The sequence below is a fragment of the Prinia subflava genome, unplaced genomic scaffold (assembly GCF_021018805.1).
Source record: "Prinia subflava isolate CZ2003 ecotype Zambia unplaced genomic scaffold, Cam_Psub_1.2 scaffold_48_NEW, whole genome shotgun sequence".
Taxonomy (NCBI): domain Eukaryota; kingdom Metazoa; phylum Chordata; class Aves; order Passeriformes; family Cisticolidae; genus Prinia; species Prinia subflava.
The window spans coordinates 185,307-254,972 of NW_026961012.1; the positions used below are offsets into that span (position 1 = coordinate 185,307).

At 53.5% G+C, this 69,666-nt stretch overlaps 3 protein-coding genes across 4 annotated transcripts; 2 read left to right on the forward strand and 1 right to left on the reverse strand.

The window, feature by feature from the left end:
• Positions 1–2,980: 2,980 nt before the first annotated feature.
• Positions 2,981–6,079, reverse strand: LOC134565443 (maestro heat-like repeat-containing protein family member 6). The gene is made up of 6 exons (XM_063425033.1): positions 5,070–6,079; positions 4,761–4,916; positions 4,500–4,601; positions 4,008–4,110; positions 3,674–3,730; positions 2,981–3,389 (listed from the first exon to the last, which is right to left on the reverse strand). The coding sequence occupies exons 1-6, from the start codon at positions 5,181–5,183 to the stop codon at positions 3,253–3,255; spliced, it is 669 nt and encodes a 222-aa protein (XP_063281103.1). The 5' UTR covers positions 5,184–6,079; the 3' UTR covers positions 2,981–3,252.
• Positions 6,080–14,796: 8,717 nt separating this feature from the next.
• LOC134565441 (uncharacterized) lies at positions 14,797–18,447 on the forward strand. Of its 2 annotated transcripts, XM_063425031.1 has the most exons (3): positions 14,797–17,298; positions 17,489–17,899; positions 18,177–18,447. In XM_063425031.1, the coding sequence occupies exon 1, from the start codon at positions 15,699–15,701 to the stop codon at positions 16,692–16,694; it is 996 nt and encodes a 331-aa protein (XP_063281101.1). In that variant the 5' UTR covers positions 14,797–15,698; the 3' UTR covers positions 16,695–17,298; positions 17,489–17,899; positions 18,177–18,447. The 2 variants fall into 2 exon arrangements, with proteins under 2 accessions (XP_063281101.1, XP_063281099.1); XM_063425029.1 differs by having other exon boundaries at positions 14,797–17,899.
• A 13-nt stretch (positions 18,448–18,460) lies between these two features.
• LOC134565442 (maestro heat-like repeat-containing protein family member 6) lies at positions 18,461–21,076 on the forward strand. The gene is made up of 7 exons (XM_063425032.1): positions 18,461–18,601; positions 18,834–19,010; positions 19,144–19,299; positions 19,459–19,560; positions 19,945–20,047; positions 20,325–20,381; positions 20,666–21,076. Exons 1-7 carry the CDS (start codon positions 18,476–18,478, stop codon positions 20,806–20,808), a joined length of 864 nt encoding a protein of 287 aa, XP_063281102.1. The 5' UTR covers positions 18,461–18,475; the 3' UTR covers positions 20,809–21,076.
• The last annotated feature ends 48,590 nt before the right edge of the window (positions 21,077–69,666 follow it).

The following is a 69,666-nucleotide window of genomic DNA, read 5'->3' on the forward strand; positions in this document are numbered from 1 at the left end:
AGCAGGGCTAAAGGGACTCCCCTTTCCAAGGGACTAATTCCCCCAGCCCAGTAAGCTGCACGCTGAGTTAGGGACCATGGTCTGCGCTTATCTCCAGCTGTTAAGAAAACACCGTGACCCCAGGAACCACCAGCCTCTTGTTCTGACAATAAAATTTGATCTCCTCCGGTGAGAGACACTCGGAAGACATATTCTGTCTGTGATTCATGTGGAAATTGACTGAAGTCCTTTTTGAGTTTTGCCAATTCAGTAGCTGTGTATGGGATTTCTTTAGTTGTGAGGTGTGGGTCAGTATCTTCATCATTCATGTCATTATATTCTGTTTTAATTAATGGTCTCAATTTGAGCATCAAAGTTTCAGCCCAATCTGTCTTGTCTTTTGCTAACTCCAAATCCTTTTGCAGATATATTTGATTAATACAAGGAGATTCCTTTTCTCCAGTAATTTTTGGTGGGTCTTCATGTTTTGAATTTTTAACAGATAACCCTCTTAAAGCTGCTTCCAGTAAAAAATTCTCTTTCCTCTCTTGATCTAACTCTTTCCTCTCCTGATCTAACTGTCCTTGCAAAATTGTCACTAAATTTTGAAGAGAGTCTGTGATTTTTTGTTCCTCACTCATTTTCACATTACATTCTGTTATGGCAGCTGTGAGGCAAGCTCCCAAAACCAAAACAAGGATATTTTTACTTCTGCCCAATTTGTACTTTGTTTCATGTTGTAAAGAGGATATTCTATCAGTCACATTCTCCAAGTTAAACCAGTTAACTTTCGCCCATTCTTCCCCCCCAGCAGAGGGTCGGGCATTGTGTTCTGTCAACAAGGCATAAAATGCAGTTTTATCTTTTACAATGAAGTCCTCAGCCATGTTTGTGAAGGCATCAAAAACCACGTCAGGGAGGCACTGCTGAGTTACACACACGCACAGCAGGGCTGTGTCTTCCCTTCTCTTCCCTGGGTGGGTGGGGACACCTATCCACCTGGGAGTTCACCTTCAATTACAACACAGGGTGTCTCCCCCTAACACCAGGCAGACAGTCCCGACTTTTGCACTCAGAGTTCTCTTGTGAAATTCTGACAACAGAATCCTCAGTTGACTTTGGGGTGCCTTTACACCTTAGGCGTGTGCAGTGTGCAGGGATTCAGAAAGCTCCTCTTGCTTTCTAACTGCCTTCACCAAAAGTGACGGTGCAGCTGCAGCAAATCTTCCTCTCCCTGGTACAGACTACACACAACCTTGCAACCCCTCTGTCTGTCAGAATCCTGTCCATAACGTCAATTTAATGTCACGATCCAAGCAGGAATCGTGAGAGGTTCGTGTGATCTCAGAGGGCAAAAAGTACTCGAGGGGACAAGAGTTTATTCACACAACAAATGCACCTTTATTGAGTGCCAACAGTACTTGCAATAGAGGGAATGAGAAAGGAAAGACAGGATAAAGAGAGAGGAAAGGGGGCAGGGGGATACAGCTACCAACGGCAGAGGCGTCCTCGTGGCGTCCGGCCAATGGATCCGTCTTCTGTCCGTGGGGAGATCTCAAAGTGTGAGTCACAGGGGGAAGCTTTTATAGCCATTTCAGAAGTGGGGGCACCCGGCCAATGTGGGGGGAGCACCCGAGTGTCATTGTGAGGAGGCCCCTTGCTCTGGGAACCAGGTGCAGCCATTCAGACTCAGATCAGGCAGGTCTGGGACAAGCAGGTCTGGGCCTGGTTGCAGGTAAGCACAGGCTGTCCAGCCGTCCACTGTCTTTGTACAAGTTCCCGTGGGAGCCAGCTCCAGTCCAGGGGACACACCTGCAGTTCAATGCTTGGTACACACACACACCGTGGCTTAGGCCCGAGCCCCTTGCACACAGTCTCTTCTTTGATGGGGGTCCTTGACAAAGGTTGTGAGGCAAAACCAGGAACCTGTGGGCCCAAACTCTCACAGACGTGCAGCGTTCCTGGGGAACACCAACACACCCTTCACAAACCCTGGCAAGGCTGAATTACTCCTGGTAACTTTCTTTACTTACATTCAGGACAGGCTCTCCAGCCCCAGCTCATTTCCCCCAAGTGAGTTTCCAGGTGGAGGTTCAGACATTCAGCCCCAGGCCCTCTACAAACACAAGCTGCCTGCTGCCTCTTCACCTGCCTCAACTCCTGCCTGCGGTCATGGCAGCAAAACCAGGCTGTTCCCAGCCAGACACCAGAGCCCTGTGCCCACAGGACGCTCTTGCCAGCACCTTCCAGGACTCTCTGCTGTGCACACAGCACTTTTCATGCCCGCTCTCAACAGCCTTTGGAACACAGAGCACAACCAGGCTGGCGCTGCCCTCAGCACACCCCAAACACAGGCAGAGCAAGAAGCAGGGGCTGGTTTGTGGCCATAGAGACACTGCAAGGCTGCCCTCCCTCTGCTCTCACTTGGTTGCCTTTCTGACTGGGTCTGAGGCAGGGGCTGCCATTCCTCAGTTGTGGGGACCAGAACCACACCCGGGATCCCGGCACTGCCTGACAGCGCTCCGGGCACTGGCACGGTCGCACGTCCCAGTCTCGGCCACCGTGCTGCTGCTTCACTTGCCCTTAGGCACACCCAAAGCTCCCTGGTAAGCCCTGATGGTCTCTGCTTCTGCCCTCTTCCTGACCCTGTGTAGGGATGCAGCACTGCTGTGCTTTCAGGAAGCGATTCTTGAAAGATTCCAGCGTTCCAAGCTCCTTTGCCCTCAGTGGATGCTTGCCATGGAATCCCTCACAGCTGGGTTCAGAGCATTCTCAAGTTGGCTGTTCCAAAATCCAGGGGCTTCAGGGTGCTCAGCAAGACCTTTAACTTCACAGTGTTGTGGGAGGGGACCTTCAGCACAGGGACCTTTGCAGCCTGATCTGCCCTCGTTCCTCTGGGTCTCTGCACAAAACACGGCACAGAAGAGAACAGCAGGAGGGACCTGTGTGTCCCTGCACTCTGGATTTGTGCTGCTTCAGCTCCACAGAGATGCAGACAAAGTGAAGAAGCCAAACTGTTTATTAATGCAAGGCAAAAAAATGGGTGATGTGGGATGGAAAAATGGGGATGGGCATGGTCTGAGGGCTCCTGAGATGGAACTGTCAAAAGGGATGGAGAGTGATGGGTAAAAAGGGGATGGACAGTCTCTGAAGGCTAGAGGGAGGGAACTATCTACAGGAAAAGAGAGGGTTGAAGCCCTGAGAGCTTCCCACAGGCTCAGCTGTGTCAATCATCAGCTGTGCCTGGAGCTCTAGCAGCACTGGGATGTGGGACTACAGGTGTTGTTCTTGGGACAGTGATTCAGTGGATCCAGATGATAACCCTACTTCTAGAGCCTTTAGGGCTAACTGGGTACGATTTTCAATATCCAAAGAGAAAGAGCTGGCACTGTTCCTTGGGGCTTGAAGGCCTGGAACAGAGAGGAAAAGAGCCACGGTCAGAGCCTGGAGCCACAGGGACCAGAGGAGACCGTCCTGCCAGGGCAACCCCACCCAACTCTGGCTATGGCCAGCAGAGAGGCGCTGCCAAAAGGATCAACTGCAAGGTGCTGGCCACAAATCCCACCCGTGTCCCTGAAATCTCTCTGTGCTCTGCCCACGCCACCCTTTGTCCACACAGGGAGCAGAGCCCTCACCCTGCCCAGCCATTGCAGCTCCCCCCAGCCCGCACTGACAGCACTCAGCCCTCACTCACCCTCACTGCGGGCCTGCAGCTCTTCCTTCTGCGCCATCGCGGGCTCCCCGGCCATCTCTGCGAACACAGAGCCTGTCACGGCCCCAGCGGCACAGCTCCGTGCCAGCGGCGCTGCCAGCGCTGCGGCCACACGGCCTCCTGCCCCGGCACGGCTCAGCCCGGGCCCTGCCGCTTCCTGCGGCCCAGGGCCGGGCACGGCTGCGGGAGGGCGGCAGCAGCCCCGAGGCCAGGCGGGGCTCCACGGCGCCGGGCCCGGAGGCCGCTGCCGGGGCAGCAGGCGGGGCTGGGGCCGAGCTGCGGCGGGCCGGGGAGGGAGCCCGGGCTCGGGGCTCACCCATGAACCTGATGGCCGCCGCTCGCAGGGGCTCCTGTGGGTTCTGCAGGTACGGCAGGGCCCGGCGCAGGTGCTCGGCCGCTCGGCTCCTGTCCTCTGCCAGCTGCAGAGAGCGGCAGCAGGGAAGGCTTGGCGCGGGCTCAGCCCCTCGGCCGGGCTCTGGCTGCGCCCAGCCCCGGCCTCCCCTGCCCGCACAGCCCTGAGGCCCGGCCAGCAGCCGCTGTTGCCGGGCTCTGGAGGGGGCCGAGGGCCGGCTGCTGCCCGGGGAGCCGCGGTGCCGCCCCGCCCCGCAGCCCCGCTGGGCCGGGGCTCCATCGGCGCCCGGCTCGGGCCCAGGGGAGCTGGAGAAGGTCCCGTGTGGCCCAGGGAAGGGAGCGGCGCCCCTGGGTGCAGCACTGGGCAGGGGCCACAGCTGCCAGCCCCACACACACTGAACACAGGGGCAGGGGGCTTCTCCAGGCTGTGATTCAGCCTTCTCCAGGCTGTCCTTACCAGGCATTTGGCGAACTTTGACAGCTGCTCCTTCTTCACCAGCTGCTTGAGCTTCCTCCTCTTCAGGAACTCGGTCACTCGAAGCAGCGTTTCCCGAGAGGCCTGGAGAGCAGCAGAGATGCTGAGATGGCCCCGCAGCCCAGGGCACAGGACTCTCGTCCCTGTGCCAAGGCCAGGAGGAGGCTGCAGCCTGGGAGCCACCAGGGCAGGAGGCAGCCGAGCCCCCTCCCAGGGATGCAGCAGCATCACACAAAACCTCACCTTTGCCACGTGTTGGTTCTCATCATGGCAGTGCAAGAAGAGCGGGAGCAGGCTGTGGCTCAAAGTCTTCTCCAGGGGCTTTTTTCCCTCGTCCACTACCAAGTCCATCACCTTGAAGAAGAGCTCAAGGGAGAGCACCTGCACATGGCTGTTGTCCTGGAGGAAGGGAAGAGGAGAAATTTTAAGACCAATTACTCCATGCTTTAGGACCAATTACTCCAGGCTCACTAAGCAAAGGCACAGACCTCTATAAGGCACAAAATTTCTGGGCAGCAGTCAGTGCCTGTGGCTGCGGGCACAGAACCTTACGTGGTCAAAGAGCTCCAGGAGTGCCTCAGCCAGCTTTGAGGCAGTGGTGCTCGATATCAAGATGCCTTTGTTCTGCAGCAGATTGGTGAACACATGGAGGGACACGCTGACCATGTCTCCATCTGCATCACCCAGAAGATCCAGAAGGCTTGGAGACAGGCTGCAAATTCTTATTGCCTGTGTGGAACACAACCATGAACAGCTGCACCGCCCACACCACCCTGGCACTGCAACCCCACCCTGCTGCCACAGGGCCCAGAGCCCAAAGGCCTGTCCCGAAGCACTCAGGCAGGTGAGGCAGGAGAGCTGGGAGCAGCTGCCTCAGCTCCTGAAGCCCAGCCAGCCCATGGGGCTGCTTTTCCCAGTGCAGCTTCAGCTGCTGCTGCCTTCTCACCATCGAGGGATCCTTGCTGAGCACCACGAGGCCTCTGAGCGCCAGGCGACGCCTCTGCCTGCACTCGCTCTGCAGGTGACATTCCAAGATCTCAAGGACGCTGTCACCACATTTGGTCAAATCCAAGCAGTCGAGGACCTGAAAGGCACAGGGCAGTGACAGGGGACCCGGCTGGCAGGAGCCCAGAACCACACAGGGCCGGGCCCAGGCAGCAGCACAGGGCACGGGCACCGTCCCAGGCAGCTGCGGCTACGAGAGGGCAGAGAGCTGGGAGGCAGCTCAGAGAGGCAGCGCTGCCCTTCAGGCTCACCTCCACAAGGAACGCCAGGAAAGGCAGATCCCAGCCTGTTTCCTCCTTGCTGAGTGGCTTCAACAGGTGGAATGCGATGCGGCAACAGAAGGGGATCAAGACACGGCGCATCTCCCTGGAAGGGAAAAAAAGGCACCAAGACCCTGAGTATGCGGGGGAAACCTCTCCCAGGACTGACTCACAGAGGTCCAGTCTTTCCCCAGCATCCCTGGTAATGATGTGCGCGCACTGAGAGGCAGCTCCTTCTGGACACCCTCCTCTCCCAGCCTTTCCCAGTCTGCTTGGCCTTCCCTCAGTGATGAACTTTTCTGACCCATGACCACAGGGACTGTGTGGGACACCCCGGGCACAGGGCACAAGTGCTGGGGACAGCGGGGAGAAGGGGCTCTCACCTGGCCAGCAGACCCACGGCATAATGCTGGGTGTCAGCACAGAGCAGCGTGTCCCAGCCACGCTTGCGCTCCATGGCCATCACCTCTCTGTCACACTGCAGCCGGTAGAGCAGAGCCTTCATGGCCTGCACTGCAAACCTGTGTGCAGAGGAAAGCCCAGGTCACACTGGGAGCACTGGCACTGGCCACAAGGGCATGGGAAGGATGGGAGGACTGGAACCTGTTGGGGTTGCTGGGAAGGCGGTGTTCCTCCCGGCATGCTGTCCAGAAGTTATCAACTTCCTTGGGTGGCATCTGCTGTGTGGTGATGACAATATGGAAGAGCAGAGCCACAAAGAGACGGGAGGAATAAAGGATCATTGCCACGTGGCACTCAGGCTCCTGGACAATCACCCAGAGCACCAGAGTTGCCTGAAATAGAAGCAGCCCGAGGCAGCGCTCAGTGCCGAGGTGTCAGGTCACAAGAGGAGATGCAGGGGGAGCAGCGGGCCTGGTGCCCCCTGAGCCTGTCCCTAGCCCAGATTTCAGTGCCTGAGGCAGGGAGAGGATGGAGAGCTGCTGGAGAGGTGACCTGGGGCTGAGCAAAGGCCCAGAAACTCACAGCCAGGGCAAAAACGTCCTTGTTGTCCCCATCAGAGGTGCAGGTGCTGTGTAGAGGCCAGTCCTGCATCACAGAGATCAATGTTGGCAGCACTTTCTGCACTGCTGGTCCCAATGATCCTATAGTTCTCCAGATGATTTCAGCGGCTCTGTGGGATCAGAGCTCTGTGTCAGGGGCATCTCAGTCCCACTGCCATGCCCTGTGCAGCTCTGGGGCCCAGGTGACAGAGCCCCAGTGTCCTGAAGGGCAGGGAGGGATCATTGGCAGCAGGCTCAGGAAACAGAAGGTGCCGAGGGTCCTGGACCTCTCTGCCTGTCTGGCACACCCCATTGCACAGGCTGTGCAGGGCGATGGGCCCTAAAGGCTGCTGAGCCCTGAGCTCTCGAGGCAGGTACGTCCTGTACCTGTCACACGTTGGGGCACAGTGCAGGAGGGTCAGCACCACATCAGCTGGGTGTTCTTCAGCCAGCCTCACAATGTCAATTTGCAGCCTGGCATCCACAGTGACATGGGACATGAGAGTCTGGTGAATGTCCTTTATCATGGCTGGCACCTGGAGGAGGCATGCGAGACTTCGAGCACTGTCCAAAGGAGAAACTTCCCCATCTTCCCCTAGGAATTGCATCTCTTCCTGCTACACTGTGCTGGCCTCAAAGGCTGAGGGGCCCAGTGGCCATGGCTTGAGGGGACCCATGATCCTGCGAGGCCTCCAGGCCTGGTCCCAGGCTGCTTACCTGCTGCTGAGAAGAAACACAGGGGTCCTTGAAATAGTCCAGTATGATTTCCTGACTCAGAGTGGGAGTGAGTGTGGTATCAGAATTTGCAATGCCCTGAGTCTCTCTGGTGTCAGTATTTGAGACTGCCACATCCTCAGTCAGTGCCATGTCACCCTTTGCCCTGTCATTATTCACTGCAGCGTCAAATTCTTCTAAGAACTCAGCCAAATCTGTGCTGTCATCAAGCTCTGCCAGGAGCTCGATCAGCCCAGAGTCGGGCTGAGCTCTGCCCTCAGTTGCTGTGGTGCTCGTCTTTCTATGGCGAGGGCGCAGAAACTTCTGGAACATCTGCAGGAGAACAAGGACAGGGAAGAGAGACACGCTCCATGGAGTGCTCCAAGCGCGGTGCTGGGCTGAGCAGTGACAGCAGCCCCAGCCCAGGTGGGGATGGCTGCAGGTACCTTCAGTGTCCTGCGGAAGCGGCCACGGGCGGGCTCCTGCTCCTTTGTGCGATCCATGGCTGCATCTGGCAAAGAGTGAGCGCAGCCAGAGCTGAGGGGCTGCGGGAGAGGCCGGAGAACAGAGCCCAGCCCTGCGTTCCGCAGGCAGGGACAGCCCCGGGATGCCCCAGGGGATGGAGCACGGCCACTGCCGGGCGCAGATTTTCAGGAGTACGTCCCCAGGGGATGGCATGGGATGGCATGTGGCCAAACTGGCCGCAGCCATCAGCCCTGGGGCCCAGCTCTGCCACTCACAGTCCTGCTGGAACTGCTCCAGGTCTTTTCTTGCTGTTGTGCTGGGACAACTCCAGGGTTTTTCTTTCCTTTCTCTCTGGAGAGTTTGAACAGGCTGAGAAATCTGCCTGCCACACCACAGTCAGGCCTCAAGGGCACCTTCAAGAGATGCCTCACGAAAGCTCAGAGTCCGGTGGTTTTTTCTTGAAGGCACCTGCAACAGAGAAGGCACAGGAAGGCTGCAGGACAGCAAGACCTGCACTCTGGCCTTGAGGGCTCCTGACACAAGGACAGGAGACTCCTTGGCAAGCATTCAGGTCACCATGTCCTAGGGTCTCGCCTTGAGGGCACAGCCAGGAAAGATGGGAGATGCCTTTGAAAAGCTCTGAGTCACCAAATCCCAGTCTGGCCTTGCAGGTGTCTGCAAAAGAGAAGCCTCGGGAAGGCCACAGGTCACCAAGTCCTGCAGTCTTGCCACGAGGTCACCTGCAGGATTTAAGCCTCAGAAAAGCTCCAGGACAGGAATGAGTGTGCTGTGGGGAGGCTCCTCTCAGCACCGCTCTGTCTCGTCCTATCCTGTCGTGTGCTCTGAGCACTGTGGTGTGCCAGCACCGATGTCACCACGTGTCACAAAGGGCCCGTGTGACACCCTGTCCCATTGCATCCCATGGTGACCATGCTGCACCGTGTCACAAAGGGCCCTTGCACACCCTGCCACCTGCCCTGGGGCCACCCAAAATGGCCCAGGCTGGAAGGAATCCCTCTCCCCAAGTGTCTGAGACATCCCCACAGGATCTTTAGGAACAGCTCCAACCAGCAGCAAACGCTGCCCTGCTCTGTGGGCTCAGGGCAGCAGAAGGAGCCCCCAGGGCTGCGGACGCAGCCACAGCAGGAAGGGCACGGGGCCTTCCCCAGAAGCTGGCACGGCCTCCTTGGGACACGTCCTGGCTGGAGGACATCCTAAACCTGCAGGTGTGACACAGACAAGGAACGTGTGTGCCGGGGCACAAATGCTGCTCTGAGCCCTGGGCCAGGGGAGCAGGTGTGGCAGATGTGCTCAGGGCTCATCCCCTGAGCCCTGGCAGTGCTGGTGTCCTCTCCTGCCCCAGAGACCTGTGCCCCAGGGGACTTCTGTGCCAGAGGGAGCCAAAGCCAAAGTGCACTGGGGCTGTGCTCCTTCCTGCAGGGGCTGCTGGCAGGAGCACCTGGAGCAACTGCTGCCAACTCTTGTCTCTGTCAGGTGATGTTGCTCCTTCCTGAAATGATTTTTTCTACTGAAGGATTGGCCGTAGCACCAGAACACCATCAGCTGCTGAGTTTCTCTGGACAATTAGACTGTACAGGAACACTGTCATGTTTCAATGTTTCCTTCTGTCTATTTTTCTGGGAAAAGCATTAGCTTAGTCTCTGATGTTCAACGCTCCAGTTGCCTGCGTGTGTGTCCGTATTGTAGCTGATGCAAGGCAAACCTTACATCCAGACCCAAAGAGTCGTTCCTGAAAACTCACAGGGCTGCATCTAATTTTCATTTTATTTTTTGAAATTTTCCTGCAAGGTTTTCTCCCTATCTCTAGGGCACGTTCTCCAGAAGTTCTGAAGGTTACCTGCAATGAGCAGTGGATCAAAACCCTGGGAAAACTTGAACTCCTGAGTGAGTCCAGGCACAACATTGATCTCCCCTGTCTGAAGCCATGAACAACCAAGCACTGTCCTCAGTGTCATACCCCGTCCTCTGTAGGTTTACTGATGCCATTTAAAAGGAGTTCCCAATGAAAACAAGATTAATTATTTTTGTAATTTCCACATTAGTATTAAAATCCTTGACGAGAAAAATCACACGTCAGCATTTCTAGGATTCTTAACTACCAAAGCTGTCATTTTCACCCTGGATTTTGAAGTCTCGGAACAGTCACATCGGGTTTTAGTTTTAGACACTACGGAAAAAGCCCCTGGTGTTCAGCTCCACCTTTACATCAGCATCTACTCCTGATGATTACTTTAGGCAGGAGCAGTAAACCCAGGAATAAGCCAAACAAATTCCTGTGTTCTCATGTCCTGTACAGCAGTAACTAGAAATTCAGTAATGGATTCAGGAGCCTCAGGGGGCACAGGAAGCCACAAAGACATGGGGATGCTGAAATGCTGTTGTCTGTGCCTGGGCTGCACAGGGCTGAGCTCCAACTGGATGATCTAAAAACGGTTGAATGGACATTCCATGGCCCATTGGAGACTCCTATTCCTAGTTCTGTGAGCTACAATATTCAGCTGCAAGCAGCTGATTTTTTCATGTTCATTTGAAATCCAGAGGAGGAAAAGATAAACATGGAAAAGTGTTCTTCCAATTCTGGTGACAGCTGTGCCTGCACACCTCCTGTGCCCATGGCAGGGTGGTTGGAACTGGATGATCTTCACGATACTTTCCAAGACAAAGTGCTCTGGGATGCTGTGATTCCCCAAGCGGAGAGCAAAACTGAGCCATAGAAATCTCTGCTTTTCTTCAGAGCCTGCTGCTTCTTCCTTTTGTTCCAAGCAAGCCCAGGATTTAGTTTCAAAGCTGAAATATGTGTCTTTAAAGTGCCTGCATGGAGGAGAGGGAGGGCTCGTGCTCCATCAGAGTCTCTCTCTCTCACGATGGCACCAAAGACGCTGCCTTGGGACGCCCGACTGTGCAAGGCGAGTCTGCCCTCAGGCACGGCCATCAAAGTCAGTCAGAGGCACCGGCTGCAGCTGAAGCTGCCAAGCATTGCTGTGACGCTGGCAATTCAAGAGAAAGCCATTGTGGCCAACTCTGCTGAAGCCTTTTGCCAAACCACGGGCAATTGTGCCCACCATCTCGCCCAGTCTGCATTCTGGCTGGTGCGGGTGCCTCGGTGCACATTTGCTGTTCCTGTGCACACTCTGGTGCTGTTTCTGTGGGCTCCAGAGCCAACTTGGCAGCAGCAACTCTGCAGCCCTGCTCGAGGAGACATCGGTGCCCTCCCCACGGCAGCAGCTCTGCAGGCCCAGAGTCTGTGTCAGGGGGGCCTCGATTAAAGCACGGTGGCTTGCACAGCCACAATGCATTTGCCTTTATTAATATTGTTATTAATATTATTATTAATATTAAAATAAATATGCCTTTATTAATATTCAGCTCTTTATTAAAGTGATCCGTTCATTATTACAGAATCACACAGAATCACAGAATAATGAGGTTGGAAGAGACTTCTAAGATCATCAAGTCCAACCTATGCCTTAATACCTCAAAAAATTAAAGTTATCAGCAGGATTGCAGAATCCGATTGGAGTTTTCCACGCTGTTGCAGCCATCCAAAGGAGCAGGTGCTGTCCCAGTTCACCATTTCACTCCAAACAGCAAATGCCAGGTCCTTGTTCCCATATAAACAGCTTGCAGTTCTCTATGGTCAACCATCAGGAGGCAGAGCAGGTGAGCAGTCTGCTGCAGGGGTGTAGAGTTTCCCCTCAGAGAAATCGTCGAGATTTCACCAATTTCTCTCTGAATCATTAGCGCGGGCCCACTCCCATTCCATTCAGACTCTTAATAGTTTATGGCGAGTCTTTGAACCAGGCCAGGGGTGCGTCCACTCCTTCCTCGGCCAGGGCACCACCTGGATGTTTTCACTGTGTCCAGTCTTCCATTTTGGGGTACCTTTTACCCCCAAAGAACTCTCTCCCAGCGTGCTGTGTGTTCGTCTTATTTGCATATACCCGCCTCAAGAAGGCAGCATGGGGGAGGAACTAGGTAAGCTCGATTACAGTAGGCACAGCTGGGACAATCCCTTTGCTTTTAACATGCTAATGTAGGAATGCAGGACCGGCAGGGTGGCTGCTCAGCCCTGCCAGGGATGGGGGTTGCCTGTCTCCTCGGGGACAGGGGATGTGACATCAGCCACAGCTCTCAGCTGGCCAGCAGGGCCGCCGCTTCCCAGGGGCAGCAGCCTCAACCCCAGCTATTATGGGGTTCTCTGCAAAAAAGGAAAAAAAAACCATTGTTGCCCTGGTTTTTCTGAGATTTTTTTAAAGCCTTCTACTTGCTTATAAGATGGAGTCAGTTCTTTAGCTACTGTGCGATATTAAGGGTCAGTTTTTCACTTTCTCACGCTTTGGAACATAAACAACATTTCTTGGTTTTGTTCACTGTCCTTTGCTTACATATTTCCAGCCTGAAAATAATGTTGGTTGACAGCTGGTCTGTCCAGTGGGGTGAAGGGGTAGTAACCCCAGGAGCCAATCTGGAACCAGACCCACAACATTATAAAAGGAAAAGAAATAAACAGGCTGGGGCCCTTTTTTCGGTGGGGAGCAGCTTTCACTGAGAACCTCTGCCTCCGTGTCGTTGATTTTTGCGTTCCGGGCAACACCCCCATTTTTCTAAAAAGCAGGGAGACAGCACAAACTGGGAGGAGGGTGGGGTTGCATTTTGAGCTCAGAGCTCTTTTAATATGCTAATGGGTGCTCTGTGCTTTCCTCTGGGGGTCTCCTTGTAGCCTCCTGCCACCCACTCGCTCACAGATCCCCCTCGTGCCTCCCCACTCCCTTGTTCTGTCAGGGCCTCTGCAGCCTCTCATCCCTTCGTGGCCTCCCAGCACCGGCTTTGCAGTCCTGGGGGAGCACATGAGCATCTTCCACACGGTCACAGCAGCTCTGCAGGGTCAGAACTCTGTCTCAGGGGTGCTGGACACAGCACCGTGGCCTCGCCAGAGTTCCCCTGTCTCACCCAGTGCTGACTGTCGGCCTCAGCACAGCGTCTTTGCTTGTGGTTTTTCCAATTTTACTTTGATTATTTAATAAATTCCTTTTAATTATTAAATTGGCTGATTCATTTATAACATTGACCAACCTTTTCTTGGTGATTAAGGTCACCAAACCATCTGACGGATACCAGGGACAAGATTGTTTGACCCATATAAGTAATTGTATGAGGCTTTGGGCTTGGAGTTTATAACTCTGTTCCCTGGTGATGCACAACAGACTGTATTTATGCCGTTTTGGGGGTTTTGTTGCACCTTTCCCATTATAAGAAATGCTGCCCAACTATTCACAAAAGGCTAACTTGTTCCATAGCCAGCGATGAAAGGAGCTCCTTCGTGATCAGCTGAACACACGCACCCTTGATTCAGTCGGGGTCTGGATCACGTCAGTAGGAATGAAGCCCCTGTAAATCAGGAGCCATTTGTTGCCGTATGAATGAGAGGCTCACAGGCTGAGAGCAAACTGAATCTGTCTATGCAGAGTTAAGACAGTACTTATACACTCAGTGTGAGAACATCTGTTCAGTTCTTTGTGTGCAACCCAGCTGCAGGCCTGTAATAAATCCCTCAGCCTGACAGTTTGTTCCTTTGCTCAAGGTTTGCAAGCTTTGAAGAAACAGGACGCCTTTCCTGTTCTCAGACAGTGTGTAATCCACTTTCTTCCATGCCCCCCAGGAATCTTCTGCACTGTCAGGCTTCTTTCTCACTTACCCATGTACCTTTTTGTTTCCTTCTACGATTTCCATTCCTGTTTCAAGACTAATGGCTCTATACCTTTATCTTTACACATACCTGATGTGTTTGGCTGAGGTATCCTTGAATGAGACATCATGAGATGTAGGAGGTTTCCCCATGTAGGGATTGTTTTTCTTGGGGTTTGCAGGTTGTGCAGAGTAACACTGCACACAACATCTCCCCTGACTTTGTGCTGCCTCCCCACTAAACAATCTCATAGTACAGTTAGGGTCCCTTTCAGAAAAGGTCTTAATATATTAAGAATCATTTCTGCAGAGGTTGGAATCTTGTCATCTGCACGTTTGTGTTTTGTTGGTAAATAAGGAGCAGAGATATTCTTAGCTGACAGCTTAGGGGTTGAGGTAGGTTCCCCTTTCTTCTGGAATTTCTTCCACCCAATGTGCAATTTTGCTGGATGTTGAATGTTTTGTCAGGAGGATCTGGCCTATGGTGCAAAAGGACACTCACAGCCCAGAATTCAAAAGTTTCCATACAATCTGGACTGCTTCTGAGCAAGGTAAAGTTCACAGCGCTTACAGTGCTGTGCTTTGCATTGGTAGCTGGACAGGTGTTGATGACAGAGCAGTGTTTTGGCTCCTGCTGAGCAGCGCTGTCCCTCTGACATTGCTTCCCCCACCAAATAATGGGCTTTTTTTTTGTCTCTGTGTAGTGTTATGATGTTAAGGCCAAGGAGTTGCTGCTTTGAGATGGGAAGCAAACTTCCAATTCCTTCATGTTCTCAGGCCGTAGCAATTAATTTGGGAAGTTTACGACTTTTTGGAACTACTTGAGTTGAGTAATGGGAAGCAAAGCTTTCCTGAATTAAAGATTCTTAAATTCCAGATTCTTCGGTGCCTTCACGGCAAATGAGATTTTGTCTGCAGGAGATGATGCCAATGAGAAAATAATTCTAGCATGGATTGAGAGCTTCTGACATAGATCAACAGTTGCCTGCTCCAGGTGCTCCTGCCAGCAGCCCCTGTAGGAAGGAGCACAGCCCCAGTGCACTTTAGCTCCCTGTGGCACAGAAGTCCCCTGGGGCACAGGTCTCTGGGGCAGGAGATGACACCAGCACTGCCAGGGCTCAGGGGGTGGCAGGTGTGCTTGGGTGGGACTCTGCCACACCTGCTGATTTTAGTGCTCCCCTGGCCCAGGGCTCAGAGCAGCATTCGTGCCCCAGTTTGGGGGCAAAGACAAAGTTCCTTGTGTGTGTCACACCCGCAGGTTTAGGATGTCCTCCAGCCAGGACGTGTCCCAAGGAGGCTGTGCCAGCTTCTGGGGAAGGCCCCGTGCCCTTCCTGCTGTGGCTGCGTCGGCAGCCCTGGGGGCTCCTTCTGCTGCCCTGAGCCCACAGAGCAGGGCAGCGTTTGCTGATGGTTGGAGCTGTTCCTAAAGATCCTGTGGGGATGTCTCAGACACTTGGGGAGAGGGATTCCTTCCAGCCTGGGCCATTTTGGGTGGCCCCAGGGCAGGTGGCAAGGTGTGCAAGGGCCCTTTGTGACACGGTGCAGCATGGTCACCATGGGATGCAATGGGACAGGGTGTCACACGGGCCCTTTGTGACACGTGGTGACATCGGTGCTGGCAGCAGCCACACCACAGTGTGCTTGGAGCACACAACGAGACAGGACAGGAGAGAGCGGTGCTGAGAGGAGCCTCCCCACAGCACACTCGTTTCTGTCAGACTCGGAGCTTTTCCGTGGAGTTACTCCTGCAGGTGACCTCGTGGCAAGACTGCGGGACTTGGTGCCCCGTGGCCTTCCCGAGGCTTCTCTTTTGCAGGTGCCCTCACGGAACAACTGCAGGACTCAAAGCTTTCCTGAGGCATCTCTCGAGGACAAACTGTGTCATGGCGGGCAGTTTCCTTGGCCTCTTCAGAGTATTCAGAGGGAAGAAAAAGAAAGGCCCTGGAGCTACCCCAGAACAACAGCCTGAAGAGCTGGAGCAGTTTGAGACACTGGAGGATGGTGAGTGGTAGAGTTGGGCCCCAGGGCTGATGGCTGCAGCCAGCTTGGCCCCATCCCATCCCACCCCATCCCATGTCAACAGGCCCATGGACAGGATGGAAGAGGGGCCGGGGCTGCCCTCCCCGCAGTGGCCGTGCTCCATCCCCTGGGGCATCCCGGGGCTGTCCCTGCCTGCGGAGCCCAGGGCTGGGCTCTGTTCTCTGGCCTCTCCCACAGCCCCTCAGCTCTGGCTGCGCTCACTCTTTGCCAGATGCAGCCATGGACCGGACAAAGGAGCAGGAGCCCGCCCGTGGCCGCTTCCGCAGGACACTGAAGGTACCTGCAGCCATCCCCACCTGGGCTGGGGCTGCTCTCACTGCTCAGCCCAGCACCGCGCTTGGAGCACTCCATGGAACGTGTCTCTCTTCCCTGTCCTTGTTCTCCTGCAGATGTTCCGGAAGTTTCTGCACACTCGCCGTAGAAAGAGCAGCACTACAGCAACTGAGGGCAGAGCTGAGCCTGACTCAGGGCTGACTGAGCTCCAGGCAGAGTCTGATCTCAGCACAGATTCGTCTGAGTGCTCACAAGACTCTGATGCTGAAGTGAATGATGACTGGGCAAAGGCTGACATGGCACTGACTGAGGATGTGGCAGTCACAAATACTGACACCAGAGAGACTCAGGGCACAATAAGGACGGAAACCAGCACAGATTTGTCTGAGGAATCAGAAGACTCTGACACTGCAATGAATGATGACCTGGCAAAGGCAGACATGGCAGTGACTGAGAATGTGGCAATCACAAACGCCACCACTGACACCAGAGTGTTTCAGGGCATCACAAATACTGACACAATGCCCACTCCCACTCTGAGTCAGGAAATCATACTGGACTATTTCAAGGACCCCTGTGTTTCTTCTCAGCAGCAGGTAAGCAGCCTGGGACCAGGATGGGAGACCTCTAAGGATCATGGGCCCCCTCAAGCCATGGCCACTGGGCGCCCTCAGCCTTTGAGGCCAGCACAGTGTGCTGGGAAGGGAAGCTGAGGAAGTTGCCTCCTTGGACAGCACTCCAAGTCTTTCACATGCCTCCTCCAGGTGCCAGCCATGATAAAGGACATTCACCAGACTCTCATGTCCCATGTCACTGTGGATGCCAGGCTGCAAATTGACATTGTGAGGCTGGCTGAAGAACACCCAGCTGATGTGGTGCTGACCCTCCTGCACTGTGCCCCAACGTGTGACAGGTACAGGGTGTACCTGCCCCGAGAGCTCAGGGCTCAGCAGCCTTTAGGGCCTATCGCCCTGCACAGCCTGTGCAATGGGGTGTGCCAGACAGGCAGAGAGGTCCAGGACCCTCGGGACCTTCTGTTTCCTGAGCCTGCTGCCAATGCTCCCTCCCTGCCCTTCAGGGCACCGGGGCTCTGTCACCTGGGCCCCAGAGCTGCACGGGGCATGGCAGTGGGACAGAGATGCCCCTGACACAGAGCTCTGATCCCACAGAGCTGCTGCAATCATCTGGAGAGCCATAGGATCGTCGGGACCAACAGTGGAGAAGGTGCTGGCAACACTGGTCTGTGTAATGGAGCACTGGCCTCTGCACAGCATGTGCACCTCTGATGGGGACAACAAGGACGTTTTTGCCCTGGCTGTGAGTTTCTGGGCCTTTGCTCAGCCCCAGGTCACCTCTCCAGCAGCTCTCCATCCTCTCCCTGCCTCAGGCTCTGAAACCTGGGCTAGGGGCAGGCTCAGTGGGCACCAGGCCCGCTGCTCCCCCTGCGTCTCCTCTTGTGACCTGACACCTCGGCACTGAGCGCTGCCTCGGGCTGCTTCTATTTCAGGCAACTCTGGTGCTCTGGGTGATTGTCCAGGAGCCTGAGTGCCACGAGGCAATGATTCTTTATTCCTCCCGTCTCTTTGTGGCTCTGCTTCTCCATGTTGTCATCACCACACAGCAGATGCCACCCAAGGAAGTTGATAACTTCTGGACAGCATGCCGGGAGGAACACCGCCTTCCCAGCAACCCCAACAGGTTCCAGTCCTCCCGTCCTTGCCATGCCCTTGTGGCCAGTGCCAGTGCCCCCAGTGTGACCTGGGCTTTCCTCTGCACACAGGTTTGCAGTGCAGGCCATGAAGGCTCTGCTCTACCGGCTGCAGTGTGACAGAGAGGTGATGGCCATGGAGCGCAAGCGTGGCTGGGACACGCTGCTCTGTGCTGACACCCAGCATTATGCCGTGGGTCTGCTGGCCAGGTGAGAGCCCCTTCTCCCCGCTGTCCCCAGCAACTGTGCCCTGTGCCCGGGGTGTCCCACACAGTCCCTGTGGTCATGGGCCAGAAAACTTCATTACTGAGGGAAGGCCAAGCAGACTGGGAAAGGCTGGGAGAGGTGGGTGCCCAGAAGGAGCTGCCTCTCAGTGCGCCCACATCGCCATCAGGGATGCTGGGGAAAGATTGGACCTCTGTGAGTCAGTCCTGGGAGAGGTTTCCCCTGCATACTCAGGGTCTTGGTGCCTTTTTTTCCCTTCCAGGGAGATGCGCCGTGTCTTGATCCCCTTCTGTTCCCACATTGCATTTCACCTGCTCCGGCTGCTCAGCACAAAGGAGCCACTCTGGGATCTGCCTTTCCTGGCGTTCCTTGTGGAGGTGAGCCTGAAGGGCAGCGCTGCCTCTCTGAGCTGCCTCCCAGCTCTCTGCCCTCTCATAGTCGCAGCTGACTGGGACGGTGCCCGTGCCCTGTGCTGCTGCCTGGGCCCGGCCCTGTGTGGTTCTGGGCTCCTGCCAGCCGGGTCCCCTGTCACTGCCCTGTGCCTTTCAGGTCCTCGAGTGCATGGATTTGACTAAATGTGGTGACAGCGTCCTTGAGATCTTGGAATGTCACCTGCGGAGCGAGTGCAGGCAGAGGCATCGCCTGGCACTCAGAGGCCTCGTGGTGCTCAGCAAGGATCCCTCGATGGTGAGAAGGCGGCAGCAGCTGAAGCTGCACTGGGAAAAGCAGCCCCATGGGCTGGCTGGGCTTCAGGAGCTGAGGCAGCTGCTCCCAGCTCTCCTGCCTCACCTGCCTGAGTGCTTCGGGACAGGCCTTTGGGCTCTGGGCCCTGCGGCAGCAGGGTGGGGTTGCAGTGCCAGGGTGGTGGTTGCAGTGTAGCCGTTCGTGGCTTCACAGCACAGCCTTGTGTTCCACACAGGCTAGAATAATGTGCCGTCTGTCTCCAAGCCTCCTGGAGCTGCTGGGTGATGCAGATGGAGACATGGTCCGCATGTCCCTCTCTGTGTTCACTAATCTGCTCAAGAACAAAGGCATCCTGATACTGAGCACCACTGCCCCAAAGCTGGCTGAGGCACTCCTGGAGCTCTTTGACCACGTAAGGTTCTGTGCCCGCAGCAAGAGGCACTGGCTGCTGCCCAGAAATTTTGTGCAATACAGATTTTTGGGCCTTTGCCCAGGTGAACCGGGAAAAACTGATGTTAACGTCTTATCCTCTTCCCTTCCTCCAGGACAAAAGCGAAGTGCAGGTGCTCTCCCTTGACCTCTTCTTCAAGGTGATGGACTTGGTAGTGGATGAGGGAAAAAAACCCCTGGAGAAGACTTTGAGCCACAGCCTGCTCCCGCTCTTCTTGCACTGCCATGATGAGAACCAACACGTGGCAAAGGTGAGATTTTGTGTGATGCTGCTGCATCCCTGGGAGGGGGCTCGGCTGCCTCCTGCCCTGGTGGCTCCCAGGCTGCAGCCTCCTCCTGGCCTTGGCACAGGGACGAGAGTCCTGTGCCCTGGGCTGCGGGGCCATCTCAGCATCTCTGCTGCTCTCCAGGCCTCTCGGGAAACGCTGCTTCGAGTGACCGAGTTCCTGAAGAGGAGGAAGCTCAAGCAGCTGGTGAAGAAGGAGCAGCTGTCAAAGTTCGCCGAATGCCTGGTAAGGACAGCCTGGAGATGGCTGAATCACAGCCTGGAGAAGCCCCCTGCCCCTGTGTTCAGTGTGTGTGGGGCTGGCAGCTGTGGCCCCTGCCCAGTGCTGCACCCAGGGGCGCCGCTCCCTTCCCTGGGCCACACGGGACCTTCTCCAGCTCCCGTGGGCCCGAGCCGGGCGCCGATGGAGCCCCGGCCCAGCGGGGCTGCGGGGCGGCACCGCGGCTCCCCGGGCAGCAGCCGGCCCTCGGCCCCCTCCAGAGCCCGGCAACAGCGGCTGCTGGCCGGGCCTCAGGGCTGTGCGGGCAGGGGAGGCCGGGGCTGGGCGCAGCCAGAGCCCGGCCGAGGGGCTGAGCCCGCGCCAAGCCTTCCCTGCTGCCGCTCTCTGCAGCTGGCAGAGGACAGGAGCCGAGCGGCCGAGCACCTGCGCCGGGCCCTGCCGTACCTGCAGAACCCACAGGAGCCCCTGCGAGCGGCGGCCATCAGGTTCATGGGTGAGCCCCGAGCCCGGGCTCCCTCCCCGGCCCGCCGCAGCTCGGCCCCAGCCCCGCCTGCTGCCCCGGCAGCGGCCTCCGGGCCCGGCGCCGTGGAGCCCCGCCTGCCCTCGGGGCTGCTGCCGCCCTCCCGCAGCCGTGCCCGCCCCTGGGCGGCAGGAAGCGGCAGGGCCCGGGCTGAGCCGTGCCGGGGCAGGAGGCCGTGTGGCCGCAGGGCTGGCAGCGCCGCTGGCACGGAGCTGTGCCGCTGGCGCCGTGACACGCTCTGTGTTCGCAGAGATGGCCGGGGAGCCCGCGATGGCGCAGAAGGAAGAGCTGCAGGCCCTCAGTGAGGGTGAGTGAGGGCTGAGCGCTGTCAGTGCGGGCTGGGGGGAGCTGCAATGGCTGGGCAGGGTGAGGGCTCTGCTCCCTGTGTGGACAAAGGGTGGCGTGGGCAGAGCACCGAGAGATTTCAGGGACACGGGTGGGATTTGTGGCCAGCACCTTGCAGTTGATCCTTTTGGCAACGCCTCTCTGCTGGCCATAGCCAGAGTTGGGTGGGGTTGCCCTGGCAGGACGGTCTCCTCTGGTCCCTGTGGCTCCAGGCTCTGACCGTGGCTCTCTTCCTCTGTGTTCCAGGCCTTCAAGCCCCAAGGAACAGTGCCAGCCCTTTCTCTTTGGATATTGAAAATCGTACCCACTTAGCCCTAAAGGCTCTAGAAGTATCTTCTGGATTATCTTCTGGATCCACTGTACCATTGTCCCAAGAACAATACCTGTAGTCCCACCTCCCAGTGCTGCTAGAGCTCCAGGCACAGCTGATGATTGGCACAGCTGAGCCTGTGGGAAGCTCAAATGCCTTCAGCCCTCTTTTGCCTATAGATAGTTTCCCTCCCTCTAGCCCTCACTGTCCATCCCCTTTTTACCCATCACTCTCCATCCCTTTTGACAGTTCCATCTCAGGAGCCCTCAGACCATGCCCATCCCCATTTTTCCATCCCACATCACCCATTTTTTTGCCTTGCATTAATAAACAGTTTGGCTTCTTCACTTTGCCTGCATCTCTGTGGAGCTGAAGCAGCACAAATCCAGAGTGCAGGGACACACAGGCCCCTCCTGCTGTTCTCTTCTGTGCCGTGTTTTGTGCAGAGACCCAGAGGAACGAGGGCAGATCAGGCTGCAAAGGTCCCTGTGCTGAAGGTCCCCTCCCACAACACTGTGCAGTTAAAGGTCTTGCTGAGCACCCTGAAGCCCCTGGATTTTGGAACAGCCAACATGAGTATGCTCTGAACCCAGCTGTGAGGGATTCCATGGCAAGCATCCACTGAGGGCAAAGGAGCTTGGAATGCTGGAAGCTTTCAAGAATCGCTTCCTGAAAGCACAGCAGTGCTGCACCCCTACACAGGGTCAGGAAGAGGGCAGAAGCAGAGACCATCAGGGCTTACCAGGGAGCTTTGGGTGTGCCTAAGGGCAAGTGAAGCAGCAGCACAGTGGCCCAGACTGGGGCGTGCGACCGTGCCAGTGCCCGGAGCGCTGTCAGGCAGTGCCGGGATCCCGGGTGTGGTTCTGATCCCCACAACTGAGGAATGGCAGCCCCTGCCTCACACCCAGTCAGAAAGCCAACCAAGTGAGAGCAGAGGGAGGGCAGCCTTGCAGTGTCTCTATGGCCTCAAACCAGCCCCTGCTTCTTGCTCTGCCTGTGTCTGGGGTGTGCTGAGGGCAGCGCCAGCGAGGTTGTGCTCTGTGTTCCAAAGGCTGTTGAGAGCGGGCATGAAAAGTGCTGTGTGAGCAGCAGAGAGTCCTGGAAGGTGCTGGCAAGAGCGTCCTGTGGGCACAGGGCTCTGGGCTGTGGCTGGGAACAGCCTGGTTTTGCTGCCATGACCGCAGGCAGGAGTTGAGGCAGGTGAAGAGGCAGCAGGCAGCTTGTGTTTGTAGAGGCCTGGGGCTGAATGTCTGAACCTCCACCTGGAAACACACTTGGGGGAAATGAGCTGGGGCTGGAGAGCCTGTCCTGAATGTAAGTAAAGAAAGTTACCAGGAGTAATTCAGCCTTGCCATGGTTTGTGAAGGGTGTGTTGGTGTTCCCCAGGAACGCTGCACGTCTGTGAGAGTTTGGGCCCACAGGTTCCTGGTTTTGCCTCACAACCTTTGTCAAGGACCCCCATCAAAGAAGAGACTGTGTGCAAGGGGCTCGGGCCTAAGCCACGGTGTGTGTGTGTACCAAGCATTGAACTGCAGGTGTGTCCCCTGGACTGGAGCTGGCTCCCACGGGAACTTGTACAAAGACAATGGACGGCTGGACAGCCTGTGCTTACCTGCAACCAGGCCCAGCCCTGCTTGTCCCAAACCTGCCTGATCTGAGTCTGAACGGCTGCACCTGGTTCCCAGAGCAAGGGGCCTCCTCACAATGACACTCGGGTGCTCCCCCCACGTTGGCTGGGTGCCCCCCACTTCTGAAATGGATATAAAAGCTTCCCCCTGTGACTCACACTTTGAGATCTCCCCACGGACAGAAGACGGATCCATTGGCCAGACGCCACGAGGACGCCTCTGCCGTTGGTAGCTGTATCCCCCTGCCCCCTTTCCTCTCTCTTTATCCTGTCTTTCCTTTCTCATTCCCTCTATCACAAGTGCTGTTGGCACTCAATAAAGGTGCATTTGTTGTGTGAATAAACTCTTGTCCCCTCAAGTACTTTTTGCACTCTGAGATCACACGAACCTCTCACGATTCCTGCTTGGATCGTGACATTAAATTGGCATCACGGACAGGATTCTGACAGACAGAGGGGTTGCAAGGTTGTGTGTAGTCTGTACCAGGGAGAGGAAGATTTGCTGCAGCTGCACCGTCACTTTTGGTGAAGGCAGTTAGAAAGCAAGAGGAGCTTTCTGAATCCCTGCACACTGCACACGCCTAAGGTGTAAAGGCAGCCCAAAGTCGACTGAGGATTCTGTTGTCAGAATTTCACAAGAGAACTCTGAGTGCAAAAGTCGGGACTGTCTGCCTGGTGTTAGGGGGAGACACCCTGTGTTATAATTGAAGGTGAACTCCCAGGTAGATAGGTGTCCCCACCCACCCAGGGAAGAGAAGGGAAGACACAGCCCTGCTGTGCGTGTGTGTAACTCAGCAGTGCCTCCCTGACGTGGTTTTTGATGCCTTCACAAACATGGCTGAGGACTTCATTGTAAAAGATAAAACTGCATTTTATGCCTTGTTGGCAGAACACAATGCCCGACCCTCTCCTGGGGGGGAAGAATGGGTGAATGTTAACTGGTTTAACTTGGAGGATGTAACTGATAGAATATCCTCTTTACAACATGAAACAAAGTACAAATGGGGCAGAAGTAAAAATATCCTTGTTTTGGTTTTGGGAGCTTGCCTCACAGCTGCCATAACAGAACGTAATGTGAAAATGAGTGAGGAACAAAAAATCACAGACCCTCTTCAAGATTTAGTGACAATTTTGCAAGGACAGATCAGGAGAGGAAAGAGAATTTTTTACTGAAAGCAGCTTTAAGAGGGTTATCTGTTAAAAATTCAAAACATGAAGACCCACCAAAAATTACTGGGGAAAAGGAATCTCCTTGTATTATTCAAATATATCCGCAAAAGGATTTGGAGTTAGCAAAAGATAAGACAGACTGGGCTGAAACTTTGATGCCCAAATTGAGACCATTAATTAAAACAGAATATAATGACATGAATGATGAAGATACTGACCCACACCTCACAACTAAAGAAATCCCATACACAGCTACTGAATTGGCAAAACTCAAAAAGGACTTCAGTCAACTTCCACATGAATCACAGACAGAATATGTCTTCCGAGTGTCTCTCAGCGGAGGAGATCAAATTTTATTGTCAGAACAAGAAGCTGGTGGTTCCTGGAGTCACGGTGTTTTCTTAACAGCTGGAGATAAGCGCAGACCATGGTCCCTAACTCAGCGTGCAGCTTCCTGGGCTGGGGGAATTAGTCGCTTGGAAAGGGGAGTCCCTTTAGCCCTGGTCGGTAATTCAGACCAAATTTTAGAAAACATTCACAGAGCTGCCTGTTTACAAATGATGCATGAAAAGAAATTACATTTTGGCTGTGAATCACCAATGCAATTGCTGGTAAAGCCTGAAATTATCACTCCATTAATTTGAGGCTTGCCGGAGACCCTGAAGCCCACCGCGATCCTTTTACAGAAAACCATAGCAACAATCACCCCACTTGATAGGTTGGACCGGTTCCTCGGTAACCAAAAGGATCAACGTGGTTCCTCTGATCCTGATAATTCTCCCTTTTCAACTCCCTCCCAACCCCCAGACTCACAAGTGCGCTCTCCTGCTCGTGACCGTAAGGTCTGGACATGGAGCGAAGCTGCAGAAGAGTTGATCAGTTATAACAGAAAGTATGGATCTGTAAATAGCTCAGCAGAGAAACCCCAGAAAAGTAAAAATCTTAGACACATTGTTTCTTTGGGACACAAATCAGAGAAAACCAAAGGTGTCTCACACATCACTGCTCATAACACCACTGCTCCTAAAGACAACACTGAGAAGGGGAAATTAATTTCCAATCACCAGTATTGGTGGTCTTTAGAGCTGAGAAAGGGGGTCCCCAAAGACATGATGGATGGCTTGCCAATTTATAAAATAAATAAATAAATAAATAAAATCAGGGCCACAGCAGGGTTTTATGCCTAGGGAAGTTAGAAGAATGGGATGTGGTGAATAGTTAAAATGCAGAAGTTTCAAAATCCTTGAATTTCAGAGGCCACAACAACAAAGTCTGAAGGTTCTGTGGTCCATTATCCTCTGTCTTCCTGCTCTTCATTTGGCACATTCCAATTCCAGAGCAGATTATGGGAAGCAGACCTGCTGGAAGAGTTGAAGGCTCCTTCCCAGGGAAAGGAAGAAAGAGGGAAGGAGGGCAAACAATTTCAATTGTTTTCTTCATCCTTATGGCTACAAAAAGCTCTTCACTCAGTTTGCAGCATCCTAATGGTGAGGCACCTTCCTCACATTTTTTCCCTTACATTTCCCACCTTTTCCCCTTTTCTGCTTTCTACCCTTTTTTCCTATAATTTCCCATCTTTTTGCTCATGTGTTCTGTCCATTTTTGCCTTGCATTTCCCACCCTTTTCTCCTCTCATGTTTCCCACCTCTTTCTCCCCTTATGTTCCCCACAATTTGGTCCCCTCATGTCTCCTGCCCTTTTGTCCCCCCACATTTCCCACCCCTACCTCCTCCCATTTCCTGCCCACAATTCTCACTTTTCTATCCCAGTTACTCTGCTGCTTTAACATAATTGCTTCAAAAATGATGCACTGTATTTGTAGGTAGAGGTCCCAGTGTGGTGCAGTCATTAATATTTCTGTAATCTATGGAAATATTTTATTCAAAAATGAATATACATCTATCTAATATATATCATATCTTCTTAAGGTATATAAATTTTATACATGAGATAGTATATATAATCTATTAATTACTAATACAACAATTATATATTATATATTATTTTAACATAATTTAATTACTATAATTTTTAAAATTTTATAGATAAGGAAATGCACTTTCTAGAATTATAATTGGTTCTAAAAGGACTGGTTGTTGCTGAATGCAGTGTTTTTAGGGGGAAAAGGAGGGAATTAGGGAGCTGTGAGGGAGGTGGTCACATGATTTGAGGTGGGGGGGTTAAGATTTGGGGGAGTCACTCAACTTTGGGGGAGCAGGTTTGAGGGTCTCATAATGGGGATCTGAGTTTTGGGGAGGGAGGTGTCAGATTTCAGGGCTTGCAATTTGAACAGATTGTGAGAATGGGGTTCAGATTTGGGGGCGGGGGGGCTACGTGATGTGTGAGGGCTCAGTCTTGGGGTCTTAATTTTTTGGGGGGTGAGAACTGTGAGGTCATATTTGGGAAGCCTTGGACTTAGAAAGCCTCACGATTTGGGAAAGGGGTCTGATGTTCCCAAAATACACACAAATACACACCCAAGCAGGATCCCCCCAAATTCCCCCAGAATCCACAATCCACAGTGCAAGGATTTGCTGTGGCCATGGCAGTGTAAAGGAAAAGAAGCACCCCTGGGTTTATGTCATGTTCCTCACCATTTTCCCTTTTTGTCTCATGTTTCCCACCCTTTTCCCCTTAAGTTTCCCATCACTTTTCCTCTCACACTTCCCACCCCTTCTGCCCCTTCACATTTCCCATCCATTTTGGCCTCATGTTGACTGCTTTTTTTCCCTGTCTCTTTTACACCCATTTTTTCTCCCATTTCCTGTCTTTTCCTGTGTCACATTTCACGCCCTTTTTTCCCCTCGTGTTTTCCAACCCTTTTTCCCCATCACGTTTACTGCCCTTTTTCTGCTCATGTTTCCCACATTTTCTCCTCTTCTGTTTCATGCCTTTTCTTCTTCTCATTTTCCAATCTTTTTTGCTCATTTACTGTCCTTTTTGCCTTCCATTTCCTGCCTTTTCCTCCCCTCACATTTCCTGCCTATTTCCCCCTCACTTTTCCAGCCCTTTTCTCCCCTCACATTTGTCGCCATTTCATCCCCTCACATCTCCCACCCTTTCCTCCCCACATTTCTCACCCACAATTCTCGCTTTTCCCTCCAAGTTTCTCTGTGAGCTTTAACATAATTGCTTCCATATTGCTTCAAAAATGGTACACTTTACCTGTGTGGTGCAGTCATTGTCATTTCTGTAATTGATTTAAATTGTTTATTTCAATTAAAAAGCTAATATTTATCTAAAAAATATATTATACATATATATATACATATTATATATACATATATAATATGTTATACATATATATGTATATATATATATCAATATATATAATATCATACATATTATAATATATATTTCTCATATACATAATGTATATGTTTTATACAGAATTTTCATATATATATTTATAATGTATAGAATTTAAATGTTTTCTTTAATGTACATAAATTATTATTTATAAGGTCCCAGAACTAAATATGGTGTGGACAGGTCTGTAGCTGGGCATGGATTCAGCCACACCAATTCCTCTCCGAGAAGTTTGGACAGCCAGGTCTGAGCACCAAGGATCCTTCTCTCTGGCCCCCAATATTTCAGATTCTCTGACAGAAGCAGAGCCCACATCAGTCCCTGTGTCTGCACAGGAGGGGCCATCACAAGGCCTGGGGAGATGAGCAGATGTAGCAGGGGATGTGCCGTGTACAGGGATGCAGCCCAGCACAGCTTCTCTTCCCTTTCTGCTGACAGAAGAACGTGAAGTGGGTGCAGAGACCATCCAGGGCCATAAAGCAGCCTTTTCTGCCTTGAATGACTTGGAAAGATGTGCCAGCAGCTTTCCCAGGACTGGCATCTGGATCTCTCCACAGGCTGCACCTCTGTCCTCATTTTGACCAGCCTGGGGGGGCAGGCAGAAAGGCAGAATGCTGAGGACAGGCAGCTCAGCCATCTGGCAGGGGCCAGGAGGGGACTGGCCACCAGCCCGGGGTTCTCCTAGATCACCTCACGCCGTGCTCAGGGGCTGTGGGGAATGGGTCCCTACAGGTCCGGGTGATGGTGGAGTCAGCAGTCACAGAAAAGCCAGCTTGCACTTTGAGGAGGACCTTAGAAAGCTGCATAGGAACCCCACAAGCAGACACCCAGTGCAGCAGCAGGGGCTCAGCTGTGGTCTTGATTCACACTGGCACCATCCCTACAGGCTTTTTGTGCCTTCAAGCAAAGCCTGCAGGGCAGCTCCTGCCTGCAACATCTAATCGCTGGACCCCGCCACTTGGAAAACATATCCTGGAAGTCCATCCTGGAATATTGAAATATCAAAATAGATCACAATAGCCTATAGAATTATACAGGACAAAACATGAATTTATGACTGTTAAGTATTGAATTGTAACATTAAAACTAGAAATGGAAACTGGTGAGAAAGCTTATGAATATGTATGAATATTGCCAATAAAATCCCAGCAAGTCCAGCAATTGATGGGCAGTCGGAAGGGAAAATCCTTGCACTATACCCAGCACGCTGTCTTTGCTCACCATGTTACTACCATGTTAACTAATTAATTATTAAATTAAATTGCTGCTTGATATATTGGCCATGTCAAGCGTCTCATTTCTAACAATTTGGTGGAGAATGCGGGCAACTCCAATCCATTGGGGGAAGCCCCTGGTCTCGGGGAGGCACCCCACCTTGCAGGCTCTTGCCTCAGGTGGCCCTGAGTGACTGGGGAATCTTTCAGAGAGAAGGAGATCCTTTAGGTAAATTGTGAGCAAAAGATTTTGAGCTCCTGGAGAAGACTGCAGTAAAATTCACCTGTAATAACTCGTGCACAGAGACCCAGGTGAGAAAAGAAGGCTGTAAGTATCACTTGGTTAGGTGGGCTAAGAACGGGTACACACGTGTGAGAGTGCGAGTGGTGTGTGTGAGACGTGGCCTGGCCAAGAAGTGATTGTGGAGTTCTTCTAACCTCAGTTCCATTTTCCTGCGAGGATAGCGGCAAGTGAAGGAACGAAGCGAATGGAGGAAAAAAAGAATTCTTTTATGTAAAAAGATCAGGGTTCGGACGCAGCAATAGTTGGGGAGGATTTCTTCATAGTGAATTGGAGGCGGGAAGTGGTACTGGTTGAAGAGACTTTTTATTAAAGAAATCCTAAACAAGTGAGAAAATAGGAAGGCCTTTCATTACTGAAGTCAGAAAGAGTGTGGTCGAGGCAAGTGAGAGAATACCCGTTTCTTAGGGTGGGTCAATGCCAAGGCAAAGACCCAGGGGTTGGTATAAACCAACAGGAAAATAGCAGTACTAAAGGTACTGGGAAAGGAGGGAGCTTTTTACCACAAGACAGTCCCCTGGAGTTAATGTTAAAATTTTAGGATGAATGTCAATCCAGGAAAGGAAAAAGTAAAGAGAAAATGATACAATACTGTATGATGGAATGGACTAAAGAAATGATATGACCTGATTATTTGTACTGGCCATTGTACGGGTCATCTGAGGAGTGGATCTGTCAGGCCCTGAGTTCCTGTGTAAATAAAAAGGATCCCATTAACCAAGAAGAGAGCGATTATGCTGCTTTATGGCACATAAAGGTCCTGGCCTTCTCCCCTGTATGCTTTCAAAACCAAAAAGGAGAAGAATCCATGGGACCACTTACACAACCTCCCCCCATTATCTACCACAACCAGCTGCCCCACCAGAGGTGCCTAATCCAGTATCCCCAGCACCTCAAGCCCCTGTGGCTCCAGCTGCCCCACCAGAGGTGCCTGAGCCAGCACCTCAAGCCCCTGTGGCACCGCTTGCACCTCAAGCCCCCATGGCTCTGCCTCGTCCTCCAGATTCAGCACCTGCACATAGAAGCAGGGACACAGTTCGGGCAGAAAGGTGCAAGGACAGTGATGATGAGATCAAAAGGGGCCAGTTGTAACCATTAAAGAAAGTACTGATAGTAAGATACCAAAGAGGGAAGGGGGCGACAGCTATTAGATAAGTATCAGTACCACTGAACACTGGGGTGTGAGAGGCTTTAAAAAGGAAATGGGGATGTCTGATAGACTAGATCAGTTCCTGGGGCCCAAGAGAAGCCTCAATTAAGCTATTAAACTTCTTAGAGAAAAACGGTTTGAAATCTTCAATGTCCACATTGCAATTTGTAGAAGCAGAAATGAAATATTTGGGTCATTAGTTAAGCAAAGGAACAAAGAAACTGGACCCTGAATGAGTATCGGGCATACTTGCCTTACCTTCTCCCAGAACAAAGGGAGAGATAAGACAGCTGGTAAGGCTATTAAAGTATTGTAGACAGGAGATAAAAAAGTATAGTCAAAAAGCAAAATTTTTATATGAGAAGTTAACTGGAGGACTGGTTCATGATTGTGTAGAGTTAATTGAATTACATACTAAAGTAAGACCAGATTTAACTGAAATAAAAACATAAAATTATCTGAAGAGGAGAAATATTTCATCAGTAGCTCCTCCAAAGTATTAGAAAGGAAGCAGGGGTCAGGATATGCAATTGCAAAGGGAGGAAATATGTCAATAGTAGAAAAGAAAAGGTGAAGTTCCAGCTGGTCCGCACAAGCCTGGGAGTTATATGTGTTATAGCAGGTTTAGAACTGTTAAAAGACAAAGTGGAGGCTATTTATACAAAGTATACTTTTAGAATTGTACATACTTTTAAGAAGATTTGGAAAGAGAGAAGTTGGATCAATACCCAAGGAAAATGGTTAATCTATCAAGAATTAATACTTAAAGTGCTTGAATCATTAGAAGGACCAGAAAAAAAAAATAGCCGTTACACATGTAAAAGGTCACCAAAGAAGCACAAGCTATTTAGCAAGAAGAAATAACATAGCTGACCAAGCTGCAAAACGAGGCGGCTTTTGAATTGAAGGAAACAATTCAGTTGAATATTATAACAAAAGTTCAAAGAGAAGTCCAAAAAATTGTATAGCTCCCAAGAAGCTATAAAGAAATTAGATACTAAGAAAGAACAAAGAAAATGAGTACTCTTAGATAAGTGGGAAATTTTGCCCAAAGCCTATGCACAAAAGATTTTGAGCCAATTACATCAGCATCCTCATTGAAGAACCAGAACCTTGTGTAATCATTTTTTTTTAAGTATTATGGGTGTATTAGGATTTTTTGAAATAGCAAAGCAAGTAACATGGGGGTGTGTTACTTGTCAGAAAGTCAACCAAAAGGTAATGAGGCAACCCACAACAGGGGGGTAAGAAAATAGCCTATGAACCTTTTGAAAGAGTTCAGGTGGATTATACTGAGCTTCCAAAAGTCAGTAAGTGGAAGTATCTGTTAGTAGTAGGAGATCAACTAACTCACTGGCTAGAAGCTTACCCAGCTGTAAGGGTGACAGCCAAATTTGTAACTAAAATACTATTAGAACAAATTATTCCCCGATTTGGGGTTTTTCGAGCCATTGATTGTGATCAAAGCTCCCATGTTACCTCTAGTGTCATCAAACAGGTAACACAAGCCATAGGTATTTCCTGAGAATACCAGACCCCCTTGGCACCCTCAGAGCTCTGAGAGGGAGAAAAGAAGGACCAAACTATAAAACAGCATTTAACCAAATTAATGATTGAAACCAGAATGTCCTGGATAAAATGTTTACCTTTAGCATTGCTTAATATAAGAACACTTCCTAATGCAGATACTGGGCTATCAGCATAGGAAATGCTTTATGGAATGCCATATTCCCAGGAGATACCCCAAATATCAGTAATAGTTCAAGAACTATATTCAGAACTATATCCAAACAATTAGACAACATGTATTAGAGTTGAGAGAAAAAGGAATATTGGCTCCATCTACCCCTCTAGGATTTAGCATACATAAAATAGAACCAGGTGATTGAGTGCTGGTTAAAAGCTGCAAAGAAGAGAGCTTATCTCCTAAAAGGGAAGGCCCATATTTAACCCCTTAAGCACTGATACAGCCATCCAGACTGCAGAGAAAAGCTGGACCCACAAATCACGATTAAAGGACCAGTGGGACCACTGACAGAGGCACCGGCCCAGCCTCAGTGGAAAATCACTTCTGCTCCTAAAGAACTGAAAATAAGACTTAAAAAAGATTGATGCATGTTTTAGAAACTCTTGTACCTGAGGCTTCAGAATCAAAACCTTCCAAGAGAAGTGAAATGTCCTACCCAGAACTGTAAATGTTTTCCCTGGGGTTGTTTCAGGTGCACTAAGTGTCAGTAATTGTGGTATACAAACTTGGTGGGAGCAAGGATCCCTAGTACCCTTTGCTGGAGTTGTAGAGAAGAGAAAGAGACAAGTAGAACACTAAGGGCTGCAGTAGAGAAAAGATACATCAAAGTAAGTGATAAAGATTGGTGGAGGACCTGGCTGCATGGGACATGGGCTGGGATTGATCTGCAGGAAGAAGCAAAAGCAGAATTGGAAAGAATTGAGTGTGATTACAACAATTAGATATCAGACAGATACTGAATTGAAGTAAAGGAGTGGCACAGAGCTAAACTTCAGTGGGCCTGGCAACTATTCTCAAGTAAGAATAAATAGAGGGCAAGACCAGATTGACCTCTGCCTTTGCCACCAAGAAGATGAAAATCCCAACTGTTGGCAGCAACCCAATAGGTTGGAGGGGTGGAAAGGCACGTCATACTGGACCTCTCATCATACACCTGATCATGTGCGTAAGCACTGCCGTGGCAATTGACAATTGTCACCCGTGTCACCAGTGGGTGAAATGGAGAGGAGTTACAATGGTATCCTTTGTTGGTCACACCCATAGAAACAAAGGTGGTTATGATGAAAGTCAGTTAAGTGTTTGTGAAGAGCAAGGGAGTTTTAGATGGCAAGGAATTTAGGAGCAAGAGGAGAAGCTGGCCGTAATTACCAGACATGTCCAAGAGGAGAATATATATGTTTTACCAAAGCAGGTATGTGGAAATACACTGGTGGGGGAGGAGTTCAAGACCAATATGAGGAGAATTTAGTGCAGAAAGCAGTAGAAGGGTTGAAAACCCACTCTGAATCTAAAGTTGCTTCCCCAAATTTGTATAAGAAATTAAGGAGACAGCTGCCAGAGTTAGACCTTTCCACTTTTAGACACAATTTGTTTATGAGTTTAATGTAACAACTTAAAAAGAATTAAAAGTTTCCAAGTGCTTTTAATGTTTAATTAAAGTGCTGTATCTGTGGTGGGACCCACATGACAGAGCAATGGTCTTAGAGAGGAGAAGGGTTAGAAGTAGCACAAATTTTAAAGTAGAACTGAACAGCAATTACAAAACCTGAAGAACAGCCAGAAAGATGGGTATTGACAAATGTAGTGATAGGCCAAGAATGAATAGCCAAGAAAGGGAAAGCTTTTGAGACAAAGGTAGGGGAAACCCCTTGCAGGAAAATGTAGACCACAAATTTCTCTAAAATCAGTGGTAGCCACAAAAAAACCCTGAGAGATATTTCAGTAACAAAGAAATGCCTGTTAAACAATAGAATTCTATCCTTCAAGCTCCATGGTGAGACCAGTGGTTTGGAAGAGGGGCTTAGTGAAAGAAAATAGTATTTCTAATATTGTGTTCATTGACTGGATTGTTGTTTTTACCTTGCTGAATTCCATGCTTTGTTTGGCTTATCCACTCTGTGATTCAAAGTATGCAGGTCGCTGTGATGCCAGCAGACCTTGAACTAACGACAGGGGAATTTGGCCATTTTAGGAAAACATCTAAAATATCCAAAATAATGAAATCGAAGAAAAAGGACAAAGAAGGAAAAGTTTCTGAAGGGTGGGGCAGGCAATGGTGAGGCAGGGGGGACCCAAAGACACTGAGCTGGAGTGAACTGCAGAGGCAGAGGGACTGGGGATGTGGAAGGGGCCCGTGGGGGATGCAAGGGGAGAAGAAAGGAATTGCAGTGTAGGGACATGGGAGTGCAACAGAGGGGCTTGGAGTGGACAGAATGGATGAGGGGAAAACAACAAGATTGAGAGGGGGTTTTGGAGTGGTGGGTAAATCCAGGAATGATGGCAGGAGACACCACTGCAGTGGACAGGGAGAAAAAAAGAAAGAAAGTGAGGGGGGGGTGTGGGTGATAGCTAGGGACAGGCGCTCGGAAGATCACGTGATGTCACGGGAAGATAAGGACCCTCCCCCTGTCCCTTCGGTGGTGGCCCCTCCTAGCCCCATTAGCTTCCCACCAACCACTGACCTTTAGATCCTTTGCCCTCCCACTGACATAGTAGAAGACCCTTTAGACTATTTAACCCCATGTGTAATACAATAAACCGCCATTTGCCGTCCACCACATTGGTGTCAGCGTGTGAATGGACCGAGTAGCTCGAAGACGTCGAGCTGCCGTGCTGACTCTTTGAAACCAGGTCGCCATTGCCTCATATCGAAGGCAACATTCTGGTGTCGAAAGCCCGGGAACAAGAAAAACGCTCGGGAGTCGGGATTTTTCGCCTGGACAGGAGCAGCGGCCGGGGCAGGCCAAAGGAACTGACCCTCGGCGGGGGAGACGTCCCCGGACCAGCGAGACTCATGGAGGCAATCGCGAAGGTCGTAAGTGTAATTCACAGACAGTAGGGGATTGAGTGCAAGCCCAGAGATTTACAACTTGCTTTAGCAAGATTACTGGAGCTTGAGGTGATAGAGCGCCCAGTAGAAATCCTCCATTCGGAGGTATGGGGGAAGTGTACACTCGCGCTGGCCGAAGATACGGAATCCACAGGGAACGGGAAACACCTTAAAGCATGGGGGAGGGTCAAGCAAAGTTTACAGAAAGCGCTGGAAGAACAAGAGACCTAGAGTGCCGCCCGTGTGTGTTTGCTGGCCACTCCTAAGCTGGGAGTGGGGGCCACCACGCAAACGGCGTTTGAAAATGATTTATCCGAGTGCGAGAAGCCGCGGGAGCCAAGCACGCTTCCCCCCTCCCGGAGCCCGAGCCCAAAGCCCCCGGTGCCCTCAGGGAACCCCCCAACCCCCACCCCGAGCCCGTCGGCTTCCCCCCCGCCCGCGGAGCCTTCCCGGGCATCCGGAGGTCCCTCCTCCGTCCCCTTACCGTCGATCGGTGGTTCGGTACCCGAGGCGCGGCAGCGCGTGCGATTTTTCTGGCAAGGACTGGCCGAGGAAGCCAGAGACGCCGAGCACGTAGCTCAGGAGAGAACGCGGCCGGCACCGCCACCGTACGGGTTTGAAAATGGCGCCGGCGGCAGCGGGGAGGGGCGGGGTCTGAGCGTTTGTGGTGGGGAGAGCCCGGAGCCGTAGGTGTGCGCCAGTGCGCATGCGCAGGGGAAAGCCGGGGAAGAGGGAGAGGAATGCGTGCTCGGACAGGAGCCGCGGGCTTCTGCTGGCGCGTGCGCACAGCAGGAGGGGAGGGGGTGCATGTTCGGAGCGGCGCCGCGAGTTCCCGCGGGCGCGTGCACACGGGAAAGCGGCGGGGAAAGCGCGCCCGGCCCGGTGCCGTGGGCTTCCGCGGGCGCGTGCGCGCCGGGAAGCGGTTGGGAAAGCACGCTCGGGGAGGCGCCGCCGTTCCCCGCGGACGTGCACACGCGGGAAAGCCGCGGAGAGCGCCCGCGTGGTTCGGAGCCGTGGTTTTCCACGGACCCGCATGCACGGGACAGCAGCGAAGAGCGCGTGCGCGCCTCGGGGCCGCGGTTTCCCGCAGGCACGCACGTGCGGGAGGGGCGCGAGGAGCACGTGTCCCGTCGGGAGCTGCGTTCAGCACTGCCAGCATTTAGAGGAGAGACCTCGCCCCGCAGGAGGCAGGGCAAGCCCAGGGGGCGGGAGCGGAGCCACCCCCGAGAGGGGGGGCGGGAGTGGAGCCACCCCCGAGAGGGGGGGCGGGAGTGGAGCCACCCCCGAGAGGAGGGGCGAGGCCGGAGCCGCACTGAACGACACTCAAACCCAGAAGTGAACTGGCAGTGTGCTTCTGACTCCTTGTCAGACAGTACCGGCAGCAGCAGCTCCGGAGAGCAGACAGACAGTGATTGGGATTCAGAAACAAAGAGAGCAGAACCAACACGATTTAAAATGAAACCTAATAAAGCTTTCAGCCACTCCAAAAAGAGTTTACAACATGAGCCAGCCCAGGTCACTGACTGGGGAAAAATAAAAATAGCCTGTGCTGAGTGGACACCGGCTTCCACAGTGAAAGCGTTCCCAGTAAGGGTTACTGGAATAGGGGACAGCCGGTTTTGCACCCCCCACAGCAACACAATGGCAAGGTTTCACAACACTGCCAGCGGTGCCCTCGTGCCCACCACCACAGCAAGCCACGCCTGTGCAACAGGGCCAGCAGGGGACGCCCCAGAGCGGAACCCCTGGGTGGCCCTGGCCATGAAAATAGGGAAGGAGCCTCTAATGATTTGGGGGACATGCCGCCTCTATGGCAGTCGGGACCCCCACGTCATAGGGCTTCAGTTTTGGGGAGACACAGGGTCGGACTGTTCTATACTTCCTCAAGCATATTGGCCCCGACATTGGCAATTTAAAGAAGTACCCCCCGTGAACGGAGTGGGAGGGCAGACCCGGGCATGGAGAAGCACTCAGTTGGTGGCTATAACACTCCACACGGAACAAGGACCAGAACAGACAGTGGCAATCTACCCCTACATCCTGCAAAATTCACCACCCTTGATAGGAAGGGACATCCTCTCTATGCTAGGAGTCAGGATCACAAATTTATCCTAAGGGCCACTGCCGTGCACCCACCGCTGCCAATCAAACTGACCTGGAAATCGTCAGAACCTGTATGGATTGAGCAGTGGCCCTTGTCAAAGCCTCGAATGGCAGCCTTGCTAGAACTGGTTGACCGTGAGCTGCAAAAGGGTCACATAGAACCCTCGACCAGTCCATGGAATACCCCCGTGTTCGTAATCCCCAAAAGGTCTGGAGAAGGCTATCGCCTCGTCCACGACCTTAGGGAAGTAAATAAGACAACAAAACCTATGGGTCCTGTTCAGACACTGCTGCCCATGAACTCAGCCATCCCTGAAGGGCAGCCATGCGCAGTGCTGGACATCAAAGACTGTTTCTTTTCAATACCTCTGCACCCTGAGGACAAGGAACGGTTTGCCTTTTCTGTTGTGTTCCCGAATGGCGAGCGACCCAGCCTCCGTTTCCAATGGCGCATGCTACCACAGGGTTTTGTGGACAGCCCCACGGTATGCCAAATCACCGTGGACAGAGCACTGATGCCAGTCCGACATTCCCACCCTGCTGCAACCATCATTCAGTACATGGACGACGTCCTCATCGCCGCACCATCAGCCAGCCAGGTGGATCAGTTAGTGTCCACAATCACAGAGACTCTCCAGGCCAACGGCTTTGAGATTGCGAGCGCAAAGGTCAAGAGAGGACCCTGCGTGACCTTCCTGGGAGTGGGGATCACAAACTCCTATGTGACCCCTCCCAAGGTGAAGGTCTGCCGAGACATCAAGACACTCCATGACATGCAGCGACTCGTAGGATCTCTTCAGTGGCTTCGCAACATCATCCTAATCCCTCCCGAGGTCATGGACCCCCTGTATGACCTCCTGAAAGGAAAGCACCCCTGGGAACCAAAGGAGCTGACGCCACAAGCAGCGAGCTCCCTCGACTTCATCGAACATCAGATGTCTACTGGCACACTCGCCAGGTGGAACCCAGGCGTGCCCCTTGATCTATACGTCCACTTTACACAGAAGGGAGGAGTGGGAGCACTGGCCCAAGGACCCTCTGAGAAGGCCCAGCCGATCCAGTGGGTGGTCCTCGGAAGACCAGCTCGTGCATTTTCCCCGGGAGTCGAATGTGTTGCCAACATCATCATGAAAGGCAGGAAACTCGCCCTGAAGCACCTGGGAACCGAACCGACAAGAATCCACCTTCCCTTCCGCAAGCAACTGACCACAGAATCAACCACCACGTCGGAGCACCTGGCCCTTGCCCTCACTGGCTTCGGAGGAGAAATCTGCTACGCCTCCAGACCACCTTGGACTCAACTATTGACCATTGTTGACATAGACCTGCCACCAAAGGTCATGGACCGACCACTGCCAGGACCGACGGTCTTCACAGATGCCTCTTCCACGACTTCCACGGCAGCGGCAGTGTGGCAGACAGGAGAACAGTGGCATTGTGTCAAAGCATGCGACCCCACACTGTCAGTGCAACAACTGGAAGCAGCAGCTGTGGTCTTGGCGTGCGGACTCTTCCAAGACGAACACCTTAACATCGTGACAGACTCTATATTTGTGGCAAGGCTCTGCCTGGCCATGTCAGGACCAGGTGTGTCAACATCTGCAGCAGCCACAATGCTGGAAGAAGCGCTCTCCTCGCGACAGGGCACCGTGTCTGTCATTCATGTCAACAGCCACAACCCAGTCAAGGGCCTCCTCCAGACCGGCAACGACAAAGCAGACGCCGCAGCAAAGGGAGTGTGGACACTGCAGGAAGCTCGTCATCTGCATGAGTCACTCCACATCGGAGCCAAAGCGTTGGCAAAGAGATGCAGGATCTCGACAGCGGACGCAAAACATGTAGTGGCCACCTGCCCTCATTGTCAGAAGTCACCCCTGTGGACCAGTGGGGTCAACCCAAGAGGTCTCAAGGCCTCTGAAATCTGGCAGTCGGACTTCACCTTATGTCAACTGCTGAAGCCTCGAGCATGGCTGGCAGTGACAGCGGACACTTACAGCGGAATGATTGTAGCCACACAACACCCCAAAACAAACTCTAAGGCCACAATTCAGCACTGGCTGACCGCCATGGCATGGCTTGGTATCCCCAAGCAAATTAAAACCGACAATGGTCCAAATTTTACCTCCAAACCTGCGCAAGAATTCGCCTCAAAGTGGGGCATCACTCTAGTGCAGGGCATCCCATACAATTCTACAGGTCAGGCCATAGTGGAGCGAGCAAACCAAACCCTCAAAACCAGAATAGAGGTGCTGGCAAAGTCAGAGGGTTTCACCAATGTCATTCCCCCAGGGGACCAGGCACGGCTGCTGGCAACTGCCCTGCTAGCGCTGAATCAATTCCCCAGGGGAGATGAAGCAAACAGTCCTGCTCAAAAACACTGGGCCACCCAAGCATTAGAGGAGGGCCCGCGGGTTGTGATCAGAAATGAGCTAGGTGAATGGGAACGGGGTTGGAAGTTGATACTCACGGGGAGAGGGTACGCGGCTGTCAAAAGAGAGGGAAGAATCAGGTGGTGTCCACTTAAGTCAATCAAGCCTGATCTTCAGGATGAGACTAATGAAAACTGTGAGTTTCTGTTTACAGGACATGCTTGCGAGGCACCCCCGTAAAGTGTGCATTCCAGCTCCAGAGAAAAGGAACGAACCGAGAGCACCCAAGTGTCCCACGCCGGTGAGACCCAGGCAACAACGATGCTTTTGTATGATTTTGCTATTGGGGCTGGTTGCCAGAATGCAAGCCAGCCCAGACTATTATCCTCATCAACCATTCAGGTGGGTCATGAAACACCTTTCAAATGACAAGGTGCTCAAAGAAATCACCACACCGGGCACCCCATCCTTTGTGTTCCACATCACCGATCTGTTCCCGGGGCGACCAAAGATAGACCGCCACACCCCATATCTCATGCACATGTACATGGCCTACTGGTGCCCAGCCTCCAACCCAGGGAAAAGGTACTGCAACTACCCGGGGTGGGGCCACTGTGGCTACTGGGGATGTGAAACCATTGTTACAGATAGCAGACCATCAGGATATGGGTGGGAACCTCAGGAACCCGATAAATTCTTACAGTTCTCCTGGGCACCCACCGGCTGTAACAAACCCTTCTTCAGGTCAGGGTTCTATCGAAACTATTATCAGGACCCTACACGCCGGACATGCACTGATTATAACATGACTGTTTTACAACCAGATCACCCTAGCTGGGCCACAGGCAGGACGTGGACAGTAGTCCTCCAGTCACCAAAAGAATGGGTGAATGTACAGATTATCAGGCTCCAGCCGCCAGTGCCCCGAGCGGCCGGACCCAAAGAAATTATTAGAGACTCACAAAAAAGGAAAAGCACAATCCACCCCAAATCTTTGCCCACAAAGGTCACCAATACCCCGACCAGCTATGCAGATGCCTTTCAGATAGACCACTTAGCCGTGTCTGACCCGAATCCCATTTTCCGCATGCTAGAAGCTACCTTTTCATCTCTGAATGAATCCAACCCAAACCTAACCAATCGATGCTGGCTCTGTTACGATGTTAAACCTCCTTTCTATGAAGGAGTTGCTCTAAACATCCCATTCAGTTATTCCACAGCTGATGTCCCCCACCAGTGCAGGTGGGACACTCCCCGCAGAGGAATCACCTTGAGTCAAGTCACGGGTCAGGGAAAATGCTTTGGCAGTGCAACTTTAGCCAAGCAGAAGGGAAAGGTTTGCACCGAAGTTGTCAAACCTGACAAGAAGATCAATAAGTGGGTGATCCCAGCTGCATCCGGAATGTGGGTTTGTCAACAGTCTGGGGTGAGTCCTTGTGTGTCCCTGGCCAAATTCAATGACTCTGATGATTTTTGTATCCAAGTTCTGATTGTTCCTAGGGTCTTGTACCGCTCAGACGAGGAGGTGTGTCAACTTTCCGAGGAACCGGGCCGGCTCCACAAGCGAGAAATAATAACAGGGGTAACCATCGCGATGCTGCTCGGACTGGGAGCAGCCGGTACAGCCACAGGTGTCTCAGCCCTCGTGACCCAACACCAAGGACTTTCTCAACTACAAGTGACTATCGACGAGGACTTGCAGAGGATCGAGAAATCCATCTCCTTCCTGGAGAAATCGGTTTCCTCACTTTCAGAAGTCGTCCTGCAGAACAGGCGGGGACTGGACCTCCTGTTCATGCAACAAGGAGGCCTGTGTGCCGCCTTGAAAGAAGAATGTTGCTTTTATGCTGATCATACAGGAGTCGTTAGAGACTCCATGGCAGAACTCCGAGATAGACTGGCTCAGAGAAAGAAAGACAGGGAAGCCCAACAGGGCTGGTTCGAGTCCTGGTTCAATCAATCGCCATGGCTCACCACCCTAATTTCCACATTGATAGGTCCATTGGCAATGTTACTCGTAGCTCTCGCCATTGGACCATGCCTGTTAAACAAGCTGGTCACATTTATTCAAACACGCCTAGAACGGGCCAACATTCTATTTGTAGGACAGCAACAATTGTTGTAAACCAAACTGTGAACACTGCCAGTTGCAAAGTTCTGCCTAGTCAGCTTCGCAGAATTTACTCAAGTTTTCCAAACCCCTTCTTTTTTTTTATCAAGTTACTACCTTGTACCCCTTTTCTCCAATGCCTCTAACTACCTCATTTTTTTTGTGAAAAGGGGGGGGGAGATGTGTGGGTGATAGCTAGGGACAGGCGCTCGGAAGATCACGTGATGTCACGGGAAGATAAGGACCCTCCCCCCGTCCCTTCGGTAGTGGCCCCTCCTAGCCCCATTAGCTTCCCACCAACCACTGACCTTTAGATCCTTTGCCCTCCCACTGACATAGTAGAAGACCCTTTAGACTATTTAACCCCATGTGTAATACAATAAACCGCCATTTGCCGTCCACCACATTGGTGTCAGCGTGTCAGTAGCCCGAGTAGCTCGAGGACGTCGAGCTGCCGTGCTGACTCTTTGAAACCAGGTCGCCATTGCCTCATATCGAAGGCAACAGCATAGGAAATGCTTTATGGAATGCCATATTCCCAGGAGATACCCCAAACATCAGTAATAGTTCAAGATATGACTATTCAGAACTATATCCAAACAATTAGACAACATGTATTCGAGTTGAGAGAAAAAGGAATATTGGCTCCATCTACCCCTCTAGGATTTAGCATACATAAAATAGAACCAGGTGATTGAGTGCTGGTTAAAAGCTGCAAAGAAGAGACCTTATCTCCTAAAAGGGAAGGCCCATATTTAACCCCTTAAGCACTGATACAGCCATCCAGACTGCAGAGAAAAGCTGGACCCACGGAGCACGATTAAAGGACCAGTGGGACCACTGACAGAGGCACCGGCCCAGCCTCAGTGGAAAATCACTTCTGCTCCTAAAGAACTGAAAATAAGACTTAAAAAAGATTGATGCATGTTTTAGAAACTCTTGTACCTGAGGCTTCGGAATCAAACCCTTCCAAGAGAAGTGAAATGTCCTACCCAAAACTGTGAATGTTTTCCCTGGGGTTGTTTCAGGTGCACTAAGTGTCAGAAATTGTGGTATACAAACTTGGTGGGAGCAAGGATCCCTAGTACCCTTTGCTGGAGTTGTAGAGAAGAGAAAGAGACAAGTAGAACACTAAGGGCTGCAGTAGAGAAAAGATACATCAAAGTAAGTGATAAAGATTGGTGGAGGACCTGGCTGCATGGGACACGGGCTGGGATTGATGTGCAGGAAGAAGCAAAAGCAAAATTGGAAAGAATTGAGTGTGATTACAACAATTAGATATCAGACAGATACTGAATTGAAGTAAAGGAGTGGCACAGAGCTAAACTTCAGTGGGCCTGGCAACTATTCTCAAGTAAGAATAAATAGAGGGCAAGACCAGATTGACCTCTGCCTTTGCCACCAAGAAGATGAAAATCCCAACTGTTGGCAGCAACCCAATAGGTTGGAGGGGTGGAAAGGCACGTCATACTGGACCTCTCATCATACACCTGATCATGTGCGTAAGCACTGCCGTGGCAATTGACAATTGTCACCCGTGTCACCAGTTGGTGAAATGGAGAGGAGTTACAATGGTATCCTTTGTTGGTCACACCCAGATAAACAAAGGTGGTTATGATGAAAGTCAGTTAAGTGTTTGTGAAGAGCAAGGGAGTTTTAGATGGCAAGGAATTTAGAAGCAAGAGGAGAAACTGGTCGTAATTACCAGACATGTCCAAGAGGAGAATATATATGTTTAACCAAAGCAGGTATGTGGAAATACACTGGTGGGGGAGGAGTTCAAGACCAATATGAGGAGAATTTAGTGCAGAAAGCAGTAGAAGGGTTGAAAACCCACTCTGAATCTAAAGTTGCTTCCCCAAATTTGTATAAGAAATTAAGGAAACAGCTGCCAGAGTTAGACCTTTCCACTTTTAGACACAATTTGTTTATGAGTTTAATGCAACAAATTGAAACAGAATTAAATGTTTCCAAGTGCTGAATCTGTGGTGGGACCCACAGGACAGAGCAATGGCCTTAGAGAGGAGAAGGGTTACAAGTAGCACAAATTTTAAAGTAGAACTGAACAGGAATTACAAAACCTGAAAAACAGCCAGAAAGATGGGTATTGACAAATGTAGTGATAGGCCAAGAATGAATAGCCAAGAAAGGGAAAGCTTTTGAGACAAAGGTAGGGGAAACCCCTTGCAGGAAAATGTAGACCACAAATTTCTCTAAAATCAGTGGTAGCCACAAAAAAAAAAAAAACCTGAGAGATATTTCAGTAACAAAGAAATGCCTGTTAAACAATAGAATTCTATCCTTCAAGCTCCATGGTGAGACCAGTGGTTTGGAAGAGGGGCTTAGTGAAAGAAAATAGTATTTCTAATATGGTGTTCATTGACTGGATTGTTGTTTTTACCTTGCTGAATTCCATGCTTTGTTTGGCTTATCCACTCTGTGATTCAAAGTATGCAGGTCGCTGTGATGCCAGCAGACCTTGAACTAGCTACAGGGGAATTTGGCCATTTTAGGAAAACATCTAAAATATCCAGAATAATGAAATTGAAGAAAAAGGACAAAGAAGGAAAAGTTTCTGAAGGGTGGGGCAGGCAATGGGGAGGCAGGGGGGACCCAAAGACACTGAGCTGGAGTGAACTGCAGAGGCAGAGGGACTGGGGATGTGGAAGGGGCCCCGTGGAGGATGAAAGGGGAGAAGAAAGGAATTGCAGTGTAGGGACATGAGAGTGCAACAGAGGGGCTTGGAGTGGACAGAATGGATGAGGGGAAAACAACAAGATTGAGAGAGGGTTTAGGAATGGTGGGTGAATCCAGGAATGATGCCAGGAGACACCACTGCAGTGGACAGGGAGAATAAAAGAAAGAAAGTGAGGGGGGGAAAAAAGGAAAGAAAGGAATTGGGAATGATGAGTGCAAGGGCATTCATAGACCCTGGGCAGGACAAAGAGAAGTTCCCAGAGAGAAGATTTCTGAAGACACCACGAGGATGGGATGGGAGGCTACATAGGGCAGGATGTGGTGACATCACGGCCTCACCTTGGCCTGTGCCAGGGAGCACAGCAGGATGGAGAAGAGCAGGGCCATGCTGAGCACAGCCACCTTCATCTTCCTCTTGCTCTGGCAGCATTGGCTGGGGCTGTGCCTTAATCCTTCCCAGGGTGAGGAGCACCTTAATCCTTCCCAGGACTCCTCCCTGCCCCTCCCTGACAGCCCCCAGGCCAAAGCCTGGCTCAGTACAGACACACAGTCCTGACCACAAGCCCGGCCCTAACACAGAGTCCTACCCACATGTGGCATGCCTCCAGCCCCCTCACCCGGCACCCCTCCAGCTTCCTGCACAGGGCAGCAGCACTTGGAAGGGCCCAGGCAGCTGCAGGGGCCAAGGGGTCGGGCAGGGAACAAGAGACAGGTGGATCCCTACTCCAACACAATCCATCTTCCACCAATCCCTCAGAGCTCTGGGGGATTGTGACCACCTGAAGACAAGGCTGAGGTCTGGGGAATTACTCAGGTGTGGCTCTTCCCACATCCCCACTACCCCATTGCTCAGCACTGCAGCTGCCAAATTGGTCCACTCCCCAGCCCATAAGCAGATTCCAGAGAGGAAAAACTCCTGCCCTCTCCCTCACCCTGTCACACTTGAAGCCACTGTGCCATCCCACAGCACATGTGTCCTACTCTGCACAGCTGCTCTGCATGGGAGGAGCCAGGGACCCCATCTCCAACAAGGCTCTCACTCCAGCACTGTCCCTGCCTGGGACCTGCCCACAGCTCCCCAGGGCCCTTGTCCCCACACAGGGTCTCTGCAATGCCCTGGCCCTGGGCTCAAGACAGTGCTGGCCCAGAGCAGGATGTGCCAATCCTGAGGGATTTGGCTGAGTGGGTGTTTGTCCCCAGGCAGTCCCTCAAAGCCAACTGGGCAGAGGTGCCCAGTCAGGAGGATGGATGTCAGTCCCCTGCCACCATCTCTGATAAGCCCTGTTTCCTCTGGGCCAGAGGCACCAGGAAGACATTGAGCATTCTGGGGCATCCAAGAAGTGAGAATCCACTGACAAGTGGTTCACAAGAGCTCTCTGTGACTTCAATTTATTTTGACATTGCATTACATTAATGAAGGCTTCTGCTTCTCTCTCTCCACAGGGACACTGCAGATCCATCACAGATGTGTTGTGGCTCAGCCGGGAAAGTGTTTCAGGTGACTGCCTGGACTGTTTGCTCTGGAACTTGTCCAAGGAGTGACAGGGCCCAGGAAGATTTTCCTGTGGAGTGTCCGATTGATGAGAGACCACAGTGTCCCTGAGACTGGGGATTCTTGACCAAATGGACAAATACTGTGATGTCGTTGGTGTGCTGATGTGGTCTTGGAATGGAATTGAGGATGTGTCTGCAGGGTCCTAATTGCAGAACAAAGGCTGAGAGAGGTCCAGGCTTCCTTGGAGATCACTGCCAGTCACAGGGATGGCACTGGACAGTGACTGCCCATGTGCCAAGAGCCCAGGAAGAACGAGCTGGACAAGCACAGAGTCTCTGAGTGTGGCCAGATTGGCCTTGCAGCTTCAGGGACATCATGGGAATGTCCCTGCCTCCCTTGGGGCTGTGTATGAGCTAAGCAGAAACCGTCCCTTCAGCTGCTATCAACATTTCAGAAAGGAGGTATTTTGTCTCTTTGACTGACGGTTACTTCTGTGTAAAAAATTTGCAGCATAGTCCTCAGCACAGGAAAGACTCAGACTTCATGGAGCATTTCCAGAGGAGGCTGTGATGCTCCAAAGGTTGGAGTACCTCTGTGACAAAGACAAGTTTGGAGACTTGAAGCTGTTCATGCTGGAGCAGAGAAGGCCATGGGGAGACTCCAGTGTGACCTTGCAGGACTTCCAGGCACCTCACAGGAAATGTGGGGAGAAATGTTTTAGTAGGACCTGTGGCAACTGGAGAAGGGGAAATGGTTTTCAACTAAAACAGGATAAGTTCAGACTGCACAAAAGGCAGACATTTGGGATGTTGATGGTGATGAAACACTGGCAGAGGTTTCCCTGAGACCCAGTGGATGCCCCATTCCTGGAAATATTCCTGGTCCTGATGGGCTGTGAGCAACATGATGGAGCAAAAATGTCTCTGCTCCCACCCCACAGGAGGCACTGTGGTGTCAGCTACCACAGGGGTTGGTGTCACTTGTAGGATAAAATGCCCCCAGAGAGCAGAGAAAACACACAGCACCACCGTTGACAGGAATGTCCTGCCATGGACATGGGAATATTGTGCATCAACAGGCTCAGGCTGCCCAGTTTTGCCTCTCTGCAGATGGACACAAGTGTCAGAAGAGACTGAGAGCCAGGAGGATGCACAGTGTCTGTGAGACCCCTTGGTTCCCTTGGGGCCTAGAGTAGCCCAGGTTCCCTTTGATTCCATGAGGCCCCACAATGTCACAAAGATCCCTGGACTCCACAAGGCCCTGATGTATCCCAAAGGATCCTGGGTTGCAGCTGGCCTGGCTGTGTCACAAGGAGCTCTGGATTCCCTCAGACCCCACAGTGTCACAGGGTCCCCTTGTTCCCACAAACCACAGCATCCCAATGGCTCCTGAGCATCTTTGGGCACCAGAGTGTCAGAGCATGCCCTCAGTTCCATCAGCTCCACAGTGTCACAGTGTCCCCTTGGTTCCATTTAGTCCTGCAGTGTCACATCGATGCCTGGCAACCAGGAAACCCTGAGGAATCACAATGGATGGATCCATGAAGCCCCACAGTTTCACCGTCTCCTCTTGGTTCCATGAGGGCCCATGGCCCCAAAGGGCCTCTGGATTCGAAAGGACCCTGGAGTGTCCCAGGAGTCCCCAGAGTGTGACAATGTCCCCAGGAGGCCCGGCAGTGTCACAGATGAGCAGCACAGGAGCAGGACCAGCACCAGGGGAGGTTTGGCAGCATTCCCATATTTGTGACCCCACAGAAGAGGAAACAAAATTGTTCCTCACTATGATACCACATCAGTTGAAGCCCCAGCATTCCTGTTTCTGTGACGCCAGTGCAGAGGCTGTCACAACATTCCCCCTTTCTGGGAAACTGCAGCAGTGGCCATTCCATGAGACCATGTGCCCTTCTCTGTGACACTACTGCAGTTGCAGCCATAACGTTCCACTGTCTGTGACACCACAGATCAGCAGCTCCAACATGACCCTCTCCATGACACCACAGCAGGGGCAGCGTTCCCCTCTCTCTGATACATGAGCAGTGGCAGCCCCAAAGTTTCTCTGTCAGTGAAACCACAGTGGTTACAGCCCCAAGTGCCACTCTGTGTGACACCACAAGTGGAAGTGGAAGCCTCAAGTGCTACTCTCTGTGACACCACACAGGTGGCAGCCCCAGCAATCCCCTGTCTCTGACAACACAGAGGTAGCAGCTCCAGCATTCTGCTCTCGGTGACGCTGCAGCCAAGGCAGCCTGAAGTCCCCCTCTGTGTGACACCACAGCCGTGGTAACCCCAATGTTCCAATGCCTGTGACACCACAGCAGTGGCAGCTCCAAGTTCTCCATCTCTATGACAAAACAGGTGTGACAGCCCAAACATTCCCCTCTGTATGACACCACTGCAGTGGCAGCCACAACATTCTCCTTGGTTTGACACCACAGCAGTGACAGCCAAAGCATTCCCCTGTCTGTGACACCACAGAGGTAGCAGCCCCAACTTCCCTCTCTCCATGACACTGTGGCCGTTGCAGGTCCAGCCTTCCCCTGTCTGTGACCCCACAGCAGTGGAAGCCTCAACATCCTTTTGTCTGTAACCACACATCAGTGGCAGCCCCAACATTCCCCTCTCTATGACACCACAGTGGTGACAGCCCAAACATTCCCCACTCTGTGACACCACAGCTGTGGCAGTCCCGATGTCCTGCTCTCTGTGAAACCACTGCAGCTGCAGCCCAAACTTCCTTCTCTCCGTTACATTGCACCTGTAGCAGCAGCACTAGAAAAGAAGTAGCAGCCATAAAACAAGAAGGGATGGAGCAGAGAAGGAGCAGTGGAACAGTGGTAGATGAGCAGTGTCGGAGCAGCACTGGAGGAGTGCTGGAAGAGTGGCGCAGGAGCAGAGGAACTGTGCTGGAACAGCACATCACAACTTTTGAGCAGCAGTGCAGTAACCATGGAAAAGGCACAACAGTGGTGGGACAGGAACCACAGCCATGGAACAGTGGTGGCGCAGGCCCCGCAGCCGTGGAGCTGTGCCTGAGATGCCGAAGCTGCGGGACACAGAGCGGCTGCGAGCGCTGTGTCCTGCAGGAGCCGGCCCTGCACACCAGAGCGATGCCTGTCAGGCTGACCCAGAGTGGGGGGCAGCCTCAGGAATTGCTGCGGGGCACTGCAAGGTGCAGAGAGAGTGCATTTCATGGTGACTTGGAGGTTTGATCCTGGTCTTAGTGGCCGCTTTTGTGCTGCCAGGAGCATTCCTGTTCATCTGAAGTCATTAACTCAGGACAAACTTGGGACAAAAGCAATCAAACTGCCTTCTTTACTGCAGGGAAACACATCTTGGGAGAAGTTATATGATTTCTGATTTAGGAATCAACCTGGCTCAATTATTGGACCATGGTTTTGATCTAAACCAGTGACAATTTTCCAATTACTGTCATTTGGCGTGAAAAAGGAAGAACATGCCTCAGCATCATGGTGTTGCAAACTCAGTGAGAAGATTTTTGTAGTCATAATGAGGAAGAAAATAATTGGAATTCCCTCTTTCTTCTTTTCCATTGGATTTTTGCTGTTGTCAGATAAGATCATTAAAGGCTGAGTGAGTCTTCCTGAGCAATCCTTTGCTCTCTGGGCACTGCTGGGCTCTTGGAATGGAAACAGGGAGTGTGATGTTGTCATTGCTGCCCTGTCAGGGTACCAATGGGCAGCTGCTGCTCTTGGACCCAACAGCAAGCCTAACAGAGAAGGATCCTCTGAGGTCTTGGCAAAGCCAAACAGCTCCTTAACCTTCTCCATCCTCAAGGCATCACTGCTAAAAGCCCATGGGCTCCTGGATGGACCCTGGATGGACCCAGTGTGGAGGTGGTTCCTGCCAGTGATGAATGGAGCCTCAGGGCCCATCCCACGAGGAGGATTTGGCCACTCCTTCCTGGTGAGACCTTCCTGGGCCTGCAGCACAGACAGGCTGTGGCATCCTGCTGTCCCTCCAGAAATACGGATGGATTCTGCCCCTTTGGAATGGGGCTTTCTGAGCACACTCTGCACCAGTGTCCACCAGAGCCTGATGCTGCCTTAGGGCTGCTCTGCCAGGCCAGTGATGCCACCCATGCCAGGAGCCCTGACTGTCTCTTCTGCATGCTGGGATGGAAACAGGGCCCCTCTCTGCTGCTCAGGGAAGGGATTGGTGGGGTTTGTTCCTGCCAAGCACAAGTGCCTAGAGGCAGGTGCCAAGTCTGAGCAGCCCTTCTGCTCTGCCCCGCAGACACTGGAGGAGCAGGAGCTGTCATGCAGAATTGCTTTGGGCCTTTGGGTCTCCTTCCAGGTTCTGTAGCGGTGCTTCCCCACTCCAGGGAAGTTTCAAATCCAACTTCCCCATGTCCAAGCTGCCAGGGCTGCAGACAGAACCAGGGGATGACACATGGGCTGTGCCACCAGTGCCTTTCCCTGGAGCAGGAAAGTCCAGCTCTTTCATGCTGAGACAGTGGTGGAGAGGAGAGGGGAAACTCATTGTACCTGACATGCTGGAGCACGTGTAGGGACAGTTTCTGCAGAGTTGAGACACAGCCCTGAGGGAAGCAGGGACATTCTCAGGGGTCCCCAAAGCTGGGGGCCAATCCAACTGCACTAGGAGCCTCTGTGTGTGTCCAGCTCCTTCTGCCTGGGCTGTTGGCACATGGGCAGTTGGCATCCAATTCCAAACCCCTGACTGGCACGGATCTCCAGGGAAACCTGCACCTCTCCTTGGCCAAAGTTCCTCAATCAGGACCCTGTGGACACTTCCTCAATTCCTCTCCAAGGTGATGTCCACACACCAATGATGTCACAGCACTTGTCCCTCTGGTCAAGAGTCCCTCACGGGGACACTCTGCTCTCTCATCAATGGGGCACAAAGCAGCAACATTCCAGAGGAAAGCCTTCCCCCGTGGGCACTGCGGCTCCTTGGGCAAGGTCCAGAGCAAACAGTCAAGGCAGTGGCCTGAAATGTTTTCCCAGCTGGGCCACCACAGATCTCTGATGGATCCACAGTGTTCCTGTCCAAAGAGAGAAGCAGAACCTTTCACTAATGCCCCACAATGTCAAACAGGAATCACAGCCATGGAAGTGACTTGGGGACCACTTCTCTGTGGCTTTTTCCTTCCTGGAACCTGGGACAGGCACCTGGATACTCCTGGGAAAAACAACCAGGGACACTGGTATTCCATGAGGCTCCGGCACAGCTCCTTTGGGCTTCAGAATGCAAACCAGGTTTTCACCCCAAGCCTTTGATCCCCACTCTGGCTCTCCTCAAACTATGAGGGTCAGGTCCCAGACAGGGCCACAGCAGGGTTTTATACCAAGGGAAACTTTAGAAGAGTTGGATGTGGTGAAGAGTTGAAAAAGCAGAAGTTTCAAAATCCTTGAATTTCTGAGGCTAGAACAACAAAGTTTGAAGGTTCTATGGTCCATTATCCTCTGTCTTCCTGCTCTTCTTTTGGCACATTCCAACTGAAGAGCAGATTATGGGAAGCAGACCTGCTGGAAGAGTTGAAGGCTTCTTCCCAGAGAGAGGAGGAAAGAGGGCAGCAGGGCAAACAATTGCAATTGTTTTCTTCATCCTTATGACTACAAAAAGCTCTTCACTCAGTTTGCAATATCGTGACAGTGAGGTATGTTCCTCATTTTTCACCCCAGATTACAGTAATTTGGAAATTGTCACTGGTTTAGAAAAAAAACATAGTCCAATATTTGAGCCAGGTTGTCTCCTCAATAGGAAATCATTAAACTTCTCCCAAGATGTGTTTCCCTGCACAGAGAGGGGAATGTTGGTGCTGCCAGCCCTTTGCTGTCACAGAGAGGGGAAAGTTGGGGATGCCACTGGTGGTGTGTCACAGAGAGGGCAATGTTGCATTTCCCACCCCTGTGATTTCCTGGAGAGGAAAATGTTGGGGCTGCCACAGCTGCGATATCACAGCAAGGGTGTTTGGGGGCTTCCAGTGCTGTGGTGTCTCAGAAAGGGAGACTTGTGTTTGCCACAGCTACGCTGTCACACAGAGGGGAGTGTTGGAGCTGCCACTGCTGTGGTTTCACAGAGAGGGGAAAGTTGGGCCTTCCACTGCAATTGTGTCACAGAGGGGGGAATGTTGTCACTGCCACTGCTAACGTGTCCCAAAGAGGGGAATGCTGGGACTCCCCTGCTGTGGCTGATAGAGAGGAATGTTGGGGCAGCCTCTGCTTTGGTGTCAAAGAGAGGGGAACGTGTGTGCTGCCACCCCTGATTTGTTATAGAGAGGGGAACACTGGGGTTACCCCAGCTGTGGTGTCACAGACATGGCGACGTTGGGGCGTCCACTCATGATGCGTCACAGAGAGGGGAATTTTCTGGCTTCCCCTGCTGTGGTTTCATAGAGAAAGAAACGTTGGGACGGCACCTTCCATGGTGTCACAGACAGGGGAATGTCTAGGGTGCCCCTGCTGTGGTGCCATAGAGTGTTGACTGTTGGGACTGCCACCCTTGTGGTGTCACAGACAGTGGAATGTTGTGGCTGCCTCTGCTGTGTTGTTACAGAAAGGGGAATGCTGGCGGTTCATATGCTGTGGTATCATAGTGAGAAACAATTTTGTTTCCACCACTGTGGGGTCACAGATATGGGAATGCTGCCAAACCTCCCCTGGTGCTGCTCCCACCCCTGTGCTGATCATCGGTGACACTGCCGGGCCTCGTGGGGACATTGTCACACTCTGGGGACTCCTTGGACTATAGGGCCCTGGGACACTCCAGGGTCTTGTAGAATCCAGAGCACCCTTTGTGCCCATAGGCTTATTCATGAACTTATCCTGTTTTACTTGAAAACCATTTCCCCTTCTCCAGTTGCAACAGGTCCTACTAAAACATTTCTCCCCATGTATCCCATGAGGTGCCTTGAAGTCCTGCAAGGTCACACTGGAGTGTCCCCATGGCCTTCTCTGCTCCAGGCTGAACAGCCCCAACTCTCCTTGACTGTCCTTGTGACAGAGGTGCTTCAACACTTGGAGCATCTCAGCCTCCTCTGGAAGTGCTCCATGAAGTCTGAGTCTTTCCTGTGCTGAGGACTGTGTTGTGAACTTTTGTGAAATACCATTCGATCAAAGCGGGGAAATACCTCTTTTCTAAAATGCTGGTAGCAACTGAAGGGGTGGTTTTGCACACCTCATACATAGCCCTGAAAGAGGCAAGGATATTCCCATGATGTCCCTGAAGCTGCAAGGCCAATCTGGCCACACTCAGAGCCTCTGTGCATGTCCAGCTCATTCCTCCTGGGCTCTTGGCACATGGGCAGTGGCTGTCCAGTGCCATCCCTGTGACTGGCAGTGATCTCCAAGGAAGCCTGGACCTCTCTCAGCCTTTGTTCTGCAATTAGGACCGCGCAGATATCCTCAATTCCATTCTATGACCACGTCAGCACAGCAATGATGCCACAGTATTTGTCCATTTGGTCAAGAATCCTCAATCATGGGGACACTGCGGCCTCTCATCAATGGGGCATAACACAGGAAAATCTTCCTGGGCCCTGCAGCTCTTTGGACAAGTTCCAGAGCAAACAGTCCAGGCAGTCACCCGAAACACTTTCCCAGCTGGCCCACAACACATCTGTGATGCATCTGCAGTGTCCCTGTGAAAGAGAGAACCAGAAGCCTTCACTACTGTCATGCAATGTCACACAAAAATTGAAGTCACAGAGAGCTCTTGTGAACCACTTGTCATGGGATTCTCACTTCCTGGATGCCCCAGAATGCTCAATGTCTTCCTGGTGCACAGACTCTGAATTACCATGGGTTATCAGAGATGGTGTCAGGGGACTGACATCCATCCTCCTGACTGGGCACCTCTGCCCAGTTGGCTTTGAGGAGCTGCCTGTGGACAAACACCCACTCAGCCAAATCCCTCCCATTTGCTCTTACATTTCCTCTCTACACTGGCATATGGTCTTGTTTGCACCTTAGCTTTGGGTGAGGCATCTTTGAATGACCAGATCCTAACATCAAATGGATGTCAGAAGCGGGATCCTCACACCCTCCCTGCTGCCTCCAAATGGCTTCAGGAGCCACACACACCTGGCTTTGGGAGGAAGGGAGGCAGGAACCTGACAGGGCTCAAGGCCAGGGCAATCTAGCCACAGGCCACTTACATCCATCAGCCACAGCTCAGGGGATTTCATGGCCACCTCCAGGAACTCCACTGGCCCTTGCTTGTCCAGGAGACTGGAGCGTCCCAAGATTTCCATGGCCGCAAGGACGATGCCTGTCCTCTCAGCAGGCCTGAGGAATCTCCCAAAGGCCTGTGGCAGGAAGGAAGGGATTAGAGCCCAGTGCCAGCCAGTGCCCCGAGGGTGCTGCCTGGCTGGGCAGTGCCAGCAGCCCTGGCCAGAGGGGCTGGGCTGTGCTGGTGGCAGTGGCCACAGGAAAGATGGCAGCAGGGCCCACAGTCCCTGAGCAGGGGAGGATGAGGATGGCTCAGGGCAGGGAGGAAGGCGGGGTTCTCAGACATAGGGCACAGGCCCTACTATGACCCAAGGCTTGCTGGTGGCCAGCAGGGCTGGGGAGCTGCTTGCTGCTGCTGCTGCTGGGACACCACAGCGTTCCCTGGTCGGCAACAGGGGAAACCCTCTCACCAGGGACAGCACTGCTGATTCTGCACCCCCTTTGCACACACAAATCCCCTGCTGATGCCATGAATGACACGGACCAGCAAGGGGGACGGCTTGCTACCTGAACTCTCCAGGACTTGGGTGTATTCAGCAATGAGGTGATCTCACATTCCCAGGATGCTGGAAGCTCAGCATGAACTTCTGGTGGTGTGGCACCTCTAGAGAGGGGAAACACGGACGCGCTGGGGAGACACAGCCACTGGGCCAGCAGCTGAGCCCACCTGACAAGCATTGGGATGCAGAAATGGCTGGGGAGGGGTCGGTCACAGGAGGAGATGGTGGGCACTGGAGGAAAGGGGGATGTGCCTCCTGTGTCTGTACCCAGTGCTGCTGGCACAGCAATCTCTGAGGCCCTGGAGCTCTGCATGCAGCCCCCAGTTCCACCGTGGCTGCAGTCCTGGTCAGGGGAAAGGGCTGGCAGGGCTGGAGGGTGGCAGGGTAGGACACGAGCTGTCCAGGGGACATGGGCAAGGGGCACGGTGGGGCTAAGTCCTGCCTGGAGGAGCAGCTCAGCTACATGGGACCATCAAGAGCCTGGAAGCAAGCGAGTGAGGCAGAAGCAGACGTGAGAGCAGCACTGGAGACATGCTGACAGCTGCACCAAGCACAACGAGGGGACATTGCAAGGCCTGGCAAGACAGGCAGGTGTATGTGGGGATGTGGCTGTGCACAGGGATGCAGCCCAGCACTGCTTCCCTTATGTTTGTGCTCAGAGAGGAATGTGAAGAAGGAACAGTGAATATCCAGCACCATCAAGATCATTTTTTATTTCTAGAAAAACTTGAAAAAAAGAGGGCCCAGCAGCTTCCCCAAGACCAGCATCAGCATCTGTCCGCTGGTAGCAATTCTGTTCTCATTCTGACAGGCCTGGGGGAGGCAGGCAAAAGAGGAGAAGAGCTGAGGGTGGGCAGCTGAGGCCTGAAGACACTTTGAGGCTGTACCAGGGCACAGGGATGGCCTGGCTGCAGGGATGTGGGTCCTTACCTGCATGTGGAAGTGTCAGCACACAAATGGCTCAGCAGCCTAAGCCTGCCCATGACCCTCTCCTGCACTGCCATTCTTTCAAAGACCAAATATTCCAGCACAACACAGGAACAGAGAAGCTGCAGGGGAGCCCCACCAGCAGACACCCAGTGCAGCAGCAGGGGCTCAGCTGTGCTCTTGAGACACGCTGGCACCAACCCTGCAGACTTTTTGTGCCTTCAAGCAAAGCCTGCAGGGCAGCTCCTGCTCTTGCCTGCGTCCTTGCAAGCGTGGCACAAATGCACCACAGGGAAAGGTGGTAGGCAGCAAGGAAGTCAGGGGCTTCTCTGTGCTGCAATGTGCTCCATCAGAGGCTGGGCCAAGCCCTTCTTCCCAAGGGCAGCTGGGTACTGTGCCTGAATGGTGCTGTGTCTGCAGGGCACTGCAGAGTATCCTGGTCCCTGCCCAACAGGTACTGAGTCCAGCCAGGGACAACTGCTCTACCCCCGCGTTTGGGACCCCAAGTCCCAAGTCCTGCCGGGGTGAACTGGTCTACCCAGCCTTAGCCAAGAATGTGGAGTCTGGCCCGGGACAACTGGTCTACCCAGAAGCTGCCGCCTAGGGAGTAACTCTGGCCGAGGACAACTGGTCTACCTGTCCTTGCCCCGGCAGGGGGCCAAGTCCAGACGAGGGGGACCGAGTGTAGGCAGCAGGCGCCAGGAAGGCAGGGCAGCGCATGGGACAGCAGGCAAGGCCGTGTGTGTACCTGAAGCGCCCAGCAAGACGATAGCGGCCGCAGTGCAAGGCACGGGATGTGCGCTGCTCGTCCGTGCCGGCTGTGGCTCTGTCCCTGCCCAGCTCTGGGGTCCAGGTCTACCTCCACGGCCGGAGACAGCAGCGCACGGACACCCTTTCCAGCCCAGCGGCGCACGGGCAAGGGAAGCCCATCCCCAGCGCCGCCGCCCGCAGAGCCAAGCCCCCGCCCCGCGTGTCGGGCCCGGGCCCCGCGCGGAGGGAAGCGGAGGCCGTGCGGCCTGGCGGGGCCTCTCTCGCTGGGTGCCCGCAGCGCTTTCCGCTGGCGGCAGGCGGCCCTTGGCTGGCTTGCCCGGCCCCGGAGCCCGTGTGTCGGAGGACAGCGCAAAGGCGGACAGCGGCACCGGAGACCCCTGTCGGCCACGACCCGCCCAGAGAGGAGGAGGAGGAGAAGGAGGAAGCAGCCGCACGCCGGAGAGGCGGACCAGCCCACCGAACGAGAGAGGGAGCCTGCCGGGACGTGGCTGCATTATTCGGACAGACGAGTCCAAAGCCACCGACGCCCCCAAGAGAACGACTCGTGCTTGACCGGGCTGGCGCACCGGCGCACGCCGCCTCCTCCCATGATGGAACTGGAGGCAGAGGCACAAACAGCGAGCCTTGCTCAACTTCCTGCAGCCGTGGGGAAACCAGGTCTACCCAGCCCCAGCGCAAATAGGCCCAAGTCCCGCGGGGGCGGATAACACCTGTTCGCCCCGTCACCGCCCGTCACCGCAGCGCCACACCCACGTCTACGGCGGAGGCCGGCGGGCGCTGCCGCTCCCGGCGACGGGTAGACCTGGCCACCTGGGGCCGCCCCGCTCCGGGCTAGACCAGCTCTCTGCGCTGCCGTTTGCCACCCCGGCGCCACGTCGATGTCTCCAGGCACGGCCGCCGCCGGCGGCCGGTCCCAGACCCAGGTAGACCTGGCATCCGCCCACCATCCTGGAACCCCACAGCCCCGGCAGCGCCTCACTGCCGGATGGCTCCAGCAGCCCCGTCCCGCCTACAGGGGTACACCTGCTCGTCCCGCTGCCGCTCGTCACCTCAGCGCCCCGCCTCTGTTTGCGGCCGGGACGGGCAGGCGCAGCCATCCCCAGAGCCGGGTACACCTGGCCGCCCGCCACCTCCCGCCTCCGGGGTAGACCTTCTCGCCCCGCTAACGCCCGCCCCTGCTGCGCCACGCCGACGTCTCTGGCACGGCCGCCGGCCGCCGGCCCCGGAGCCGGCTAGACCTGGCATCCGCCTACCATCCCGGAACCCCACAGCCCCGCCAGCGCCTCAGTGCCCAATGGCTCCAGCAGCCCCGTCCCACCTACCTGATGAACCCAATTTCAAGACCGACACATATTTTCCACTCAACCCCCACCCGCCCGCCTTTTTATTTTTTTCTTCTTTTTTAGGGGGAGTGGGTGGGGAGTTGTTTTTTGTTTGAAGGAGTGGGGGGTGGGAGGTTGGTGAATTTTATTTTATTTTATTTTATTTTATTTTATTTTATTTTATTTTATTTTATTTTATTTTATTTTATCGTATTGTATTTTTAAATTTTCTTTTTCTTTTTCTTTTTATTTCCTGAAAGAATGGTACTTCTACTCTCTTGAAACAAGACAGTTTTCTGAGAAAAATACTTTTTGCAAACTTGATTTATTTTCAATTTGCACCCAGACCACTTCCAGCCGAGCTGATGGGCAGGCTGTGCCCTGCACTCGGCCTGCTGACACACTGAACCACCAAAACGGCGTCGCCACCCCCACCCGCCCTCCTCGGGACGCTACACAGCCCCCCTCTCTCCCCCCCCAACCCCAAACGGAGGGGGGGACAGCGGGGAGGAGAAGCACGTCCATGCGACGGAACTCGGCAGCAAGCCGCGGGCTCCTGGCGCGACTCGCCTGCTCCCGCCTCGCCCCCCAAGGGCAGAGTCCGTGGCTGGGGGGGCCATCAGGCGGGCGGCCGCTTTCGGGTCGGTTCTTTCACGGTCCGCAGAGGTCTTCGGCCCTCGGTGCGGGTCTGGGGGGCCACAGGGGATCGGCGCCGAGGCGCCCGGGGCCGGCACGAAGCTGCTGGCTGTCGGCCCGCGTTCACAGGGACAAAGAGACACACGCCCCCACTCCCCACACTCACACCCTGATGCCTCATTCTCAGACCAACACACACACAAACACACACACACAAACACAGACACACACATGCACGCACGCGCATAATCTCGCATGCCCTCTCTCCCTGTCCCTGCCCCTGCCCTGTTGTTCGCAGCCCCAAATCGATGGTTGGGGGCACCCCGCCCTCCACCATCAGCCTCCCTGGCGCTGCCATCAGAAGTCTCCTGCCCCTGCCTAGGCCCCCATCGAGCAGTTCACACAGCGGCAGACACAGGCTAACGCTGGGGCTGCCACTGCTGCAGTGTCATAGAGAGGGGAATGTTTGGCTGTCACACCTCTTTTGTCACAGACATGGAGATCTTGGAGCTGCCACCGCGGTGGATGCACAGACATTGGAGCACTGAGGTTGCCACTGCTGTGGTGTCCCACGGTGGGGGACTTCAGGCTGCCACTGTTGCAGTGTCACAGAGAGCGGAATGTTGGGGCTGCTACCTCTGGTGTCACAGACAGGGGAATGTTGTGGATGCCACTGGTAGTGTGTCCCAGACAGGGCAATGTTGCATTTGCCACTCCCGTGGTTTCGGAGAGAGGAGAAACACTGGGGCTGCCACAGCTGCGATATCACAGCAAGGGGGTTTGGGGGCTTCCAGTGCTGTGGTGTCTCAGAAAGGGAGACTTGTGTTCACCACAGCTACACCATCACATGGAGGGGAGTGCTGGAGCTGCCACTGCTGTGGTTTCACAGAGAGGGGAAAGTTGGGCCTTCCACTGCTATTGTGTCACAGAGGGGGGAATGTTGTCACTGCCACTGCTAATATGTCCCAAAGAGGGGAATGCTGGGACTCCCCTGCTGTGGCTCATTGAGAGGAATGTTGGAGCAGCAATTGCTTTGGATTGAAAGAGAGGGGAATGTGTGTGCTGCTCCCCCTGTTTTGTTATAGAGAGGGGAACACTGGGGTTGCCCCAGCTGTGGTGTCACAGACAAGGGAACGTTGGGGCATCAACGGATGTTGCGTCACAGGGAGGGGACTTTTGTGGCTTCCCCTGCTGTGGTTTCATAGAGAGGAAAAGTTGGGGCGGCGCTTTCCGTGGTGTCACAGACAGGGGAATGTTTAGGGCGCCCCTGCTGTGGTGCCATAGAGTGTTGACTGTTGGGATGCCACCCTTGTGGTGTCACAGACAGGGGACTGTTGTGGCTGCCTCTGCTGTGTTGTTACAGAAAGGGGAATGCTGGCCCTTATACTGGGGTGGTATCATAGTGAGGAACATTTTTGTTTCCACAGCTGTGGGGTCACAGATATGGGAATGCTGCCAAACCTCCCCTGGTGCTCCTCCCACCCCTGTGCTGATCATCGGTGACACTGCCTGGCCTCCTGGGGACATTGTCACACTCTGGGAACTCCTGTGACTTAAGGGGCTCTGGGACACTCCAGGGTCTTCTAGAATCCAGAGGCCCCTGTGGGGTCATGGGCTTACCCATGAACTTATCCTGCTTTAGTTGAAAACCATTTCCCCTTGTGCAGTTACAACAGGTCCTACTAAAACATTTCTCGCCACGTTTCCTGTGAGGTGCCTGAAAGTCCTGCAAGGTCACACTGGAGTGTCCCCATGGCCTTCCCTGCTCCAGGCTGAACAGCCCCAACTCTCCTAGACTGTCCTTGTGGCAGAGATGCTTCAACACTTGGAGTATCTCAGCATCCTCTGGAAGTGCTCCATGAAGTCTGAGTCTTTCCTGTGCTGAGGACTGTGTTGTAAAACTTTCCACAAAAATAGCATTCAATCAAAGAGGGAAATAACTCTTTCCTAAAATGCTGGTAGCAGCTGAAGGGATGGTTTTGCACACCTCATACACAGCCCTGAAAGAGGCAAGGATATTCCCATGATGTCCCTGAAGCTGCAAGGCCAATCTGGCCACACTCAGAGCCTCTGTGCATGTCCAGCTCCTTCTTCCTGGGCTCTTGGCACATGGGCAGTGGCTGTCGGTGACTGTGACTGGCAGTGACCTCCAAGGAAGCTTGGACACGTCTCAGCCTTTGTTCTTCAATTAGGACCCTGCAGACACTTCATCAATTCCATTCCAAGACCACGTCAGCACACCAGTGATGTCACAGTATTTGTCCATTTGGTCAAGAATCCTCAATCATGGGGACACTGTGGTCTCTCATCAATGGGGCACTCCACAGGAAAATCTTCCTAGGCCCTGCCGCTCCTTGGACAAGTTCCAGAGCAAACAGTCCAGGCAGTCACCTGAAACAATTTCCCAGCTGGCCCACAACACATCTGTGATGCATCTGCAGTGTCCCTGTGGAGAGAGAGAAGCAGAAGCCTTCACTAATGTCATGCAATGTCAAAATAAATTGAAGTCACAGAGAGCTCTTGTGAACCACTTGTCATTGGATTCTCACTTCTTGGATACCCCAGAATGCTCAATGTCTTCCTGGTGCACAGACTCTGAATTAACATGGGTTATCAGAGATGGTGTCAGGGGACTGACATCCATCCTCCTGACTGGGCACCTCTGCCCAGTTGGCTTTGAGGGGCTGCCTGTGGACAAACACCCACTCACCCAAATCCCTCCCATTTGCTCTTACATTTCCTCTCTACACTGGCATATGGTCTTGTTTGCACCTTAGCTTTGGGTGAGGCATCTTTGAATGACCAGATCCTAACATGAAATGGATGTTAGAAGCGGGATCCTCACACCCTCCCTGCTGCCTCAAAATGGCTTCAGGAGCCTCACACACCTGGCTTTGGGAGGAAGGGAGGCAGGAACCTGACAGGGCTCAAGGACAGGGCAATCTAGCCACAGGCCACTTACATCCATCAGCCACAGCTCAGGGGATTTCATGGCCACCTCCAGGAACTCCACTGGCCCTTGCTTGTCCAGGAGACTGGAGCGTCCCAAGATTTCAATGGCCGCAAGGACGATGCCTGTCCTCTCAGCAGGCCTGAGGAATCTCCCAAAGGCCTGTGGCAGGAAGGAAGGGATTAGAGCCCAGTGCCAGCCAGTGCCCCGAGGGTGCTGCCTGGCTGGGCAGTGCCAGCAGCCATGGCCAGAGGGGCTGGGCTGTGCTGGTGGCAGTGGCCACAGGAAAGATGGCAGCAGGGCCCACAGTCCCTGAGCAGGGGAGGATGAGGATGGCCCAGGGCAGGGAGGAAGGCTGGGTTCTCAGACATAGGGCACAGGCCCTACTATGACCCAAGGCTTGCTGGTGGCCAGCAGGGCTGGGGAGCTGCTTGCTGCTGCTGCTGCTGGGACACCACAGCATTCCCTGCTTGGCAACAGGGGAAACCCACTCACCAGGGACAGCACCACTGATTCTGCACCCCCTTTGCACACACAAATCCCCTCCTAAGGTCACGAATGACAAGGACCAGCAAGGGGGACGGCTTGCTACCTGAACTCTCCAGGACTTGGGTGTATTCACCAATGAGGTGATCTCACATTCCCAGGATGCTGGAAGCTCAGCATGAACTTCTGGTGGTGTGGCACCTCTAGAGAGGGGAAACACGGACGCGCTGGGGAGACACAGCCACTGGGCCAGCAGCTGAGCCCACCTGACAAGCATTGGGATGCAGAAATGGCTGGGGAGGGGTCGGTCACAGGAGGAGATGGTGGGCACTGGAGGAAAGGGGGATGTGCCTCCTGTGTCTGTACCCAGTGCTGCTGGCACAGCAATCTCTGAGGCCCTGGAGCTCTGCATGCAGCCCCCAGTTCCACCGTGGCTGCAGTCCTGGTCAGGGGAAAGGGCTGGCAGGGCTGGAGGGTGGCAGGGTAGGACACGAGCTGTCCAAGGGACATGGGCAAGGGGCACGGTGGGGCTGAGTCCTGCCTGGAGGAGCAGCTCAGCTACATGAGACCATCAAGAGCCTGGAAGCGGGCGAGTGAGGCAGGAGCAGAGGTGACAGCAGCACTGGAGACATGCTGACAGCTGCACCAAGCACAACGAGGGGACATTGCAAGGCCTGGCAAGACAGGCAGGTGTATGTGGGGATGTGGCTGTGCGCAGGGATGCAGCCCAGCACTGCTTCCCTTATGTTTGTGCTCAGAGAGGAATGTGAAGAAGGAACAGTGAATATCCAGCACCATCAAGATCATTTTTTATTTCTAGAAAAACTTGAAAAAAAGAGGGCCCAGCAGCTTCCCCAAGACCGGCATCCGCATCTGTCCGCTGGTAGCAATTCTGTTCTCATTTTGACTGGCCTGGGGGAGGCAGGAAAAGAAGAGAAGAGCTGAGGGTGGGCAGCTGAGGCCTGAAGACACTTTGGGGCTGTACCAGGGCACAGGGATGGTCTGGATGCAGGGATGTGGGTCCTTACCTGCATGTGGAAGTGTAAGCACACAAATGGCTCAGCAGCCTAAGCCTGCCCATGACCCTCTCCTGCACTGCCATTCTTTCAAAGACCAAATATTCCAGCACAACACAGGAACAGAGAAGCTGCAGGGGAGCCCCACCAGCAGACACCCAGTGCAGCAGCAGGGGCTCAGCTGTGCTCTTGAGACACGCTGGCACCAACCCTGCAGACTTTTTGTGCCTTCAAGCAAAGCCTGCAGGGCAGCTCCTGCTCTTGCCTGCGTCCTTGCAAGCGTGGCACAAATGCACCACAGGGAAAGGTGGTAGGCAGCAAGGAAGTCAGGGGCTTCTCTGTGCTGCAATGTGCTCCATCAGAGGCTGGGCCAAGCCCTGCTTCCCAAGGGCAGCTGGGTACTGTGCCTGAATGGTGCTCTGTCTGCAGGGCACTGCAGAGTATCCTGGTCCCTGCCCAACAGGTACTGAGTCCAGCCAGGGACAACTGCTCTACCCCGCCTTTGCTGACCAAGTCCCAAGTCCTGCCGGGGCGAACTGGTCTACCCAGCCTTAGGCAAGAATGTGGAGTCTGGCCCGGGACAACTGGTCTACCCAGAAGCTGCCGCCTAGGGAGTAACTCTGGCCGAGGACAACTGGGCTACCTGTCCTTGCCCCGGCAGGGGACCAAGCCCAGACGAGGGGGACCGAGTGTAGGCAGCAGGCGCCAGGAAGGCAGGGCAGGGCACGGGACAGCAGGCAAGGCCGTGTGTGTACCTGAAGCGCCCAGCACGACAACGGCGGCTGCAGTGCAAGGGGCAGGATGTTCGGGTGACTGTTCCTGCCGGCTGTGGCTCTGTCTTCTCCCGGCTTTGGGGTCCTGGTCTACCTCCACGGCCGGAGACAGCAGCGCACGGACACCCTTTCCAGCCCAGCGGCGCACGGGCAAGGGAAGCCCATCCCCAGCGCCGCCGGCCGCAGAGCCAAGCCCCCGCCCCGCGTGTCGGGCCCGGGCCCCGCGCGGAGGGAAGCGGAGGGCGTGCGGCCTGGCGGGGCCTCTCTCGCTGGGTGCCCGCAGCGCTTTCGGCTGGCGGCAGGCGGCCCTTGGCCGGCTTGCCCGGCCCCGGAGCCCGTGTGTCGGAGGAGAGCGCAAAGGCGGACAGCGGCACCGGAGACCCCTGTCGGCCACGACCCGCCCAGAGAGGAGGAGGAGGAGAAGGAGGAAGCAGCCGCACGCCGGAGAGGCGGACCAGCCCACCGAACGAGAGAGGGAGCCTGCCGGAACGTGGCCGCATTATTCGGACAGACGAGTCCAAAGCCACCGACGCCCCCAAGAGAACGACTCGGACTTGAGCGGGCTGGCGCACCGGCGCACGCCGCCTCCTACCATGATGGAACTGGAGGCAGAGGCACAAACAGCGAGCCTTGCTCAACTTCCTGCAGCCGTGGGGAAACCAGGTCTGCCCAGCCCCAGCGCAAACCAGCCCAAGTCCCGCGGGGGTGGATAACACCTGTTCGCCCCGTCACCGCCCGTCACCGCCCGTCACCGCAGCGCCACACCGACGTCTGCGCCGGAGGCCGGCGGGCGCTGCCGCTCCCGGAGCCGGGTAGACCTGGCCTCCTGGGGCCGCCCCGTTCCAGGGTAGACCTGCTCTCTGCGCTGCTGTTTGCCACCCCGGCGCCACGTCGATGTCTCCAGGCACAGCCGCCGCCGGCGGCCGGTCCCAGACCCAGGTAGACCTGGCATCCGCCCACCATCCTGGAACCCCACAGCCCCGGCAGCGCCTCACTGCCGGATGGCTCCAGCAGCCCCGTCCCGCCTACAGGGGTACACCTGCTCGTCCCGCTGCCGCTCGTCACCTCAGCGCCCCGCCTCTGTTTGCGGCCGGGACGGGCAGGCGCAGCCATCCCCAGAGCCGGGTACACCTGGCCGCCCGCCACCTCCCGCCTCCGGGGTAGACCTGCTCGCCCCACTAACGCCCGCCCCTGCTGCGCCACGCCGACGTCTCTGGCACGGCCGCCGCCTACCGCCGGCCCCGGACCCGGGTAGACCTGGCATCCAACTACCATCCCGGAACCCCACAGCCCCGCCAGCGCCTCAGTGCCGGATGGCTCCAGCAGACCCGTCCCACCTACCTGATCAACCCAATTTCAAGACCGACACATATTTTCGACTCAACCCCCACCCGCCTGCCTTTTTATTTATTTCTTCTTTTTTAGGGGGAGTGGGTGGGGAGTTGTTTTTTGTTTGGAGGAGTGGGGGGTGGGAGGTTGGTGAATTTTATTTTATTTTATTTTATTTTATTTTATTTTATTTTATTTTATTTTATTTTATTTTATTTTATTTTATTTTATTTTATTTTATTTTATTTTATCGTATTGTATTTTTTAAATTTTCTTTTTCTTTTTCTTTTTATTTCCTGAAAGAATGGTACTTCTACTCTCTTGAAACAAGAAAGTTTTCTGAGAAAAATACTTTTTGCAAACTTGATTTATTTTCTCTTTGTGCCCAGACCGCTTCCAGCCGAGCTTGATGGGCAGGCTGTGCCCTGCACTCGGCCTGCTGACACACTGAACCACCAAAACGGCGTCGCCACCCCCACCCGCCCTCCTCGGGACGCTACACAGCCCCCCTCTCTCCCCCCTCAACCCCAAACGGAGGGGGGGGACAGCGGGGAGGAGAAGCACGTCCATGCGACAGAACTCGGCAGCATGCCGCGGGCTCCTGGCGCGACTCGCCTGCTCCCGCCTCGTCCCCCATGGGCAGAGTCTGTGGCTGAGGGGGCCATCAGGCGGGCGCCCGCTTTCGGGTCGGTTCTTTCACGGTCCGCAGAGGTCTTCGGCCCTCGGCGCGGGTCTGGGGGGCCACAGGGGATCGGCGCCGAGGCGCCCGGGGCCGGCACGAAGCTGCTGGCTGTCGGCCCGCGTTCACAGGGACAAAGAGACACACGCCCCGACTCCCCACACTCACACCCCGATGCCTCATTCTCAGACCGACACACGCACACACCCACTCACACCTGCACCAACACACACACACACACACACACACACACACACAAACACAGACACACACATGCACGCACGCGCATAATCTCACATGCCCTCTCTCCCCATCCCTGCCCCTGCCCTGTTGTTCGCAGCCCCAAATCGATGGTTGGGGTCACCCCGCCCTCCACCATCAGCCTCCCTGGCGCTGCCATCAGAAGTCTCTCGCCCCTGCCTAGGCCCCCATCGAGCAGTTCACACAGCGGCAGACACAGGCTAACGCTGGGGCTGCCAATGCTGCGGTGTCATAGAGAGGGGAATGTTTGGGCTGTCACACCTCTTTTGTCACAGAGATGGAGATCTTGGAGCTGCCACTGCTGTGGATGCACAGACATTGGAGCACTGAGGTTGCCACTGCTGTGGTGTCCCATGGTGGGGGACTTCAGGCTGCCACTGCTGCAGTGTCAGAGAGAGTGGAATGTTGGGGCTGCTACCTCTGTGGTGTGACAGACAGGGGAATGTTGTGGATGCCACTGGTGGTGTGTCTCAGACAGGGCAATGTTGCATTTGCCACTCCCCTGGTTTCGTAGAGAGGAGAAACATTGGGGCTGGCACAGCTGCGATATCACAACAAGGGTGTCTGAGGGCTTCAGGCACTGTGGTGTCTCAGAAAGGGAGACTTGTGTTCACCACAGCTTCGCCATCACATGGAGTGGAACGTTGGAGCTGCCACTGCTGTTTTTTCACAGAGAGGGGAAAGTTGGGCCTTCCACTGCAATTGTGTCTTCAGCCTCCCTGGCACTGTCTTCAGGCTTCTGCCGCCCGTCAACGGTTTCGGGTGCCCCGCTCTCCATCATCAGCCTCCCTGGCAGTGCTGTCAGATTTTTCCCCTCCCTGCCTAGGCTCTCATCGTCCAGTTTACACAGCGGCAATGGAGGCAGGCCAGGACTCGACTGCAGAGGCCCAGCTGGCGGTGGGCTGCAGGTGGTGGCGGGATGCTTAGCACTTTCCCTTTTCGAAGAATCTTTCTGTTCTGTTCTCTCTCGGCCTTTCGGTTTGACGTCGTTTCTTCCCACTCACCCCCCGCCCCGGTCAAGCTTGCGGCACGATGGCAGCGCGGCGAGGGGCTAAAGGGAGCGAGCGATGCAGAAATCAAGGCCGGCTACCCGGCCGCCGTCTGTTTGGGCACGGAGGTGGCGGGCACACCGCCGGCTCCTAAAGACTCTCTCCTTCCCTCTCAGGGAACGATTGTGGCAGCAGTTGGGGTTGGGGGTAGGACGTGGCCAGAGAGGGCTGGGGAAGTGTGCGGCAGGGCTCGCCAGCGGCTGCCAGCACACGGAGGCAGCAGGAACAGCGCAGCGCGTGGGACCGCAAGTCGGCCGCCTCGGACCGCACGGCGCTCGGGGTGAAAGAGCAGGTGCGAGCCGGTGCACTTGCAGCCACGTGGACATGCCGGCCGGCGGGACGTGCGGGCAGCCCGCCCATCACGTGCTCACCGGCCTGCACAGGGCCACGGGGCTGCACCTCCGGTCTGGGAGAGCCGGGCTACCCAGGGCTCGACGGACAAGTACCGAGGCCAGCCAGAAACAATGGGCCTACCCAGCAGGTCCCAACCAAGTACTAAGTCCAGCCACGGACAACAGGTCTTCCCAGCAAATGCCCACCAGTCTTGAAGTCCAGCTAGGGAGAACAGCTCTACCCACCATTTTCCCACCAGGTACCTGTCTGACAGCGGACAAGGGGTGTACCTAGCAGTTGTCCATTAGGTACTAAGCCCGGCTGGGAAGAACTGGTCTACCCTGCAAGTGGCCTTTAGGTGTGAAGTCTGGCAGTGGAGAACTGGCCTACCCAGCATTGGTCCACCAGGCACTAAAGTCTTGCCGGGGAAAACAGGTCTAGCTCAGCCATTGCCTACCAGGCACTATGTCCACCGAGGAAGAACAGGTTTTCTCAGCAGTCACTCAAAAGGTATTAGGTCAGGCCAGGGGAACTGCTCTTCCCAGAAATTGCTCACAAGGTGCTAAGTCTGGCTGGGTACAACTGCTCTACCCTGTAGTTACTGACGAGATGCTGAGTGTGGCCGGGGAAAAGGTGTCTACCCAGCAACTGCCCACCAGTCATGAGATCCGGCTAGGGAGAACAGGGCTACCTAGCTGTTGCTCACTGGCTACAAAGTGCGGCTGGGGACAGCGGGTCTTCCCTGCCATTGCCAACCATGTCCTAGGTCAGGCCAGGGAGAACAGGTCTAGCAGCACTCACCCACCAGGTACTGAGTCCAGTCGGGGACAATGGCTCTACCCAGCAGTTGCTGATGGCATACCAAGTGTGGCAGCAGAACACAGCTCTACCCAGCAGTTTCCCACCAGGCACTAGGTCCGATGGGACAGGGGTATGAATATGCATTTGTATTTTGTGTATTCAACATTTTTGTATATAAAAGGCTTTGCAATTTGCTGTGATCTTTGCAGTGAGCATTGGGGAGCTATCCCACGCACTGCTCTGTGTCACAATAAATATGCACTTTCTAAGTTGAACTGTTAGAGAGTTCTTTGTCCGTCACAGTTGGATATTGATATTAGATCGATATTCATATTTTAATGAATCACCCTCCCAAGCACACACCTGTCTTTCTGTTGGGGGTTAGATTTGTTGTTTTTTTTTTTTCACTTACAGAATTTTTTTCCCATAAGTTTCCAAGAAACCTTAATGACTACTTAATCAGAACAAAAGGGAGTACTTGAAGGACATGGCAACACAAGGCTACACCTATTGTTTTTAAGTCCCTGGGTGTGTCCCTCAGAGGGGAGAGATGACGAGCTTTGGGAAAGGCAAAAAGACAGAGCTGGGGGAGGAGAACTCACTTTTGCTCTCAGCATCGAGGAGGACGGTCAAGCTGCCCCTCGCTGCAGGAAGAGTTCACGGCCCTCACTCTACCTCTGTCTCGTCCTGGGAAATCTATCATCATCTGCTCATGTATCCAGGAATCCTGAGCTCGCTTTCTCCAGCCCTCCCCCCACTGCGGCTGCTTCTTTGGAGCTTTGAGGCTCTCCTGCTGCTCTGTAGCCCAGCACTGCCCAGCCCTGCCGGGACACCCCTGCTGCTCCAGCTACCAGCGCAGAGCTCCTCATCTCATCCACCAGCCCGGGACTTTCCTTCCTTCCAGTTCGGCCTCTCGGAGTCCTGCAGGGGCACCGAGATCAAAGTGCTCTGGGCTTTTGTAAAGGAAAGCCCTCAAGGTTCTTGGTTCTGTTTATTATTGATGCTGTAGTTGTTGTTTGTTTGTCGTTTTGTCATATCTACTAGTAAAGAACTGTTATTCCTACCCCCATAGCTCTGTCTGAAAGCTCCATTAATTTTTTTTAATTGGAATAATTTGGAGGGAGGGGATTTGAATTCTTCATCTCTAGGGAGGTCCTGCCCCTTCCTAGCAGATATCTGTCTTTCAAACCAAGACAACGTCCATGTGACAAAACTTGGCAGCAAGCCGCGGGCTCCTGGCGTGACTTGCCTGCTCCCGCCTCGCCCCGCCACTGGCAGAGTCCATGGCGGGGTGGCCGGCAAGGCGGCGGTCGCTTTCGGGTCGGTCGGAGATGAGCAGATGTAGCAGGGGATGTGCCGTGTACAGGGATGCAGCCCAGCACAGCTTCTCTTCCCTTTCTGCTGACACAGGAACATGAAGTGGGTGCAGAGACCATCCAGGGCCATAAAGCAGCCTTTTCTGTCTTCAATGACTTGGAAAGATGTGCCAGCAGCTTTCCCAGGACGGGCATCTGGATCTCTCCACAGGCTGCACCTCTGTCCTCATTTTGACCAGCATGGGGGGCAGGCAGAAAGGCAGAATGGCTGAGGACAGGCAGCTCAGCCATCTGGCAGGGGCCAGGAGGGGACTGGCCACGAGCCCGGGGTTCTTCTAGACCACCTCACGCCGTGCTCAGGGGCTGTGGGGAATGGGTCCCTACAGGTCCGGGCGATGGTGGAGTCAGCAGTCACAGAAAAGCCAGCTTGCACTTTGAGGAGGACCTTAGAAAGCTGCAGGGGAGCCCCACCAGCAGACACCCAGTGCAGCAGCAGCAGGGGCTTCACCGTGCTCTTGATTCACACTGGAACAATCGCTGCAGGCTTTTTGTGCCTTCAAGCAAAGCCTGCAGGGCAGCTCCTGCTCTTGCCTGCAGCCCTGGCAAGCGTGGCACAAAGGCAGCAAGGAAGTCAGGGGCTGCTGTGTGCTGCAATGTGCTCCAGCATGTGAAATACAATGTTATGTTTCGTGTCAGGGAAATGAAGAAAATCTGTGTAATTGTAATTGTGGAACATGGCCATGGGACAGTTATAAAGATGAGTTCTAATAAACAACCCAGGAAAGCATGGAAGAAGGTTTTTGAACAAACTTTGCTTGCAATTACTTATTATAAGTCTCAAGCTATTCTGTACTAAGTGTCTTTTAATTATAACTGTAGAAGCTTGCATTGTATTGAAGAATTTTAACTGTAGTTTTAGAATGTAAAAAGCCTTTTAGACAAAAGAAAGAAATAGGAGGGGAGCCCAGACCTTTCACAGAAGGTGGGAAAACATCCTGGACACGAAAGAAAGATTTCAGCTCGCTGATTTATAGCTCCTAAAAAAAGAAAACTAAAGATGACTATCAAAGATTGATGGACATGGAAAATAGAAGTTGGACCCCACATCTAACAGATGGACCCCGCCACTTAGAAAACATCCTGGAAGTCCATCCTGGAATATTGAAATATCAAAATAGATCACAATAGCCTATAGAATTGTACAGGACAAAATATGAATTTATGACTGTTAAGTATTGAATTGTGACGTTAAAACTAGAAATGGAAACTGCTGAGAAAGCTTATGAATATGTATGAATATAGCCAATAAAATCCCAGCAAGTCCAGCAATCGGTGTGCAGTCGGAAGTGAAAATCCTTCCACTGTACCCAGCACGCTGTCTTTGCTCACCATGTTACTAACATGTCAATTAATTAATTATTAAATTGAATTGCTGCTTGATATATTGGCCGTGTCAA

Bases quoted from the DNA above. Each gene is read 5' to 3' on its own strand.
- LOC134565441 (XM_063425029.1), top strand. From the start codon at position 15,699: ATGGCTGCAGCCAGCTTGGCCCCATCCCATCCCACCCCATCCCATGTC.
- LOC134565442 (XM_063425032.1), top strand. From the start codon at position 18,476: ATGGATTTGACTAAATGTGGTGACAGCGTCCTTGAGATCTTGGAATGT. The intron at 18,602-18,833 runs GTGAGAAGGCGG...TGTTCCACACAG, and splicing joins TCAGCAAGGATCCCTCGATG to GCTAGAATAATGTGCCGTCT. The intron at 19,300-19,458 runs GTGAGATTTTGT...GCTGCTCTCCAG, and splicing joins AGAACCAACACGTGGCAAAG to GCCTCTCGGGAAACGCTGCT.
- LOC134565443 (XM_063425033.1), bottom strand. From the start codon at position 5,183: ATGGTCAGCGTGTCCCTCCATGTGTTCACCAATCTGCTGCAGAACAAA. The intron at 4,602-4,760 runs GTGAGGTTTTGT...GCTGCTCTCCAG, and splicing joins AGAACCAACACGTGGCAAAG to GCCTCTCGGGAAACGCTGCT. The intron at 3,731-4,007 runs GTGAGCCCCGAG...CTGTGTTCGCAG, and splicing joins GGCGGCCATCAGGTTCATGG to AGATGGCCGGGGAGCCCGCG.